This window comes from Thamnophis sirtalis, unplaced genomic scaffold (assembly GCF_051295495.1).
Source record: "Thamnophis sirtalis isolate CommonGarterSnake01/CBP01778 unplaced genomic scaffold, rThaSir2_p1.2 scaffold_2, whole genome shotgun sequence".
NCBI classification, from domain to species: Eukaryota; Metazoa; Chordata; class Lepidosauria; order Squamata; family Natricidae; genus Thamnophis; species Thamnophis sirtalis.
The window spans coordinates 140,601,944-140,674,032 of record NW_028261382.1 but is presented as its reverse complement, the minus strand read 5'-3'; the positions used below and the strand labels follow the sequence as shown (position 1 = coordinate 140,674,032).

The 72,089-nt window shown below is 39.5% G+C and overlaps 1 protein-coding gene across 1 annotated transcript; it reads right to left on the bottom strand.

The window, feature by feature from the left end:
• Nucleotides 1–23,237: 23,237 nt before the first annotated feature.
• On the bottom strand, nucleotides 23,238–52,881 carry OPRK1 (opioid receptor kappa 1). The gene is given in 4 exon segments (XM_014054089.2): nucleotides 23,238–25,830; nucleotides 40,180–40,532; nucleotides 51,842–52,125; nucleotides 52,613–52,881. Coding segments are annotated over 3 exon segments (1,236 nt in total). The 5' UTR covers nucleotides 52,105–52,125; nucleotides 52,613–52,881; the 3' UTR covers nucleotides 23,238–25,210.
• Nucleotides 52,882–72,089: the final 19,208 nt, after the last annotated feature.

Genomic DNA, 72,089 nt, shown 5'->3' with positions numbered 1-72,089 from the left:
TTTTTAAGCCTTGTTTAAATTGGTAACTTATCTGTTTTCACTTTTTATATTTCCTTTTATTGTTTTCCAAATTTTACCAAGCACTTGATGTAAACCTAGGCTTCTCCTGGTTATTTTTCACCAATCAGCTATGCTTTTATTACTTTCATTTTTAGGAACTCCACACACTTTGAATTCCTTGTCCCAATAGTTTTTTTCTGTCATGAAATCTTAACTTCCTATTGCCCCAATTTTCTTTAAAATCCCTTTTGAAAACTAAAATGCAAACTTAGCTATACTTATTAGCTTTAGTTTCCCTTAAAATGAGTAACTACATAGGGTCACTTCCCCCCAGTATTTCTATTACAATTTCCTTATGGAATAGAATAGACTAGAGCTGGAAGGGACCTTGGAGATCTTCTAGACTAACCCCCTGCCTAAGCAGGAGAACCTATATCATTTCAGTTAAGTGTCCTCAGCTGACTTGTATCAAGTCAAGGATAGCTGATCTTTTGCTTTTTTCCCAACCTTTGAAATAAAGAGTTGTCAGCAAGGCAAAACAGACATTTCCCGATATGACCTTGCTTGATAAAATTTGTACACCTACAGTTTTCAGGAGAATTGATTCCCCCACCCCCTCACCACAGCTTTGTGACTCTTCAAAAGATGCAGTCTGAATTTTGGAAGACATTTTTCCTTAAGTAGGCAGGTAATAGTAGCCTCTCAACATTAATATTATTTTTATTCATGACTTCAATTGTTTTAGTCCATATGCTCTCTATACTACTGCCAAATCCATTCAGGTAGATATCTGAGTACGTTTGGAAACTTGTACAAAATAGTACATTTGATTGTCTTTTTCTATTGCTTCTACAATTGTTTAATAAAAGAGCAGGTTATAATTGGTAGAACTCCCCGATACAGAGCTTTCACACCAGCTGAGGTAATCCTACTGGAATATATGTACTTTCACAATTATAGACTTATATTCTTACTCTTAATTTATCTAATCAATTTAGCAGTTGATTTTGTTTCAAAAAACATCCCGTTAATAAAAGATACATTGGTAACTTAAAATATTTTAAAGATTTTTTTCCAACTTCAAATGATACAGAAAATATTAGTTATAACCTGCCATGCTTGTAGATAACTCCTGCAGTTATATTTTCTTGCCAAATTGTGTATAATTAAAGTAGCATTGTTTATGAGACACTATCAATCTGCTCTTTAATTTTGTGAACAGAAGAAAAAGACTGTTGGAACAGATAACATCCAACATCCTGTTTCCTACCAGCTGTCCCTTGGAAGCTTAAATAGAAGCAAACAGCGTTTTCCCTAAGGCTCAATGGATGTCTCATTAAAGTCAGGCATATTCTAAGCAACTCTTAATATTAGCTTCCATCAGTTGACCCATATGGGCTATTATCTAGCATGCTATTAAGGTTAGCAGAATTACTGCACAAAAAATATCTCCTTTCAAAACCAAAGAAATTGTTATCACCTTCAGTAATAGAGGTTTTTTTCTTTTAGTTTAAAATTTTGATTGTCATTGGATTCAGAGAGGCTGGGTTAATCCTGCAGCTTTTCAGAGAATATAACTTAAAGAAAAAGCAAAAAGAAGCCTTAAAGGTATATAGTTATTACAAAATAGCTGCTTACAGAAAGGTCATTCAATTTAGAAATCTTAACTGCTTAAGCAAAATGCTGAGAAATATTAAATGTGCACTTTGATAAAGAACTGCTTTGCATGAATAACAATGCATGGTCTCAGAGTTCTAGCTCCAGTGCAACTTAATAATACTTGGAATTTGGAGAATCATTTTTATTACTTTGCAAACTACAACAGTGATACAACAGATGATATAGTTATACCTTTTTGACTGTTGTAGCTTGAAAAGAATTAGACTGTTCTTCCAGCCATTTAAAATAAGTGTAACTCCACACCAACCAGAAATGATCTAGACATTTTAACCAGGGTGGAATTTACATACCTTCCCTACCAATTCGCAAATGTGAGCGCACACAATAAGCTTTGCGCGCATGCACTTTTCGCTAAAAAGGAGACTAAATGGGATGCCATAGAGCTTGTGTGGATGGGCGGGGCCACCCGCGATTTCTGCTACCGGTTCAGGAGAACCAATCTGAACCGGTAGACTACCAACTTCTGGTTTTAAGTGTAATTGGCAACATTCAGAAATGTTTTCAATCCTCTTTGGAAATCTGAACCAAACTGACCCTATTCAAAAAATATACTTCAAATTGAATGTGCATGGTTTAAATTAATTAACCTCAACACATTGCTTTTCTAAATGAAGTAAAACCCATTATCAGCCTTTAAAAGCTTTGATCTAATTTCTTCCATCTCCCCCCCTCCCTTTTTTTCTTTACTCAAACCTGCATGCCCAGAGTCACCTTCTACATCATTTTTTTTCTCCTTCTCTTTCTCCCTATTTGTGCCCAGAAGCTGAAGTTGCTTTAAAGGGCTATATGTCACTGACTATTTGTGGGTAGAATAAATGACCAGTTTTTAAATTCTAACTCAGCTGAAGGTTTTATTTATGGGGAGGATAGCTGGTTAATTTAGAATTTGATGAATGGTTTAGTTTCCAGAAGAACTTTGCAGATAGAATATAAATAATACAGATTCAGAATAAAAGCAGCTCCTTTTATCTTCTATGTTCATCAATGTCACAATGGAAAATTGCCTAGCAACATGTCCAACAGTTCATGTTAAGCACTTTTTATTTTACTTTGAGGAAAATATGGTTGATGATCATCTATCTATCTATCTATCTATCTATCTATCTATCTATCTATCTATCTATCTATCTATCTATCATCTATCTATCTATCAACTGTCATCTATCATCTTATCTTCTATCTGCTATCTATCTGCTATCTATCATATATCTTTTACTCATTGATCTAAGCTCTGAGTTAGACTTTTTTAAAAACATAGTTGAAACACTTCTACATTCAGCCGGACCATCTTTATGTGATTCTGCTACAATATTCACAAATTCAACAGAATATATACAAACAACTTACATGTGAACAGATCATAAAAATCTTAATTTTCCCAGATTCTTTAACCACATGGGAAATAAGTTGTACACTGAGACACATACAGACATATCAATAGAAAGAGGATGAGACCTTCTCTCTCTCTCTCTTGTTTTAATGTATATTCTAGTAGAATTTTTCAATGTAATATATGCAACAAACAGAAATATAAAGAGAAGACATTTTTAAAAGAAACCAAACATACAATTATGCCTTCTGCCCATCTTTCTATCAAGTAATTTTCAGTTTAATTTTTTCCCCATTTTCTTCATCCAAAAGAGAAACCTTATTGCAAAAAATCCCAAGGTGTTTCGATAAGCAATAAAAACTCAAATAGAAAAGAACAAAAAGTGCAGAGAAGAGCAACAAAGATGATTAGGGGACTGGAGACTAAAATATATGAAGAACAGTTGCAGGAACTGGGTATGTCTAGTTTAATGAAAAGAAGGACTAGGGGAGACATGATAGCAGTGTTCCAATATCTCAGGGGTTGCCACAAAGAAGAGGGAGTCAAACTATTCTCCAAGGCACCTGAGGGTAGAACAAGAAGCAATGGGTGGAAACTAATCAAGGAGAGAAGCAACTTAGAACTGAGGAGAAATTTCCTGACAGTTAGAACAATTAATCAGTGAAACACTTGCCTCCAGAAGTTGTGAATGCCCCAACACTGGAAGTCTTTAAGAAGATGTTGGATAGCCATCTGTCTGAAACGGTATAGGGTTTCCTGCCTAGGCAGGGGGTTGGACTAGAAGACCTCTAAGGTCACTTCCAACTCTGCTATTGTATTATTGTATTAATATTGGGTCTTGATCTGTATTTATCCATATATATGAGATTCAGAATATTGGAGCTTAGGAATAATAGACAGCAAGTGTGATTCTTTTCTTCCTAGATATGACTTCAGCTGAATGTATGAAAAGGGCTTAACAATCCAATGTTATACATCTATTAAGAAATATATTTAACTGACTTAATTCTACTTATTCCTGAATTAGTAGATAAAAGTCTGGCTGATTTTAAAATGGCAATTTAAATGTAATTTATTCAGAAGTATTTATTTTTGAATAGAAGTATTTCTTGATAGTAAGTATGTTGTCTTCGGGAATTAGGTCACTTAAATCTGGAAAGGTTTAGAGCTAAATGATAACGCCTACCTGAAATATTATTATAATGTATGAATGCTTACATTTTGATCTCCTGGCATAGAATTTAATCTTCAGTCACGTGTGTGTGTGTGTGTGTGTGTGTGTGTGTATGATTATTAAGAGAAAAGTAATTATAAAATAAGCAGGGATGTAAGTAGAGTAGGATTGGCTTTGACAAAGGAGTTCTGTGTTCTACTTTTGTTAAGCCTATTTTAGGAAAGAGACTATAATACCCACATAGTATTGGCTTCAAAAAGTCAATTTTCTTTCATTTTCAATAACGAATTAATTTATACACTCATGCCAACAGACTTGAAAAACTTTCCCCAAAGTGAAATCTAGCAGGGTCGCCATAACATGGAACTAAATGAATGAAGAATATCTGGCTTTAGCTGCCCTGGATTGATGTATCTGTTCCAAGGATATACACTTCTGTCCAGTTCATCGCCCCTTCTAAATATCTTCCTTTATTAATAATAATTTCTCTTTTGACCTGTTGTCCATGAATTTGGTATTAAAATATGCACATGTATTTGTCTATATTTTTGTATCTTTTTTTCTACAGTTCACACATTTCCTGCTTGATTTTCTCTAATGAAAACATTCTGTGCACAGTTTCTGTGATGCAAACTGTAAGGTTCCAGCAGTTTTCCCCGAGCCACTGAGATGCCAAAGAGAGTGAGACTCGAGACGAGGCTTGCAAAATTATCAGCTTTTATTTATGGCCATAGCAAAAGCTGGGTGACAAAACTATATCCAAAGCATACAAACAAATGCATGTAAGAAATAGCCACAGCCTGCCAGAGTGGCTCAGAGTATTATATGCATTTTAGGCAGATAGAAACAAAGTTTATCCTATCAGAGGCAAAGATTCATTACTAAGTGTGATCTTTAAAGCGTTCTTTTGTTCAAGTTCCTGTCTCTGTCTACCTTATCTGTGGAGCCTTGTGTAGGGAGTGGCAGTTCTCCTTTGCCAAGTTGTTTTTCGGCAGAATGCTTTAAGGATTTATGAGCCAGGAAAACTGCCTAGTTTGGTTCCTTTATCTATGCAGCCTTGTAACAGTTTCTTCTATGTTTTCAAGAATGTCCCTAGCTTTGAAGCCAAGAATAGAAGCTAGACACAGTGGTGAGATAACGTTTGCAATCCAGTATTAAGGTTACCATTTGCTAGGCTAGAAAACAACTAATTTCTGAAAGTATACAATATACTCTTTCAAAACTATATTAATATTCTGAGAAGTGCAGATTTTGATCTGCATATGAGTTCCAGGTTTTTTTTATATAATCAGTAGCTCAGGCTCAGCAAAATTGCATCCTGACTTCTAATAGATTTCTTTCACAATCATTCTTCATCTAGATCAGAAATGAGGAATGATGGCCCCTCTTTATGAATTGTGGACTTTAACTCCCAGAATTCCTGAGCTTGGAATTGAAGTCCACAGGTCATAAAAGGGCCATCATTCCCCACCCGTGGAAGTAGATAAATCTCTGCCTAAATGGAGTGTTTCTGAGAGATGTATCTCTCCAGCCTCAACTGTCAATTGATGAAGAATTCACCAAAATAAAATTATGGACATAAAGTTTTATCTTGTGAAATTTACTTCTTCCACTGATAAATATTACATTGACTGATAACTGGTATCTAATAACATATGAAAATCATATGATATATTTTATATCAATTGTTGACCTATGGTAGGGGTGTCAAACTCGAGGCCAGCGGGCCAGATTTGGCCCACAGGGTGCTTAGACCTGGCCCATGGGGCTACCCTAGAAAAAGCAAAGGACCAGCCTGCAATGTCTCTGCCAGCAGAAAAGGAACTCGGGAAGGCCACACTGCTCCCCCAAACTCTGTTTTTGCTGGCAGAGGGCTACCAAAATGAACTAAAAACAAAACAAAAGAAATGTTTCCCTTTTGCATTTGAGCATGCAAGAAGAGACAGGAAAGGACAAAGGGAAGATGGAAAGAGAGCAAGGAAGGAAAAAGAAAGGAGAATGAAGGGGAAAGGAAAAAGAAGGGAGGGAGGGAGGGAGGGAGGGAGATTTTAATGAGAGTGAGTGAGGGTCTGAAGGAAGTCTTCAGCACTTGGCAACCACAGGTGCCCCCTGACACGAGTGACATCGAACTGGCCATGCCCCTCTCACCACGCCCCCCTCACCGCACCCCAGCCTCCCCCCCAAGATCAAACACAATTCTGATATGGCCCTCAATTAAATCAAGTTTGATACCCCTGACATATGGTTTCTGGATGGAGAGAATTTGTTTTTTATATTAATATGTTGCCAAGATCAAACTCCATCTTGGGAGTTTGGAACCAACTAGTTTAGAAACTAAAAGACATTCATAGATGGAAAACTTCCCATCTCACTATTTAAATTAAGTTAAAGCATCTATAATAGATTGCAACATGTAAAATGCCATTTTAGATTGAAACATATGAAAATATCAGACTATAAACACAGCTATAGGTTAACATATAACAAATTCACCTAAAGCAAGCAAGAGAAAGTCAAAGGCCAGGTAAGATTTCATTCCAAGACAAGAATATCCCTAACCAGTGGTGGGATTCAATTTTTTTTACTACCAGTTCTGTGGGCGTGGCTTGGTGGGCATGGCATGGCATGGCTTGGTGGGCATGGCAGGGGAAGGATACTGTAAAATCTCCAATTCCTCCCCCATTCCAGGGGAAGATTACTGCAAAATCCCCATTTCCTCCCGATCAGCTGGGACTTGGGAAACATAGATCGGGGCAGTGCCAGTCAGAGGTGATATTTACCGGTTTTCCTAACTATTCAAAATTTCCACTACTGATTCTCCAGAACTGGTCAGAACCTGCTGAATACCACCTCTGTGCCTAACCCATATCCCTAACCTTACAAGACTTGTAACTTGACTTATAAGAACCTATATGCAAAAATATAAACATGTATCCAATGGCCAGAGGACACAAACACAAAGATTCTTTCATTGTTGCAGTAGTAGTAATGCAAGGACATACTGGAAACCAAATGTGAAAGAACGTGGGGGGGGGTGTTTAAAAAAATCTTTTTTAGCCATTTGAGCTAGAAGGAAAATGAGAGAGAATAAGAGGATGGAGGTTGGGCTGAAATGTAATGTCTTTAAAAAGCAATCTCATCTACAGCTGGGTTTATAGTCTTGTACAAGTGTATAAAATATTAATACTAATGTGGTTACACTCCTTTTACAGAGAGAGAAAATGTAAAGAACAGTATATTGCAACACTTTACCTGTGACAAAAAGGGAATCAGAAAAGCCAGAGTCTATTGTAGTTAGGACTGGTAATTGCATAGTTTATTATTCTCTCTCTTTTTCTTTAATCAAGTAAATGGATTACAGCAGTATACCTCAGCTTTGACCACCTGAAGATTTGTGGACTTCAGCTCTCTGAATTTTCCAGCCAGCTTGAAACTCACACATCTTCAAGTTGCCAAGTTTGAGAGCTTTATGTTACCGAGTAATGAGTACATCTATAAATAGGATATAGTTTTTTTTTTTACTTTTTCTTTACTGCTGTTATGAATTGACATTAACTTATTTTAAAACATCTTACTTTAGAGCAAACAAGTTTTAATATACTGCTACTTTACTTTAAATTTTTATTGAAATTAATCTAAAAGTTTAAATTTTGGTGTATTGGTTGTTTTGTGCCAAGAAAGAAAATACAGTGCAGATACATTCCTGGTAAGATTAATTGCTGTGAGAATGCAGAATTCAGTGTTTGGCATGGTTTCTGAATGCCATTAATGTCACCTAAGTTTTATACATATAAAATATTTACAAATACCCAGCAAAATTCTAATGATAAATTAAATGTTTCAAAAAATGATTCATATATACATATAACAGAATGATTTTTTTTCTTCAGAGATTCGACAAATAATATATGTTTGAATCCTTGATATATATCATCGGACAGAAGAAAGGTAAGGATTTGTCCACTTGGACTCTATAATTCTTCTCATAGTTACTACTATTGATCCAGGTGCTACCTATTCTATAACTGTGTAATTAGGTTTTTTTTGCTAAGTTTAGAACCTTACTTTTCTCACAACTGATTTTTATTTTGTTAGCTATGGCCCAGTGTTCAAGTCTGTCAAGATCCTTCTGTATTGTGAGCCTATCTTCTGGAGGGGTTTTTAAAAAACATATTTTGTATATTTTACATGCAATGTTTTAACTGAGATCCTCAGAGTGTCGTAAAAGAACAAGATGAAGGTTATGGGTAAGTCTGCACTGAAGCCATCAGTAAGAATATCAAAATTTCAATAAAAGTCTTAATCAGTTTTGGGGAAGCTATATTTTTATAATTAATATTGAATAGATGAGTCATAGATTTATTCATTGGATATTTTCCCATCTTGTGAAAATCCAGCTGGGTCTTAGTATGCTGTCTGAATCAGGCCACCACATATGATTTATATTAAGCATATTAAGCATAGACATTATATTTTTAAACTAGATTTAGAATTTAGCATTTCATCAAAGTCATTGCATAGCCTTACATAGCATAAAGAAATAAAGAAATAAAAAAGATTATAAAGTATAAAACAAGATAAATAAAACAACTAAAATAAATAAATAAACTAACTTTCTTTTTTCAGAATAATGCAATGAAGCTATTAGCACTGTAAATAGGAATAATAATTATTGTTATTACCAAATTTGGAATGTTTAATATAGTCAATTTATCTAAGTAAGATCATATCCAATCTTGCTAGCCATGAACGAAAAGTGCATTGTTCTGCTTGGAGGAAACATAATTGAGATTAAAAGAATCAGTTATAATGTGGACATTGATTAAATTCAGGTGTGATAAATTTGTGCCGATGTCAGCCTCTGCTTTGCTGCTGCTTTGGCTGCCATTGAAACGGGGAGGGAGGGCATGGTATTTGGGAGGGGACTGATTGTTGTGCTGGAGGAAGATTCTGGAGTTTCTACTGCCCGTCTTACTGCGCATGCGGAGGAGGTTTCCCGCCAAGGCCAACGGCACCGGCATTCCATCTTGGTGATGCCTTTCAAAGTTATCTCGCACCTGACATTTGGGAGAATTATGATTGGACTGTGCATGGGATGCCAAGGGGTGGGGAATAGGTTATACAATATATCATTTGCTTTCGCGCCTAAATAATCAGACTTCGCTTTGCTACGCTTCTGTTCATTTATAATTAGTAAAAGTACACTAGATTTCTATCAATGGAGTCTTGTGGTTTTCTTTCCTGATTATCCAATGAAGAGGTGCTGACAATTAAGCGAAGTCTCACACACCCCACCAGGAGTTTCAACCTACTGTGGGGGGTGTACTCACAAGAAGGAACAAAGAAAAATGTCATTGCATGTGAGCGATGAAGAGGAGACTGAAGGGGCAACTGCAGACCCATATTTACCTGAAAGGCTGGCTGGCTTAAGAGTAGAAAAGCCTGCGGTTCGCCCCCGATGGACTTTGGGAGTTGGGCAAAAAGAGGATTCTGAAGAATTGGATGCAGGAGTCACCAGAAGGAGACTGGAAAAAAAAACAGCTGAATGGGAGGAAGCTATGACTGAGCGGAAGACCTGAGGGAGAGCGATGGAAAGGGAGCAAATGGAAGAATTTGAACAAAGGTTCTCATGCATAAATTTAGGGAGGGTGAAGAGGCTGAGGGAGGTTGGGAGCAAGGAAACCCAGAACCAGCCTCCCCCCGCCAGCCAGGGCTGCTGCCAGAGTAGGGGGGGGCAGAAGACGCCAAATGACAAAAGTCCCTCCCTTTACAGTAAAATATAATGGTGATCCCAAGAGGTTGGGCCTTTTCGTCATTCAAATTTGGAATTATATGGAAATATATGGTCCGGATTTAGAAACCAATGAGATGAAAGTGAGGATGGTTTTGCTTTCTTTGGAAGAAAAGGCGGCCGATTGGATGGTGAGCTTACACCAATGCAATTCCCCTCTCCTGAGGAATTTTAATGACTTTATGGCTGCACTGAAAAGGAGGTTTGATGACCCGCTGATTGAGAAACGCGGGAAGGTGAATTTTATGGCCCTAAAGCAGGGAAATAGACCAGTGGCTGAATATGTTCAGGAGTTTCAACAGCTTTCAGCATATATGAGGAGGTGGTCAGAAGAGGCCCTCCTGGATCAGTTTGCCTTGGGATTGAATGAGGACATTTACCAGCAATGCGTTAACAGACACCTTCCCAGACGAGTTGTTGCTTGGTATGAAAATACAGCAGACGTTGACTTAGATTTGGTTAGACTTCAACGTGCAAAAGAAGAAAAAGCACAGAGGTCGCCCCCCCCAGCCCCAAAAGCCCCGTTTCGCATCAGGAGTGAAGGGAGGGGAAGCTCCGCCAGCAAGGCCAAGTCTTTCACGTGCTTCCGTTGTGGAAAGGGAGGACATCGCGCCATGGATTGCCGCGTTAAACTAGCCCAGACCACTCCACACCCTACCAAAAGGGAGGGAAAGGCAGGCAAAGCCCCGGGGAAGAAGAAAGAGGCTGCGTACGCTGCTGAGAATGTTCCCCAGCATTTCTAGCCAGGGGTGGAGGAGGAAGCGGACGTGACCACCAGCTCCTCTGATGAATCCGATGACGACACCTCGCATCGTTGGCTGAGTTCAAATAAAGGCCCCATGTTAATCCCAATTGAGCTAAGGGTGCCACCTGCTGGTGAGACGGAGCAGCTTTCAGCTCTCCTAGATTCCGGCTGCTCCAGATGTATGATTAGTCCAGCAATGGTTGAGAAATTGGGCTTGAAGTTGAGGATTTTGAAAAGCCCTATTGTTTTTTGCCAGATCGATGGGTCCATTGCAGGTGGGGGCCCAGCCCATTTTTACACTGAACCTCTAGAAATGAAGATGGGAACCCATTTAGAGTTAATCTCTTTTATTGTGGCTGGGACCTGGGATGGACAGACCCCTTATTTTGGGACTCCCCTGGCTTCGTAAATGGAACCCTCACATTAACTGGAGGGAGGGGTGGCTGCACATTCAAACCAGCACAGCCCCAGATGAGGAGGTCAAAGCCTCAGAGCCTGCTGGCTCCAACCCCACCTTGGCCGCCAGGGTCCAGGAGAGAATTGAATATATCATTGTATTATTATTATTGTACAATTGTATCACAGCGGCCAGTTGTTTCGCCGGATTTGGCATTGGTTACTAGTCGGGCCCCACCCAGGGGCCTAGGACGTCGTAACGTATTTTCGTAATATGCGTGAAGATCCAAGCAGTGCGGCTTTTTGCATTTGACTGATGGTGATTTTGTCAATTTTTAACTGTTTTAAATGTAATTCCAGTGCTTTTGGAATAGCACCCAGTGTGCCAATTACCACTGGAATTACCACTGCTGGTTTGTGCCATAGTCGTTGAATTTCGATTTTTAAGTCCTGGTATCTTGCGATTTTTTCATGTTCCTTCTCGGCGACCCTGCTATCACCTGGTATTGCGATGTCTATGATTGTGACCTTATTTTTCTCAACCAGTGTGATGTCTGGTGTATTATGCGCCAGTATTTTGTCGGTTTGTATACGGAAATCCCACAAGATCTTGACCATCTGATTTTCTGTGACTTTTTCAGGCTGATGTTCCCACCAGTTTGTTGCTGTTTTAATATTATAATTTTTGCACAAATTCCAATGGATCATTTGTGCTACTGAATTGTGCCGCAATTTATAATCAGTCTGCGCGATTTTTTTACAGCAGCTGAGTATGTGATCAACAGTTTCGTCAGCTTCTTTGCAAAGTCTGCATTTGGCATCATCAGAGGATTTTTCGATTTTGGCCTTAATGGCATTTGTGCGGATAGCTTGTTCTTGCGCAGCCAGGATTAGTGACTCTGTTTCTTTCTTTAATGTACCTGTTTTTAACCATAACCAAGTTTGTTCCCTGTCCACTTTATCTTTTATTTTTTCCAGAAATTGACCATGCAGTGCTTTGTTCTGCCAACTCTCCATTCTTGATTTTATCACATCTTTTCTGTATTCTTGTTTTGTCTGTTGGGCCTTCAGTAGATTTTTGTTCTTTACTTCGATTAATAGATGTTCTTGACTTTCTTTTAAATAATCAGCCAGTGCATGTTTTTCTTCTTCAACTGTTTGCTTCACTTGTAATAATCCTCTGCCACCTGATTTTCGGGGCAGATATAGTCTATCAGTATCACCACGTGGATGTAGACTGTAGTGCATTGTCATTAGTTTCCTGGTTTTTCGGTCCAAAAGGTCCAAATCAGTTTGTGTCCAGTTAACTATGCCAGCTGTGTATCTTATAACTGGTATTGCCCAGGTATTTATGGCCTTGATTGTATTTCCACCATTCAATTTAGATTTCAAAATTTTCCTAACTCTGTTGGTGTACTCTCGTCTGACAATAGTTTTTACTTCTCCATGCTTGATGTTATCCAACTGCAGAATGCCTAAGTATTTGTAGGCTTCATTTTCTTTGCATTTAATTAGTTGGCCATTGGGCATTTCAATTCCCTCAGATGCAGTGATTTTGCCCCTTTTTATGGATACAGTGGCGCATTTTTCCATGCCAAACTGCATTGAAATATCGGTGGTGGTATTATTATTATTATTATTATTATTATTATTATTATTATTATTATTATTATTATTATTATTATACAATTGTATCACAGCGGCCAGTTGTTTCGCCGGATTTGGCATTGGTTACTAGTCGGGCCCCACCCAGGGGCCTAGGACGTCGTAACGTATTTTCGTAATATGCGTGCAGATCCAAGCAGTGCGGCTTTTTGCATTTGACTGATGGTGATTTTGTCAATATTTAACTGTTTTAAATGTAATTCCAGTGCTTTTGGAATAGCACCCAGTGTGCCAATTACCACTGGAATTACCACTGCTGGTTTGTGCCATAGTCGTTGAATTTCGATTTTTAAGTCCTGGTATCTTGCGATTTTTTCATGTTCCTTCTCGGCGACCCTGCTATCACCTGGTATTGCGATGTCTATGATTGTGACCTTATTTTTCTCAACCAGTGTGATGTCTGGTGTATTATGCGCCAGTATTTTGTCGGTTTGTATACGGAAATCCCACAAGATCTTGACCATCTGATTTTCTGTGACTTTTTCAGGCTGATGTTCCCACCAGTTTGTTGCTGTTTTAATATTATAATTTTTGCACAAATTCCAATGGATCATTTGTGCTACTGAATTGTGCCGCAATTTATAATCAGTCTGCGCGATTTTTTTACAGCAGCTGAGTATGTGATCAACAGTTTCGTCAGCTTCTTTGCAAAGTCTGCATTTGGCATCATCAGAGGATTTTTCGATTTTGGCCTTAATGGCATTTGTCCGGATAGCTTGTTCTTGCGCAGCCAGGATTAGTGACTCTGTTTCTTTCTTTAATGTACCTGTTTTTAACCATAACCAAGTTTTTTCCCTGTCCACTTTATCTTTTATTTTTTTCAGAAATTGACCATGCAGTGCTTTGTTCTGCCAACTCTCCATTCTTGATTTTATCACATCTTTTCTGTATTCTTGTTTTGTCTGTTGGGCCTTCAGTAGATTTTTGTTCTTTACTTCGATTAATAGATGTTCTTGACTTTCTTTTAAATAATCAGCCAGTGCATGTTTTTCTTCTTCAACTGTTTGCTTCACTTGTAATAATCCTCTGCCACCTGATTTTCGGGGCAGATATAGTCTATCAGTATCACCACGTGGATGTAAACTGTAGTGCATTGTCATTAGTTTTCTGGTTTTTCGGTCCAAAAGGTCTAATAATAATAATAATAATAATAATAATAATAATAATAATAATAATAATAATAATAATAATAATTATTATTATTATTATTATTATTATTATTATTATTATTATTATTCATTTGCTCTTTATTTGTATTCTTATTTATAAAGTGTCCAGATAGAGGAAATCACCAGTTTCCTAATCTAACACCTGCTTAAGGGTAGAATAATAATATCTCTTTAGCTAAGAACAAATTTTGCTCATAATTGGCAGATGGTAACTTATCCATGTTCTCAAGGTATGTCAGAAGAACATCCAGATAGCTTATTTTTTCTGAATAGTCTTGGCAGAAGTTCCACTGCGTAAAGTTATGATCTGCTGCATATAAGACTGAAGAGAAAGGAAAGAAGGAAGGAAGGAAGGAAGGAAGGAAGGAAGGAAGGAAGGAAGGAAGGAAGGAAGGAAGGAAGGAAGGAAGGTCTAATAGACAATAACTGAAAAATCTCAGGCAATGACAACTTAATGCAAATAACTTCTGAATAAGCTGAAGTAATAAACTTTTTTCCTGATCTTTAAACTTCATAAGTATGGCAACTATAGTCATTAAATAAAGAAATGTTCTTTTGAAGAAGGATTGTAACACATTTGAAAAAATAATAAATACAGAAGCAGCAGGCTATGAGCAAAGAAAAATATTGTCAAGATCATGCTTTTCCAGTTATAATATAGGTCTGTGAGAGAGAATAGAATAGAATACAATAGAATAGAATAACAAGGTTGGAAGGGACCTTGGAGGTCTTCTAGACCAACCCCTTGCCTAGGCAGGAAACCCTACACCACTTCAGACAAAAGGTTATCTAACATCTTCTTAAAAACTTCCAGTGTGGGAGCATTCAGAACTTCTGGAGGCAAGTTGTTCCACTTATTAATTGTTCTAGATCTAGATCAACAGGAAGACTAAAGAAAAAAATATTTCTTTGAATTATGCTGCTAGAACTTTTTGAGAATTATTTGAACAATCATTATTCAGTTAAAGTACAAACCAGACTGTTCACTGGAAGCATTATAACAAATGCTATTATTTATTTCTTTATTTAACATTCAAATTTATATAGCTGTCTGTCTCGTATATATGACTTTGGGTGGTTTACTAATTAAAACAAATATTAAAAACAAAACAACCTAAACATTAAAAAATAAAAATAAATAAATAAATTTAAAAACAAGAAATTAACAATATAAAAGTATATTTTAAAAACCCTCATGAAATGCAAAAAACTCACGGCAGAGGTAATCCCATTAATCAAAGTAACTGGTAGAGCCACTGCACCGGCTCCTAATTCCCATACCCACTGGCAAAATCAGTCTGATCTCTGGGGGATGATGTTGTACAGGGTGTGTACTATATAGCAGAATAGGGTCTCTTCCTGGGTCATTGATGTCCTAGTAATCCTGTGGGTCATCTTCTGCAATATGTTAGCAATATGTGGCCATGCAGTAGCATGGCCATTCAAGATGCTGCTCATCACCTGTATCTGTACATGGCATAAGGCCAGTTTATTTCAGGGACTGCCTGTCTCATGTCCCATGTTTTTTGTCCAGGTTGGCAGAATTGGCCCACTCTTGAATTCTTTCAAATAAATTGTGCCATCTTGTTGCATCACCTTCCCTCTGGAGTGAGATTCTCCCTCCCAAATTTGTTTGGTTCCCACCCAGCTTGTATTTCAATAAATCCTTTAATATCTGTTTATTTTCCCAAAGCTTAAGTTAAAATGGATGGATCCCTTTGATGGATGTGTATTCTCTGGATTGTGGATGAAATGACAGCATCAAATCTTGATTTGTTTTGGTTGCACTTTTATTGTTTATTCTGTTGTGAGTTGCCAAGAGTTAGTTTGGAGTCACATCTAAAGCAGTAAATAAATTTTAAACTCAGGAACACTGCAGATCACCTTTTGAGGACTTCTGACAAGCAAAGTCAGTGGGGAAGTCAGATTCACTTAACAACCATGTTACTAATTCAACAACTGCAGTGATTCACTTAACAACTGTGGCAAAAAGCTCATAAAATGAGGCAAAATTCATTTAACACATGTCTCCCTTAACAACAGAAATTTTGGATTCACTTGTGGCCATACATTGAGGACTACCTGTACTTGGTGTTCTCAAGGACATTGAGGGCAATGAGAATCTCAGTATTTGAGTTTTAAGAACTTTTTTTGCCTTGTTATAGGATACACATAGATTCCCCACCACATTTTCTGTTCACCACTTCAGATAAATGAAAAATCGAAAGGATAAAGAAAGCTGGTACAGCAATAATTTTCCCATACATGGTTTTCATTGTTTATTTATTTATTTATTTATATGATGCATAAATTGGTTCGAAACAGAGTGCCAAGTCAAAACACACTACAAGGAACAATACAATAAACAACCAAAAAGTGGGCACAAACAATACCAATCTAGGAAGAGGAGGATCAGGTTTCTTCACATCTTCCAATCTTGTAATACTTCTTTGAGTTGTTCTATGATGTCAGCTGTGAGGGTGCATAGCAATCATAGTGTGCAATTTCTGTTACTACTTAATCACTAAAGGCCTTCTGGCAATTAAAACCAAATTTTAATTGTTCTTTGGAATTTTACTGGAATTTCACATAAGGGAAAGTTCAGCATGTACTGAATCTACTTAGCATAGCCACTCTCTTAAGATATCCAGAGTCTGAGCCAGTACCTTGAATTGTACTCAGATTAAGGACTGATGCTGCTCTCATAACAACTTTAGCAGTTTTGCAGTTTTATATCATCATTCCAATATTGTCTTTTAAGCTCTCGGGCAGCACATTTTCTATAAGCTGAAGTGTCTGGGCAATCTTCAAAAGCCACTCCATGTAGAGTGAATTGTAGCAATCAAATGACAAATGCATCACTAACCAACTTCCGAACATCTTTTCTAGCTAAAAGAATTGGGCAAGGGCCTTCCTCCCCACTATTTCCACCTGCAGTCTTGTGAAGAAAGCCATTACACCCCCATTTCACATATTAATACCCTAATACAATCCAGGAAAAAAAGTTGATTACTATGCTTCTTTCAAGACCAATAATATCTCCATTTTCTTCTAAATTAATAATGAAATTGGCAAGTCTAGACATTCCATAACAATAGCTAAAAAATTTAACTTTCTAAATAGTTCCATTACTGAAATATCCCATTCATTTGAATTTTTATACTTCATACAGCCAAAGCCTACTTATTTTAGAGTTAACAGTACATTTTGAATCACACAAGCTGCTTGCTGTTCTATGATTCCCTGTGAACCCTAGAAATCTGAAGTCTGGAAACCATAATATTATAAAATATTTTCCCACTTGATATTCTCATGAGTCAAGTTACAAGAAAACAGTCAACAGATTTTAGATACTATTAAAACATATACTTTTAAATGTTAGTGAAACAATCTAACACAAATACAATATATAATATTATTCAAGTGGAAAGGGAATTAAGAGACTAAGGCAGTGTTTCTCACCCTTGGCAATTTTAAAATGTAACACCCAGCATGCTAGCTGGGGAATTCTGGGAGTTGAAATACACATAACTTAAAGTTACCAAGGTTGGGGAAACCTGGGTTAAAGCTTATCTAAGGTCATCAGCCAACTTATTTGGGTATACAAATTGACAAGCTTATGCTGAAAAAAAATAAGATCATATTTTTAAAAATGTTAGATAAAGGAAGCTGAATATAGACAGTTGGTTTATTACATTGAAATACAAAATAATTTTCTGGATAGGGTGGGCTGTCATCTGCACTGAAGTTCAGTGAATTAAGTCGATTCCTTAATATGAAGAGATGCAAGCAAAACAATTCCAAGTGCTTGCTTCCTATTTCATTCATTACAAAATATGTAGAGTATCTTTCATATTTATTTCCAAGCCAATGTACTGCTTAACATAATCACAATTACCCTCTGCATTATGTAGTGTGTGTGAGCATGTGTATTTAAGCTATAAACAATAACAAAAAAATAAAGGGACATGTCATTATATTTCAAGATTACCTGTGATTTTTATTCACAGTATTTCTAAGCATAGTCATTAATTATCAGTTGTGTCTAGCAATAAAATACATATGTTGTTTCCTGCTGTGAATTAATACATACTGCCCTTCTGCTAGTATGAATAACAGATGCAGAATGGACTTTTTTGTAAAGTCTATGCTGATCTAATCTTTCCAAGCAACTGATGCTATCAAAACAAACTTTGGAAATGTCTCTCTTTCAGACTCTTTATGTTAATAAACTTGTTTTCTATGCCTTTCCTCTATATCACAAACTGACATATTTAGTAAATTTTGCAGCACCCATGACAAAGGTTAAATAGCACTGAAGGGAGCTTTAATTTCCAGCCAATATCACTTGCCATTATTCCCTGCTAACCTTTTACTCCATAGATACAGAATATATAGTATGAGAATATATGAGTGGTGTGGTGGCCTAGTGATAAAGAACTTGCCTTCCACTTGGAAGGTTGAGAGTTTAATCCTAAATAGCAGCAGATGTTTCTCTCCTAGGTGCGAAGAAAACATATCTGCTGTGAACTCTCCATGGTGTCAGGAAGGGCATCCAGCCAGTAAACGCTAAATTCCATCCAGTTGTCCCAACTCTATCCCTGACTAAAATATTGCAGAGTTGTAATCAGGAGTTTTATATAGAATATATGATCTTCCAATTTTATTATCCTGGTGAGCACAAAAGAGAAGAATAAAAACAATAAAAATATGAAATGTGTAGCCAGCAGCAGCCAGACCTTCTGGAAAAAAGACAAGAGTAAAGAATGAGCAAGGTCAGGAGTGAAAGCTATAGCAAAATACTAAGGCTCAGTTACAGCAGAAAACTTTTGTAGATGTATGCCTTCCAAGAAAACTCAATAAATGCTAGGATTATTAGAGTTAATCCTGAGCCTTAAACTTTTTTGGTACTTCATTAAGCATTTGACATCTATATTGAATACTTCAGTACATAAAAACATTTGTTGTTTGCAGTTGTCTGCAGTTGTAGTGCAGAGAGAGAGAGAGAGCTTAAACAAGCCATCCCTTCTTGAGTTGATGTTTCCCACAGCACAGCACATCCTTAAAAAGTGCTAACAGCAAGTTAACAAGTTCAACTCTGTAATCTTAATTAGTTGATTAGAATCCTCTGGATGGCAATTGCTGCTTTCTGAAACTGACCAGACTTTCAATTGCACATGACAATAACTGCTTACTAAGAGCAATTTCCTTATATTTTTGGCAGATGGTATCCATGTTATCAAAGTATTGATCAGACATGTCATGGACTATCCCCAGGTGCTGATTACAATATACTTTCTCTTCTCTAAATAGTCTTGACAGATGTTCCACTCTCTAAAGCAGGGATACTCAACCTTTTTATACCTACCGCCCACTTTTGTATCTCTGTTAGTAGTAAAATTTTCTAACCACCCACCAGTTCCATAGTAATGGTGATTTATAAAGTAGGGAAGTAACTTTACTTTATAAAATTTATAAAGCAGAGTTATAACAAACCCCTACCGCCCACCATGAAAGCTGGAACGCCCACTAGTAGGCAGTAGGGACCAGGTTAACTACCACTGATCTAAAGTTATGATCTGATGCAAAAAAGACTGAAGAAGGGAGGGAGGGACGGAGGGACGGAGGGAATATATCAATTATAACTTTTAGAAGGATCAATTTAAGAAACATCCTGGTGCTTGGACAATACTATCTCATAAATGTTTGTGAAGAATCTTATTTTAAATATTCTTTGTTTTAACAATATTGGATTAATTATATTTCCTGTATAAAGCGGAATCCATAATAAGTGCCACCACAATAAAACCCTTATGATTCACAACACTCTGGGCCCTTACTTTCAGATGGCAGAACACTTGGGCTTTTGCTGTCGCAGATGTGCTACTCGGTTGATTATATGCCATTAAATCATTACTGACTTTTACTAACCACATGGATAAAATTGTCGTTAGTAATTTTATATTTTCTATCCATGTGTTTTTCTAGTTAAAAGAAAAGTGCTTTATTATTGCCTTCTATATGCCTGTTTATTTTAGCTTGATAAACTCATCCTTCTCAGGAATATCCCCACTACAATGAGGCAGTGTAGTAGGATGTGGGGGAGGGGGGAGGAAACTGAAAGAGAGTTCTGTTAACAATATAAGACATGTAGTGAACCTTAGTATGAATACAGAGGTGTTACAAGAAACCAATGTATCCTATCCTACATTACATTGGAGGATGTGAGGTAGTTTGCCATTGAGTTTCTACTACATTCCCCACATCTGGGGTCAGGTAGAAGAAAACAAACTTAGGTTTAGGTTCTTTTCAACAGAAGATGATATCAGGGAAAAGTAATCAGGATTAAGATGAAGGACTACCATTACATTAACAATCAAGAGCAATGATATTAGTTAGCTTCAAACAGAGAAAGAGGAGGGAAAGACAGATAGCAGCCATCATTCCAGTTCTTAGATCACTGGAAGTGGGCTGCAATAAAATTCTGCTTCATGGTGTTTAATATCTCCATGTTTATCAATAGGAAAATAATGGTTCTCCCATCATCACCATTGTTACCTGTAAATTACTGGAAAGAATATCTTCTACTTTCTAATAAAAAGAGAAGTGGGAGAAGAAAGAATGCAACTGAGTGCAAACTTCAATATTGTAAATCCTGAATACTTCCCTGCTTGGAAGGAAAATTCTGTCTGCCTGGTGCATTTACTTCTCCTAACTCCTGAAGGGGTCCTCTCTCTTTTATTTATTTCTCTGTCTAGATGTCTCTTTTCTTAGCCTCATCTTTTTCCAGTTTTGTTCTCTTCCACTTGTTTCTCTCACTTTCTTCTCGAAGCAACTATGTTTTATTTAATATCCATCCATCCTTTTCTTCTTCTTCTATTTCTTTTCTATTTCCCATTAACCCTTAGTCTTCTTCTTTCTCCAAAATACATCCCGCAATGTGGCCTGATGCAATAGTTAATCCTAATAGTTGGCTCAAACCAGAAATTATCCTTGTAGCAAACAGCTCACTTCTCTGGTGAAGCTGGGATCCTTGTGGTATAGAAGGAAGCTGTCTAATTAATTGCTAATGAATTGTCAAAAGACCCCAGTCTGACAAAGAAGCAGGGTATCCTTAGACATCTTCCCTGATCCCCTGGTTCACGAAATGTATGTAATATTAAGGAATAGCATGACCCAATGACTCAGATTGACTTTCCCAAGTCACAAGGTTACCCAAAGATTTCTGGATGTATATTAATCTCTGGTTTTTTTAATTTTTCTGCTTTCTCTGTTTCTAGCTGAATTCTATTATATATATATATATATATATATATATATATATATATATATATATATATATATATATATATATATATATATATATATATATATATATATATATATATATATATATATATATATATATATATATATATATATATATATATAGTAAATCAGTTCTTGAAATCTCCTATTTCTCCACTCTTCTTTTGAACTTGCTTTCTCCTTTTGATATTGAATGTACTGAATTCAACTGTCTTTGATGGGCAGGATTGCGACAGTCAAGACATATGTATTACCAAAATTTTTGTTTCTGTTTCAAACGGCACCAACTACATTGGACAATTTTTTTAAAAAATCTTTGGAGACAATAGTGGCTCGATTCATATGGCAAGGCAAGAAAGCATGAATTAAAGTCCAAATATTGCAAAAACGTAGAGAACTGGGAGGCTTCGGAGTACCCAACTGGGAAGCATATTATAATGCAGCAATTATGACATGGGTGAAGGATTGGGTGATGTTGAGTAGAAGGCGCCTATTGGCTATAGAGGGACATGACCTCCCTCAGGGATGGCATGCCTCCCTCTTGCAAGAAAGAGACACCCCCCCATAGGTACTTCATGGGACATTATATTCGGAAGATTTTGATGGGGGTCTGGGAAAAGATGAGGAAAAAATACTATCAAAAATACCACCATTAGAGGCCTTAACGCATCCCAGTGTATTTAATTGGACAAGAAACATAACATATAAAGACATCATGACAGAAGATGGCAACATGAAAACAAAGATGGAATTAGAGCAGCAGGGCAGGAATCTGGAATGGTGGGAATATTTACAGGTTAGAAACAGGTTTAAAAGCGATAAGGTACGGTTTGGGATCTACCCAAACCCTCAGGGGCTAGATAAGATTTTGTTTGGTGGAGACAAGAAAATGTTATCGAAGATTTATCAATTTTTGACCTGCCAAGATGCTAATGAAGAGATGGATAAAAGCCTTCTATAATTGCATGGGAGAGAAACTTTGGCTATGAGATTGAAATGGGCAAATGGTGGGATCTATGGAGTAAGACCATTAAACTTACAATATCTACAGCATTCAAAGAAAACATATACAAGATGGTTTATAGGTGGCACTTCCCCCCAATGAGGTTAGCCAAGATGTTCCCTGGGTTATCTCCATTGTGTTGGAAATGTGGAAGAAAGGATGGCACATTCTACCATATTTGGTGGTCCTGTACTGAGGCCACGAAATACTGGAAAAAGATTAAAAAATGGCTAAAAGAGGTTACCGGGGCAAACATGGAATGGAGACCCGAGAACCTTCTACTAAGCATTAAACCAGAAAACATGAGCAGTTCAATATGGCATTTGAGCCTACATATAATTGTGGCCGCAAGAATAACTTATGCACAATTTTGGAAATCCACTACCATACCATCGGAAGAGGCTATAATTAAAAAGATCTATGAATGTGCAGAAATGGACAGAATGACGGGTTGGCTGAGGGACAAAGGAGAAATGGAACATTACCTTAGCTGGAACTTATGGTATATGTGGGCGACAAGGAGAACAGCAGGGACTTAAAATGGGGAAAGTTAAAAGTGAACATGGGTATTGTAATAGATCCCTAAATTTTGTAATGAGAAGATGTGGCTTAGAGACCTAACAATGAGGAAGAAAAGAAAAAAGTTGGGCTGTGAATGACTGTCACCGCGGGGGGGAGGGGAGGGGGGTTGTATGTTTAAAATTGTATTTGTATTTGTATGTTTTACTCTTTAAAAAATGTATAACTAATAAAGATTACTTTAAAAAAAAATTCCACAGTGGAATTGAAACATGACTTTAAAACAGGGGTGGGATTCAGCCAGTTCACACCTATTCGGGAGAACCGGTTGGTAACTTTCTAAGTAGTTCAGAGAACCGATTGTTGGAAGAAATCTCTTTTTGTTTTTTTCCACTTTACAAGGCTAATCCTGTAAGGAAGGTAGTGTTGTTTCTAATCTAATCTTTATTGACCTGCTTACAGAAACTGCCTCTCCGATTAACCCTTATTACATTGTAACAGCTAAGGTGAAGCACCCATCGACCTGAGTGACCTTGATTTGGCCACGCCTACCCAGTCACATGACCACTGAGCCCCACCTACCCAGATGGTCATTAGGGCAGAGAACCGGTTGTTAAATTATTTGAATCCCACTACTGCTTTAAAAGCCTCTTAATTCCCCCACTAGGACCCTCCTTTTTTGAAACTAACTCTCCACTTGTCAATCCCCATTGCATTATGTCTAACATATTGGCTGCTGTGTTGGGCTATAAGCTCATTATTATTCATTATTATTAAGTTGGGTTAATATAAGTTCTCATCTTTATATGTTTGCTTGTTAGAAACCGCTACATGCAAAATAATGACTCAAGTGATCTACAAGTTCCTTCTGTAACTATTTTTTTAAAAAATAATGTGAAATTAATTATGTTAATACAATGATGAGTCACAGTTTAAACATTGAAATAATATTTTCAAGGTGAAAAGTCATTTTCAAGAGGATCATAATAGTTAGAGAAAGAGTAAATTATCTGTCCATATCCTCTAAAGTTGACCTATATAGTAAAGATCATATTGAACAGTTTAAAAATATAGCACATGCTTTTATTGTTTAATATTTAACAAGTATTTCTAGTTGCGGCTTCTAGGCAGAATTGGGATCTCAATTCATTACAGGTTGGTAAGCAAATTTTGAAAGGACATGATCAGCATTGTTATAAAAGGGCTACTATGCAAAACATTAGAACTATGTGATAGGGCAATGAATACATTTTCCTGGAGCCAAATATTGCCAAGTTCCAATCTGAGAAACTCCTTTGGCTTATATCTAATTGTTCCACCATGACACCTCAAGATCACCCTATCCTGATTTGATTGATTGATAGATTGATTGACATACTGGTATATTTAATGAATGCTCACATCCAAACAACTCTCAGCAATTCACATTATACAAATAGTTTTTTTTTTAAAATAAAAGTATTTCCATTAGGGATCATCTTAACAAAATTGCACTCAGTTATAAACTTTGTTAGTGAATGAGATGAATTAATTTGATAGAGGCTAATGAAAACATTGAGCTTCTAATTCTATGATTGGACTGCATATCATAATTGAATTAGATATGTTTACTAATATATGATCCCTAATTTTTGTATATGTTAACAGCTATAGTTTTTGGTCAATATAGTTACTTTGGATTGTACCATTCATAATTTTGTTTGGGACAGCCTGGTTGTCCATCAGGTTTAATGAAGTCTTTAATTACTTGACACTTGATTATTTCACCTGGAGAATGGACACAGAATTTTCACACTAAGCTCTAGCCCATGAATATTAGGGCACCCCAATAGTACAATACAAATTGCTTAAGTAAATAAAATTCACATAGCCTTATTCATCATATATAGTGTTCTCTCCAATTAAAAGCTATTAATTGAAAATAGAAAATCCACAATTAAAATGCTTCCGTAGATCACATGACACATTATCATCATATCAATCATTACAGTACTGTGTGAAACCATTCAGAAGAAATTTCCAAACCATTGCAATAGAAGGCTTCACGTCACATTTTTGCATTATTCATGGCCATATAAATAGCTGAAAAAGTACTGCATACTCAATCAATATAATCAATAAAAGGAAATGCTGATTTGCTGTTCTGACAAGTACAATAAAACTAGTGATATGCTGAAATCACATTACTCCTTAATAAAAAAAATGTCAGCAATCACTAAAACATCCACATAAAACATACATAAAGGTGTCTGGGGGAGGGGCAACTAGTTCTCTTCTTCTGCTCCAGATGATTACTTTGTGATATACAAAGTTCTGTTGAAACAGAATTTATCATCAGTGAACATAGATGAAGGACATCTTGGTGGCTATATTTCAGTTGAAACTGTGGGGCTTTGTAAATAATATCAAATGGTCCTTTTACTGTCCGTTTCACACTGCTGTAGTTATTTGCGTTAATCCAAGATCATTGGATTCTTCTCTTCCAGGAGGACTATATGATGACATTTCCACAACTAGTCATGCTGGCTTGTTTGCACCATCAACGTTCCCAGCATGAGCAGGATTATGACTTGTGTTTCTAACTCTGCTGGTGTTTTGCCTGTCTGCTTTCATCTTAAAAGGAAAGCAGAAATCCTTGAAACAACGCTTGAAGTTTTCATCCAAAAAAGCATACAAAATGGGATTTAGACTGCTGTTGGTGTAGCCCAATGCAATGCAGAAATAGTAGCTAGAAATGGCCGCAGTGCTGTGTGAGACATCTCCAAGAGCCTCAACTAACACAAAAATGTGGATGGGAGTCCAACAGATAATGAAAACTGCAACGACAACAAGAACTAATCTAGTGATACGGCGGAGGTTTCGATCTTTTTCTCGTGATCCAGACAGGAGCCGCACACTTTTCAAGCGGAGGATCATCAGAGTGTAACAAACAATAATAATTAGGACTGGGATAATAAAGGCAAAGACAAAGACACAGATTTTCATAAAGATGTCCCACCAGACATAATCGTCATCTGGAAACTGAAGAGAACACTCTGTGCTGCCGGTATCTGTACATAAAAGGACCCATAAGAAGAAAACAAATGAATATGTTAAATTAACCATTTCAGAGAAAGCAAATAGCACAGAATAGCATAGAATGATTCAAACTCATATCACTTTCGAAGGCTGAAATCAAGCTCTGTAGGCAAGATTCATAAAGTTTGTTTTTCTCTTTTTATTGCATTTGTATTGACAGTCATTCTTACAAATCAGAGATGAAATATTAACAGGCATATTTTAATATACCCTGGATAAGGGTTCCACTGATTAAACTGACGTTTACATGGAAACTCTCTTCCATTATGGCCTACAAATGCAAATTAATTCTAATAAAATCTGCAAGATGTTTACTGAGTTTCTTACAGTAAAATGCAAACGATATACAGTAATTACAGATAGTCTTGGACCTTCAACCACAACAGGCCCCAGAATTTCCATTGCCAGGAAAGGCAGCTGTTAAGAGACTTGTGTCCAATGTTATGAACTTTTTTGTCATGATTGTTAAGCAAATCACTGTAATTGCTAAATGAATGGCATGGTCGTTAAGTGAATCTGGCTTACCCTATTGACTTTACTTGTCAGAGGTATTTTGCTGGCTGCCAAGAATCCAAATTTTGATCACATGACGATGGGGGTGTTGTGACAGTTGTAAATGCAAAGAATAGTCACAAGTCACTTTTTTCAGTGTTGTTGTAACTTCAAATAGTTGCTAAGCAAATGTCTCTAAGTCAACAACTAGTTGTATGCCCAGCGGTTCTTTCACTCAAGCAAAAGACTTAAGGAACCAGGGTAAATATAAGTTAGGGTATTGTATGTTTTACTGCATTACTGAAACAAAGTTTAGAAATACGTTAATATGTTCTTTCTAATTACAAACCTACAATTTCCATAATAGATTTGCTACTTACTAAAACACTCACTAGAGTCTTGATATTTCTGGATGAACTTTGCAAATGTATTTCAAAAAATGTATTAATTTCAGGCAACCCTACTGCCAATAAAGAACTTAAGTGGTTAGAAGGGTAAGCCATAGCTTTTAAAGAGTTATGTAAGTGACAAGTGCAGCTGAGAAATTGAGAAATGTCTGCAGAACAAAATATTCTATTTGCTATTATAATGCAGCTCTCTAAATTGAAAAGAAAAATGGGTTTTACTCATTTGTTTTTTAAGAAGTGTTTTTTACCCAGAAAATTACAAGGTTGGTGCACAGAAACTAGTAACTGGGTCCAACTAGACAGTTGCGTAACTTGAAGCTTGTTGGTCTCAAAATCATTGGTATGATTATAATATTTAGGAAAACATCACAGAAAATAAAATAAAATGGACACCTAGGACATCAGCACATCGACTATGGTTTGTTTTGTTTCAGTTTAGTTTAGTTTAATTCTATTTTAGTTTAATTTAGGTTTTCAATTGGTGTCAGGTTCAATGAACCAGAACAACTCCATGAAAAAGTCAAAGCAGTTTCTTTATTTTGGATCATCTGTTTTACAAGAATCTTGCCAGACTGAAGGTATTGGGAGCGGGGGGACGAAACTAGTAGAGAACAGCTTCACTAGCCTGGCATATGTTATTTGCTCCCATGGAGCAACTGTGCTGAAATGCTTCTTTACTCTCCTCTACCCTTTAGCCTGGTAGCACTGGCATATTAAATTAATATGCCAGTGCTTAGAATGCAGTTTTTAAAATAATATACTTCTTTGATCCAGTGTATATAAACTGCATACTGTACATAATTTCTCCACTGTATGTATATTTCCTCACCTTGCGCTTGAGGTGAGATTTGAACTGCCAAATAGCAGTCAGTCGGCAGTCAGCAGAAGTAGCTTGCAGTACTACACTCTAACCACTGCATCACCATGGTTCATCCTTGGTGTATGCTATAAATCACATGTTCTTCATTTAAGGACTATGGAAAATGTAGTTACAGATATTGTTGCTTGGAATGGGTTATAGGAGTGTGAAAAATAATCTGAAATTCAAAGTATTTTGAATTAGCCCTGTTTATTTGAGAAGTCCCATTTTGAACTCAAAACCAACTCGTTTCAAATATGATACATCTTCCCCCCAAAAAACCCCTCAGAATAGCTTTGAAACAATTAGTTTTGTTGGAGCACTGTGAATTCAAAATATTTTGCTTCCTTAATTAACTGTCATATCACACACTAGTTTTGAGAAAAGTAAATGCTAACTATAACTGCTAGATAAATAGTTTTTATTTAGTCATAGTGGTGCAGTGTAGTGGTGGGTTTCTATTTTTTTTACTACTGGTTCGCCCATGCAGGTGTGCACGCATACCTGCGTGCCACATTTCTGTGCATGCACAGATGCATCTAGGCTGGTGGGTGGAGCCTCCCACCACCGCCACTACCAGTTTGCCTAATCTGGGCCAAACCAGGAGAAACTGGTGCAGTGGTTAGAATGCAGTATTGCAGGCTAACTCTGCCAACTGCCTGCAGTTTGATTTTGACTGGCTCAGGGTTGACTCAGCCTTCCATCCTTCTGAGGTGGGAAAAATGAGGTTCCAGATTGTTGAGGGCAATATGCTGACTCTGTAAACCACTTGGGGAGGGCTGTAAAGCACTATGAACAGTGACGTGCGGTGAGGTTTATGGCCAGTGAGGCAAGTGGGCAAAAGCCGCCCTATGTCTGCCACCCTAGGTCTGCCAACAGCGGGGCTTCGGCGGGGCTTTCGGAAAGCCGTGCCAAAGCCCTGGTGCGGCTTTCCGAAAGCCCTGCCGAAGCCATGCTGCTGCACCCGCCATACAATGAATTTCCTAGGTGGCAGGGCTTTAAAAAATATAAAAATAAAGTGCCAGCCCGCGTGCCAGCAGAGGCAGGTAAAACACACACACACACACACACACACACACACAAACACACACAAATTACTTATAATAATACAAATTACAATTACTTACAAATGATAATAATTTTGAATTCCTCCCCCTCCCTCTGACCCACATACCTTTTCCAGCTGTTTCACAGAGGATTTCAACTCTCCTCTTGTCTGCCATGAGGAAAATGTAAAAAATGTAAAAGGAAAAAGGCAAGAGCTGCTGAGGTCAGGCTGGGTTAGCTGCTGCCAGAGTCCCCAATGGATGACTCTGCTTAACTGTTTAAAAAAGCCTCTTAAAAAATTGCTCTCTACAATTTTAACCCTTGCTTAACTCTTCTCGAGTGATCATAAAGTCAGACTAAATGAGGCACGTGGTTCTCTCGCCTCCTCCTGCAGAGGGCACTTTTTTAGAGGCTTTTTTAAACAGTTAAGCACTAAGCAGTCATCCACTGTGACTCTGGCAGCAACTAGCTCAGCCTTTTTCCTTTTAATTTTTTTTCTTTTCATGATGACAGTGGTGAGGCTCTGCCTCCCCTGCCTCCCCTGACTGCACGTCACTGACTATGAAGTGGTATATAAGTCTAAGTGTCAGGCCTGCAGTGGTTCCTTTAAGAATCTTTGGCCTGCCACACTCTTTACACCTGACCAGAAGCAGTTAGGTGTAGACGCCAGCGTGGAAGAAGAAGATTGGACCATGTGATGGACTGTGGGTGTGGGGGCAAGATCATGAACTTTTAACTGGGTGGGATTCTGATGTAACTTCCAGAGTTGGAATCCCCACAGCTATATGCCAACATGCCTGTTTTATTAAATTGGAACTTTAAGCTTAGTTTTGCCTTTGACTTTGATTTGATTCTACATGGTTTTTGGAACGCTAACATCATTCCAACTCTCCACTAAGATAAGTTATCAGCATCCCAAGCTGGGAAGCTGTCAGGGGGTACTGAATCCCAACCCTGGGCAGTACGAACATTCAGTGAAGATGGAAGAAGAAAAACATGCTGCGGAGAAAGATAATTTTGACAGCTCAATTAATTTGGCCGAGGCTCAAGAGGTGCCTCTTAAGGAATTAATAGAAGCTGCAGAGATGTTTGAATGTTTGAATGTTTATTTAATTTGTATGCCGCCCCACTCCCGAGGGACTCGGGGCGGCTAACAACCAAAAAGGGGGGGGGATACAAATAAGACAAAAGACAAACAAAGTAAAAACAACAACAGTCACAAGTGGGGCTGGAAATTCTTCAGCCCCAGGCCTGCCGAAACAACCAGGTCTTTGTGGCTTTGCGGAAAGCCTGGAGGGTGGTGAGGGTCCGGATCTCCACGGGGAGATTGTTCCAGAGGGCCGGAGCAGCCACAGAGAAGGCCCTCCCCCGGGGATTTGCCAGTTGGCACTGGCTGGAGGATGGAATTCGGAGGAGGCCTAATCTGTGGGATCTGATCGGTCATAGGGAGGTAATTGGCAGGAGGCGGTCTCTCAAGTACCCAGGTCCGATACCATGTAGGGCTTTAAAAGTAACAACTAGCACCTTGAAGCGAGTCCGGAGTCCAATAGGCAGCCAGTGCAGCTCGCGGAGGATAGGTGTAATGTGGGTGTACCGAGGTGCACCCACTATCACTCGCGCGGCTGCATTCTGGACAAGCTGAAGTCTCCGAATACTCTTCAAGGGCAGCCCCATGTAGAGCGTGTTACAGTAGTCCAGTCTTGAGGTCACAAGAGTGTGAGAGACTATTCGAAGGGCCTCCCTGTCCAGGTAGGGTCGCAATTGGTGCACCAGGTGAACCTGGGCAAATGCCCCCCTGGTCACAGCCGACAGATGATGTTCTAAAGTCAGCTGTGGGTCCAGGAGGACTCCCAAATTGCAAACCCTGTCTGAGGGGTGTATAATTTCACACCCCAGCCTGAGAGATGGAATACATAGCCAATCTTTGGGAGGGAGCATCAATAGCCACTCAGTCTTGTCGGGATGGAGTGCAAGCTTGTTCATTCCCATCCAGACCCTGACAGCCTCCAGACACTGACATATCACTTCCACTGCTTCGCTGAGTTGGCACGGGGCGGACAGATACAGCTGAGTATCATCCGCATATTGATGGTATTTTATCCCGTGCCGACATATGATCTCACCCAGTGGCTTCATGTAGATATTAAATAGGAGGGGGGACAGGACCGAACCCTGCGGCACCCCATAGTTGAGGGGCCTGGGGGTCAATCTCTGCCCTCCGACCAACACCGACTGCGACCTATCCAAGAGGTGGGAGGAGAACCACCGAAGAACGGTGCCTCCCACTCCCACCTCCCGCAACCGCCGCAGAAGGATACCATGGTCGATGGCATCGAAGGCCGCTGAGAGGTCAAGGAGAACCAGGATAGAGGCATGGCCCCTATCCCTGGCTCTCCAGAGATCATCGATCAGCGCGACCAAAGCAGTTTCTGCACTGTAGCCAGGCCTGAATCCAGACTGAAAGGAATCCAGATAATCGGTTTCATCCAAGGACCGCCGGAGTTGAAAGGCCACCACTTTCTCAACAACCTTCCCAACAAAGGGGAGGTTGGAAACTGGATGGTAGTTGCTCAAAATGGCTGGATCCAAAGACGGCTTCTTCAGGAGGGGTCTCACCACCGCAGCCTTTAAAAGGAGCGGGAAGGATCCCTCCCAGAGAGAGGTGTTAACTATCGTCCGGATCCAGCCACCTGTCACCTCCTTGCTGTTCGCGACCAGCCAGGAGGGGCACGGGTCCAGTATACAAGTGGAGGCACTCACCGCTCCCATGGCCTTGTCCACTTCCTTATTAGAGAATTGGGGGTCCGACGAAAGGAATTCTATGAGGAGGCATCAAGATTTATGACTTCTAAGGAATGCCTGCTAGAAGAAGAGGGGGTTGCCAGGGAAACTTCGACAGATGACTGGATGATTACCAGAAGATCTGATGAATGGAGAACTCAGCCGCCCTCATGCAGCCCTTCTCTAATGGGCCTCCCAGACCATTTCCTACGGCTAAATGTGAGTGAAATAAAAACCCTCCCCTGTTCAGAGACCCCTCAGTGGAACCTGGCAACCCCCACATTCTCCTTTCTTCGTAGGGAAAACTCTGCCAAGTGGTGTGGAGACGTGGGCTCTTTCCATACAGTAGTTAATGAATCAACCCACACCCTTGCTGCTGGATTGATGCCTAGAGCAGTCACATCAGCACCCCCACTCCTACTGGAGTGCAACCAGACCCCCCTCCAATTAGGGGAGGTCAATCCAGCTGGCAGAAAGAGGCCTGGAACACATGCACGTCCCCACAGCTGCAAAGGGGTGACTCCAAACCTATGAATCAAGCAAACCAAGGGTGGGCATTCATCCCGGGTCATGGATGGGCTCAATGTCAATGGACGCCTACCCTCTTCCAGCAGATGATGCCTTCCCAGATAACTGCTCCTGGGCAAACCCAGAGAATGGGACCACCACCAGGTCCAGCCCCCCCCCCCAATGCCTCCCTAGGCTTTTGCACAACCGATGGGTGTGGGTCAGCAGAGGGGCTTACCACCCCCAGCAACAAACCAACAAGCTGCCCCTGTTCAACCACCAGCGGCCCCTCCTCCCATACCCCCATGGTTCCGTGCAACATTTGATGGATCCCCAGATAAGCTGGCTTATTTCCTGAATTGAGTATGGGCGTATGTTGATCAAGTGGGGCCTCAATGCCCATCTGATCGAGAGTTGATCCAAGAGATAGCAGAGGGGATGAATGAAAAGGAGGCTGTACAGTGGATAGCGGAGCTCCACGAGGAAGCGGCACCTGAGCTAGATGATATAAATGGGTTCATCCAACTGATGCACGCCAGGTTTAACGATGTGACCCAAAATGTGGATGCTGAAGACCAGATCCACGAATTGCGGCAGGCTGGTCATTCTGTGAAGGAATTAGTTTGGGAGTTCCGGAGAATAGCTGGGAGACTATGCTATTGGCCAGAAAGACTCTTGGTCTACACATTCAAAAAAGCCTTAGATCCCAAACTGAAAGAAGCTTGTGCCGTAAGGGGGATCCTGGAACATCTCCAAGATTGGTATACCACTGCAATCATACTAGACCACGAGATTAACACTTATCGAAAGCCTGGTACCGGAACCCCTGCCAAAAAGCCTTTGGGCCAATGTACGCAGAAGCAGCGAGCTGAGAAGCCTCAACCAACCCCCCATGGGGCCTTCATAAAGTGCTACCGATGCAGTCAGATGGGGCACAGAGCAACAGAATGCCTAGCTCCAGCTCCCGTCCCACAACAGCGCCAACCACCTATCAGCGCAATGAAGAAAAAACCCCAAAAGCCACCCGAAAAGAGCCATTTACTACAGCAGCCAATGGAGGTGGAAAACCTGCTATTGAAGAAACCCCTGGGGCCTTGGAGGAAGAGGATGAAAATGCTGAAGACGACCCAATGGTGAGTGCACCTATTCCCTCCTTTACCATAAAATCCCAACTCCAAGTGCCCAGAACGGAGGTAGAAGGAGAAGTTGGGGCGATCATAGACACTGGCTGCACCAGATGCTTAATCAGCATGTCAATAGTGGAGCAGCTAGGTATATGCACAAGACCACTAACCCACCCTATTCGGTTCGAGCAACTAGATGGAACCCTAATTGGGGGTGCCCCGGCCACAAAGATCACTGAATTAGTAAAGTTGAAGATAGACCAACACTATGAGTTCATTGTAGCCCCCAAAATGTAGGAGTCAATTATCTTGGGACTTGCATGGTTGGACAAGTGGGCACCAATGTTCCCTCTAATTTTTTTTCAGTGTGAGCAGAAAAGTATAGTGTTTGAGCAGCATATTTTCATGCCTGAACACCTGAATTTTTTTCACAGATGTCACCTAAGACAACAACGAAATCAGTATTATTTGAAACTCAAAGTTATGTTTATTCAAGGTACCCGTTTAATTAAAAGTGTTATATAATATCAGTATCACTTAACAACGGTCCTGCTTAGCAACCAAAATGTTGGCTCAGAAACTCTGGCATTGAAGCATGCAAGTCTTAAAGCTGTCAAGTTACAAGACCCTTGCACCCCTAACCCTTTAGAAAAAAAACCAGGGGTCTTCAAACCTGACAGCTTTAAGATTTGTGGACTTCAACTCCCAGAATTCCTCCTCCAGTCATGTTGGCTCAGAAACTCTGGCATTGAAGCATGCAAGTCTTAAAGCTGTCAAGTTACAAGACCTTTGCACCCCTAACCCTTTAGGGAAAAAAACCCAGGGGTCTTCAAACCTGACAGCTTTAAGCCTTGTGGACTTCAACTCCCATAATTTCTCCTCCAGTCATGTTGCAGCAACGTCATCTGCGTGGATCTGCTCCATCTTTGGTTTTTTTCACAGGGGGCAGGGCTGCCGCTGAAGATGCCAATGAGCCCCCGCCGCCACCAGAATAACTGCTGCCACCTCCTCCTCCTCCTCCTCCAACAGCACCAACATATTTGCTGCCCAGCGCTGCAGCCGAGGTGAAGCCTCCAAAGCTCCCGCAGGCGCCCCCACCCATGGCAGCGGCGGCGGTGCCTCCCCCTCCGCTCGGAGCACCTCAGCTGGGCTCTGGGTTACCCCTGCCACCGCCTCCACCTCCGCCGTGCTTTTGAGAAGCCATGAGGCCTTTTTTCCTGCTCCAGCCCCCTCCTCCGCCTTCCTACTAGCTCCCGCAGCCAAATGGCTCCTCAAAAGCATGGCAGAGGAGGAAGGGGGAGGGATAATGCAGGGGCCAGCTCAGGTGCTCTGCGTGGAGGGAGAGGCACCACTATCACTGGCGGGGGTGCTGACGGAAGCTTTGGCGGCTTCACCTCAGCTGCAGTGTTGGCGGCAAATCCGGCAGTGCTGTTGGAGGAGGAGGAGGAGGCGGCAGCAAATATTCCCCTCAGCTTCCGGAGCCTGTGACAGAAATCACTGCGTGCAATTAGAAACGGCTACGCGGTGTTTTCTTGCCACGTACGCGGCCGCGCAGCCACGCACCTTAGAGGGAACAGTGGTGGGCACCTACTATCAAGTGGGAGGATGGTGTTAGAAAATTGATCATTGATTTTGGGCCATTACCAACCGTGGAGCTTAAAGGCCACCCAGGAACAATTAGAACCAACAGCCCAAACCATCCAGAACCTGCAGCCCCTGCAGCAGACACCAAACCTCCGGAGATCCAACGAGTGCCAAAGGTCTACTAGGAGTTGGCGGGGGTGTTCAGTGAAGAAGACAGAGACTACCTTCCACCTCACCGCCCCACAGACTGTGTGATAGACTTCAAACCATGGGTAGCCTTACCAAAACCAAAAATGTACTCTATGACTCCTAAGGAGATGACTGAATTGAGGAAGTACATCGACACCAATTTAAAAAGGGCATTTATTGAACCAGCCAAGTCGAAGGTAGCAGCCCCAGTGCTCTTCAGAGAAAAGAAAGATGGCGGAGTTTGCCTCTGTGTAGATCTGCAAGCTTTGAATGCAGTATGCGAAAAGAACACCTATCCTCTCCCCCTTATGAAGGATATGTTGAACCACTTGGCTAAAGGCAAAATCTTCACCAAGCTGGACTTGAGAGAGGCATATTACCGCATACGAATCCGAAAAGGGGATTAGTAATTAGTAATTTAATAAATTTATATGCCGCCCAATCCCGTAGGACTCCGGGCGGCTTACAGAAACAAGATAAAAGTTAAAAAGTTAAAAATAGAAAGATAAACAATTTAAAAACAACACACCATACATTCCGTCTAGGTGGGGCTGGACCTTGTTCGTGAACTCAACAGCCCCAGGCCTGCCAGAATGGCCAGGTTTTAGTGGCTTTTCGGAAGGCCGAGAGAGGGAAGGGTCCGGATCTCTACGGGTAGATCGTTCCACAGGGCCGGAGCAGCTACAGAGAAGGCCCTCCCCCGAGGGGCCGCCAGCCAGCATTGTCCGGTTGACGGCACCCGGAGAAGGCCCAACCTTTGAGATCTTATCGGCCGTTGGGAGGTATGTGGCAGGAGGCGGTCTCTCAGATATCCAGGTCCTAAGCCATGTAGGGCTTTAAAAGTAATGACTAGCACCTTGAAGTGCATTCAGAGACCAATAGGAAGCCAGTGCAGCTTGCAGAGGATGGATGTAACATGGGTGTATCTAGGTACACCCATTATTGCTCACGCAGCTGCATTCTGGACCAACTGTAGTCTCCGAACACTTTTCAGGGGCAGCCCCATGTAGAGCGCATTACAGTAATCGAGCCTTGAGGTGACGAGGGCATGAGTGACCATTCGAAGTGCCTCCCGGTCCAGGTAGGGCTGCAACTGGTGCACCAGGCAAACCTGGGCAAAAGCCCCCCTGGTCACAGCCGACAGGTGGTGTTCTAATGTCAGCTGCGAATCCAGAAGGACACCCAAGTTGCGGACCCTCTCTGAGGGGTGTAAGATTTCACCCCCCAGGCTAAGGGATGGAATGTCTGGACTACCCTTGGGAGGCAACATCAACAGCCACTCAGTCTTGTCTGGATTGAGCACAAGCTTGTTCGCTCCCATCCAGACCCTGACAGCCTCCAGGCACTGGCACATCACTTCCACTGCTTTGCTGAGTTGGCACGGGGCGGACAGATACAGTTGGGTATCGTCCGTATATTGATATTTAATCCCGTGCCGGCGTATGAGTGGAAAACTGCATTTAACACTCCCCTGGGAAGCTTCCAGTACAAAGTCATGCCTTTTGGACTACAAGGAGCACCAGCAGTCTTCATGCAGTACATAAATGAGGTGTTACATGACTACCTGTACCGCGGAGTACTCATTTATTTGGATGACATCTTGATTTTCTCTGAGACCTTAGAAGAACATGTAAAACTGGTGCGTCAAGTTCTGAAAAAACTTCTAGATGCCAAGCTATACGCCAAGTTGTCAAAGTGTGAGTTCCAGAAGACCTCACTAGATTACCTGGGATATCGTATCTCCAACGAAGGAGTAGAATGGATCCAGGAAAAGTAAAAGTGGTGTTGGATTGGAAACCTCCCAGTACTCGCAAACAACTTCAAAGCTTTCTTGGATTTGCAAATTTTTATAGGCAGTTCATCCCAACTTTCGCTGAAATTGCCCTACCATTAACTGAGCTACTAAAAACGGGTCCTTCCCCAACAAAGACAAAAGCTACCCAACCACTAAGGTGGACGATGGACTGTCAAAAAGCCTTTGAGAAATTAAAATGACTCTTTGCCCAAGAGCCCATCTTGTAGCATCCCATGACCATTTATAATCCAGATGGATGCCAGTGATGTAGCGATAGCCACAGTACTACTACAAAAAAGTAAAGAAGGCCACCTCTTGCCTTGCACGTATATCTCCAAGAAACTCACCCCTACTGAAAGAAGGTGGCCCATTTGGGAGAAAGAGGCATTCGCAATCAGGTGGAGCATGCTCACCTGGAGACATCTCCTAGAAGGGGGCGGACATACCATTCAAGGTCTGGACTGATCATAAAAACCTCGAAGCACTTTTAGCTCATCGGAGGTTATCCCCTAAGCAAGTTCACTGGGCACAATACTTCCAAAGGTTCAAATTCGAAATTAAATACATCCCAGCAGGAAAGAACTTGTTAGCAGATGCTCTGTCGAGAAAACCGCAATATGACAGTAAGAAGGAAGAAGTCGTCCACTCCATCATATCTCCCTCTCACCAAAAAGCAGCTCAAGACACCACTCGGAGCCAAGATAAGTTGACGACCGAGCTGAAGGCAGCTCTCCGGACAGACCCATGGTTCAACAACAACAAGGACATCCTAATGGTGAGCGATGGCTTAGCCTAGAAAGGGTCCAAGCTATACGTTCCAGCAGAGATGAGGCTGCAAGTGCTACAGCGGAGTCATGATGCGAAACTAGGAGGCCACTTCAGATTCCTAAAAACACTCCTAAAAACCCCTCACCAGACGTCAATTTTGGTGGCCAAGGATGAAATCAGAAGTGGAAGATTATGTCAAAAGCTGTGCTACTTGTGCCGCAATGAAAACCCAGCCGGGAAAACCCTCTGGACTACTACAACGAGTGGCCAACCCCAGCCAACCATGGGAAGAGATCACCATGGATTTCATCGTCGAGCTTCCAAACAGTGGCGGTAATAGAGTAATCTGGACAATTATTGATTTGTTTTCCAAGCAAGCACATTTCATCGCTTGCTCGCAGTTGCCATCCGCAAAGAAATTATCAAAAATGTTTGTGAAACACATTTATCGCCTGCACGGGGTGCCAAAAAGGGTCATTTCAGATCGTGGAGTTCAGTTCACCGCTAAGTTCTGGAGAGAGTTCCTCAAATCAATTGGGTCCACGCAGGGACTCAGCTCAGCATTTCATCCCAGCATCAATGGCGCAGCAGAGAGGGCCAATGTGATGGTGGAACATTATCTCCAGTGTTATGTGGACTATCAGCAAGACAACTGGTTAGACTTACTACCCTTTGCTGAAATGGCATACAACAATGCGGTCCACAGCATTAACTCCAGTTTAACTCCGTTCCAGATTATCAGTGGCATGGCGTTTGTTCCCATACCTGAGCTGCCAAAAGAACCCCCCTCCTCCAAGTCTCTGAATGGATGGACACACTGAAGAAGGGATGGGAAAATACGAAGAAGGCTCTAACCGATGCGGCAGAAGCCTACAAGAAGCAAGCTGATAAACATCGTTCCCTCCAACCCCCCTTTATGGTGGGGGACAAAGTTTTTTTTAATCTACGAAATACATAAGATTGAGGATGCCTAGCAAGAAACTGGGTCCAAAATTCCTAGGACCTTTCCCAATAGAAAAGATAATTAACCCAGTTACAGTTAGACTCAGACTACCCAGAATCCTAGGGAAAATTTACCCAGTATTCCATTGTAGCTTGGTAAAACCTGTAAGGGGATCTAGCATAAGGCCATCTACCAAAGCTCCCCCTCCCCCTGTAGTGGTAGAAGGGGAAATACATTATGAAGTGAAAAAAATCTTGGATTCCAGGATGTATAGAGATCGCTTACAATATTTGGTGCATTGGAAGGGGTACCCTTTGTCTGAAGCTACATGGGTGAAAAGTTGGGATTTAAAAGCAGATGAATTGGTGAAACAATTCCATGAGAAGTTCCCTGATAAGCCAAAGCGTCCCCCTGGGGGAGGAAGGGGTGGTGTTTTATATATATATATAAAACACCACCCCTTCCTTTCTTTAATTCTCTTTTCCAGAAAATGTTTTTATTTTGAGGAGGGGCCGCCTGTCAGGCCTGCAGCGGTTCCTTTAAGAATCTTTGGCCTGCCACACTCTTATTAAGGGGGGGATTTAGCAAAGGGTAGAATGTGTTGTTTTCAAAATAAAAAAATTCCTTCCTAGAAGCTCAAGGTCATCTTTTGTCTCCCAAACCTTTTAACTGGGTGGGATTCCAGAGTTGGAATCCCCACAGCTATGTGCCAACATGCCTGTTTTATTACATTGGAACTTTAAGCATAGTTTTGCCTTCGACTTTGATTTGATTCTACATAGTATTTGGAATGCTAACGCTAAGTGCTATAGCTATTATTGACATTATTTTACTGGTGAATGAATTACTTTATTTTTTAATTAATTTAATTCTTCTTTAAAGCTTCTTGAATCTGGATGATCACTAGACATCCAGAAATAAGGGAACAAACTCTGAAAACATGACAGGGGTTGGGAGAGATTCTGAAATTTTTTCCTTACCATCTCATATTTGTCCAGATTTTTGCAATCCAGATCTGGTAGCACTAGACTGCCATAGATTGTTTATCTATAATTCATTGAATAAATTACAGCATACTCAGTCAAAACAAGAGAAATCATATTATGACTTGCCATGATGTGCTACTCATTTATAATCCAACCTATAATTTTTAAACAGTATTATTAAGCAGAATTGTATTGAGTAGTGTGAAAATCTAAGCCCTTGTTCTTTTCATGTGTCTGTAATTAGATAGTCAAGTCATTTGGTTGGGAGATGCCCAGAGGTGGTTGAATAATGGGTGCTTCTATAAATATTTTTAAAATAAAATAAAATAATAAAAATAATAAAACATAAAATAAAAATATAATAATAAAATAAAAATAGTAAAATAAAATAAAATAAATTCTCTGAAGCTGTGACCTCCAGGGAAGCTTTCCTTTTTTTTAATATTAGAGGGAGATAGAGATAATGTTGATAAAGGAATACAAGATCTTTTAAAAGACAAAAGAGACTGTAAATGATATTTCAGCCGTGGGAAAGTAGCAAGCATAGAAAGAGACTTTAAATAATCCTGCCATGATTCTGCATTGCATAAGAGAAGATAGAAAGAAATTGTGGCAGGCTTTCAAGATTTTGTTATTATATTCTACAACAATAAAGTGTGTTCTCGTGGAATCAATTTCCTGAGTTTGAGGGGTGACCTCAAAGGAGGGATTCTCAGAAATAGAATTACTTCTGCTAATTCTGAGTAAATTAGAAAAGTACACAGAATTGGCTTAGGAATCAACAATAAAATATGCCCAAATGTTTTACAGTCTAATATAAAATCGATATTTGTACTCACCTTCCCTGACCTTGGTACCTCCAAGAACTATGGCTGAAATGCCCACAGATGAAGATAAGACCCAAATGCATATATTAATGATCTTGGCCTTCAAAGGAGTACGAAAGTCCAGAGCCTTCACTGGGTGACACACAGCAATGTAGCGATCTACGCTCATCATGGTCAGGGTGAATATGCTTGTAAACATGTTATAGTAGTCAATTGAAATGACTATTTTACAAAGCACATCCCCAAAGGGCCAAGTGTTCATTAAATACTCAGTACTTTGAAAAGGCATAGTTGTGGTGACAAGTGCATCTGCCAGAGCCAAATTAAAAATATAAATGTTTGTTGCAGTCTTCATCTTTGTGTACCTAAAACAAAAGAAGTATTTGTAAATATTTCTCCATAAATCTAATACAGAGACTATTTCAATGCATCACTATTTTGATACACACATACACTCTCCAAACTGCTTACCTCAAGGTAATACTTTTTGTCTATTACTTTGAGGTTCTGATGTGGGAATATTTTGGCAACAATAAAAATGCATGGGGATCTCTGGGAACAAAGCACATGCCTTCATTTATATATTGTTTGCTTTTCCATGTTGTGGTGCAGCTGCTTTTGCACCATGATGATGACATAGAGTCTGTGATGAACCCTAACATATAAAAGTTACCTCCAGACTTAGTCTTATTGGGGGTAGATATAAATCAACACAAATCACTGTTTTGTTGAATACTATAGGATAAGATTTTCTGCTCCATCACATGCTGCTATTACACCAATTTTTAACAAACTATTATTAAAAACATGTGTTTCAAATAAGGAAAATAATTTTTGCTTCCTTTTCTTTGAAAAAAAAAGGTAAAATATTTTTGTCCTCCAAACAAAGGATCCTGTAATTATATTATTTGAATCTATTTCCTACTTGTTTACATTCCTCTCCCACGCAAAATATCTTGACTGATGTGTGAACTCCATAAAGTTTAAAACATTTGAGAAAAGTAAATTGTAAATAAGACTTTGTACATGAATTTCTGATTTGTTGGATCATAAAGTTTGAGAGAATATTTCTAGAGGGAAAACAAGGCAACAAACCTGGTGGTTACCTAGGGTGACCAGATGACACGATTTCAGCGGGACAGTCACAATTTATAACAATTTTTCCCGTGTCCCTCCGCCTTTTAAAAATGTCCCAATTTTTTTCTGGCTTAAGAAATCCTAACCGGGGCAAGACAAAAGACACCCTGTCTAATCCCTCTCTCTCTCTGTCTCAGTACTTTCATTGAAGATATTAAAACGTTAAAGCAACAAAACGGACCTCCCCCCCCACCGCGCCGCTTTTTTACCTTATTTTATAAGAAAAAAATGAACTAGTACCATATAGCTGCAGGAAATGGCTAGAGAGGTCGCCAGTGTTACTTCCTGGATTTTCTGGAGGGGAGGGGCACGGAGGTTGGAGGACTCCAAGATGTGGGAAAGTTTCTTTGAAAAATATTGAGTTTCTGTCTGCTGGTAAGTGTGCTGGGTTTTTTTCTTTTATTTTTTAATGCATTTTAAAATAATGTAGGTTTTTAAAAATGTGCAGCTGCTGTTTTTTTATTCAAAACAATATGTGATGTGCCATGGAAAAATCATTTTAAAAAACCCTGAAAGAACAAAAGGGTTTTTTTAGGGTATTTTCCTGATCAAAACTATAATTGTTTCTGCATGACACCCTTAATCACAAATAGCCAACTACACTTCATTCTAAACAGTTTTATTTCCTTTATTGTATGTGATTACTCAAGTCCAAAATCTGAGTTAATTGGATAAACTCAGCTCCACAATTTACTAAATATAGAGTTACAGGAATTTCATGTATAGTATGCTGTCTCTTAGGGTTTATTGAACATAGGAGAATAATATGAGAGGGATCTGATGTAAAATAAGCTCTTTTAATGAATTCAAAATCAACGCAGCAGACAAGACATGGGAGTGAACATAATACACACTTTAACAATTTTTTTTTCTTTTAGCCATCAAATACTGCAGCAAATGTGTCAGTAATAATAGCAAGACAGGCATAGGATTTTCCAGCCAGGTTAATTTTACTTTTTTATGGTTTTGATGTTGTATTTAATTTTATCTGTAACTTATGAAGGCTGTGCAACATTTTGAGGTGATATAGAGTATGTAAAGGCATGAATACAGTAGAACCTCTGGTCACAACCATAATTCATTCCATAACATTGGTTGCAAACTGATTTGGTCATGAATCAAACCTAATTTTGGAAATTTGGCGCTTACAAAAAAAATGGTGCAGAAGGGGAAATCAGCAGCGGGGAGAATGTGAATATTTTGGTCAGAAGCGTTCGTGACCAGAGGTTCTACTGTATAACATCTTCACTTAAGACTTAAGATTCACTTAAGATATAACATCTTCACTTAAGATTCACTTAAGATATAACATCTTCACTTAAGATTCACTTAAGAACTGTGGCAAGAAAGGTGGTATAGTGACCAAAGTTACAATGGCATTGAAAAAAGTGACTGATGACCATTTTTCACACTTAGCTACCATTTTTCACACTTAGCGACCGTTGCAGCATTCTCATGGTCACGCGATCAAAATTTTGATGTTTGGCAACAGATTCGTATTTATGATGGTTTCAGTGTCCTGGGGTCATATAATCACCTTTTGACAAAGTCAAATGGGGAAACCAGATTCACTTATGTTACTAACTTATCAGCTGCATTTATTCACTTAAGAACTGTGGCAAGAAAGGTGATATAGTGACCAAAGTTACAATGGCATTGAAAAAAGTGACTGATGACCATTTTTTACACTTAGCGACTATTTTCACACTTAGCGACCGTTGCAGCATCCTCATGGTCACGTGATCAAAATTCAGATGTTTGGCAACAGTTACAATTTATATTTGTAAATTGTAGTTATGTTGAAATAAAAAAAAACATTACAATACTATTTTTGCGTTGTATGAAAATTTTTGTTGCTCCGTATAAAATTTTTAATCAACCCCCCCCCCCGGTCAAAGGTGTCCCTCTTTACCAATCTGAAAATGGTTAACTCAACCTTCAGTATCAGCAACTGAATATTTTACTCTATGATTTAATTGATGTAATGTTCCAATGTTGCATTAACAATTAAGTTTTACTTGCCAAAAACAGAATTGAATTAATGAGTGATTTAATTAGATTATGCAAATTAAGCTACCATAAAACAACAAAATGTATTTGTAGCTAATTAAAATATAATGTTCTTTGTTGAGAACAAGTAAAACATAGGATTTGTTTTCTTTAAAACAAAGCAAAATGCAGTTATCATTATATCAGTGGTGGGTTACGACCGTCAGGCCCTGGTATGGTATGGTGCTCCGGAGGGCCCATCCGCAGTGCTCCTTACCAATATTTGAGGGTTTTAAGGCTTCTGTACACGTGCACAGAGTGTATGGTGCCTGCGCGATGCTCCACCGAGAAGCTGGAGCATCGTGGAGGCATCATGGAGTGTCGCAGATGGTAAGTACACATGTTCAAGTGGTGGACGCCAGGCCCCAATGCACAGAACCAGTTGCAACAGGATCCGGAACTCACCACTGCATAATATAATCAATATCTAACTCCATAGGAGTAAGTAATAACAGAGTAAAGCTTCTCATATCTGATTACATTACTTCCATAACATTTAGAAATCCCAAGGCAGTAACTATCCTGGAAATGAGAGTTAGAGAAGAGATCATGGGAGAGTTTTTTCTAATATTTATAATATTCAACCAGTATCTCTTACAATAATGCCTTTGAAATATTGAATAATCCCTATGAAGCACCATGCTATTCCAATCTAATAGTTTTCTTGTTCATAGTATCTGGCTCTTCGTTTTAAAATTATATTTTCATTATATTTTCATGGCATTAGTGAAAAAGACAGAAATAACAGGGTTATATAACTGCTTCAAATGGATGGGTTGGCATACGCAATTGATAATGTATTACAAGAGGCCAAACAGAGCTGTGTGTCTTTATTAAAAAGCCTTCAGATTCTATAACTGAACACGTCCTACTTTTCATATCTACTATAGAAACTTGATTCCATTATACTAAAATTAAAATAGCAATGGATCTGAATTCTATGGTCTTTAGGAAAGATCAAAGAATCCAGGTTACCACCTAATTCTGATTTTGAAGGATTCAAGATATGTCAATATTACATAGAGAATCATGCAGGCCTTGCCACACTTTTCCTAAATCTGGGACAAAACAGATTTCAATGAAAGTTTAATTACTGGCTGACATTAGTTCCTCTGTCTAATTAAAAGTTATTGCATAATTACAGAAGAGCCCTAATTGATTTGGGCTTGTAGATTTCAGAAAAACAAATCTCAAAATTCCATATCTCATTTTCTCACTGATGTTTTAAATGTGCGCTCTCTCTCGCTTTCCAAAAAATAAATTGTTCAGTCATTTTCTATCTTAGATGAGGGGAAAAAGCACAAACATGCAACTATAAATCCAAGATCTAACTCCAAAAAGGATATCTAAATTCAAAAGGGGATTACTCATGTCCAAAGGCACAAAGAAGGCTTGTCACTCCATCACTCCAGGAGACAAATGCCAAACCAGTCTAAGTTCCAAAGGGAAGAGACTAGACACTGAAAGTTGGGGGTCATATTATAAAGAATTAGAATGCTAGGAATGACAGCCAGGGATCAAAGCACAAAAATAACTAAATATAATTAATTGCTGTAGCTTCTCAGGCAGAGTACTTTATCCTTAGCTAAAGTACTTCAGCTGATAAGGATGTATATAGTAGAATGTTATGAATTCTGTTTATGCTGACAACATTACTTAATAAACACTTATACATGCATTCAAGATATGATAAAAAAGTGCCCCTTCTACTTTTAGTGCATTGTCATTTGTATTAAGGCAGTGATAACGAATCTTTTCAGCACTGAATGTCGAAAAGGTCACGTGGAAATGTTGCATGCATGCTCTTCAGGGCCAAGCTCTGGAAAACCAAACTTCTGGGTTATAGCATATATGCATGCCCAATGATCAGCTGGCTGGCATGCATCAGTGGTGGGTTACGAGTTGTACGCCCCAGTACAGGCATACCAGTGCCTGCCAGGAGCACCAAGTACCAGGATCCAGAACCCACCATTGGCATGCATGCACCTGCCAGTTTCCGGCACTGCTGTGTGTGCAAAGGAACCGTGCTCTGGAAAAGCCAAACTTCCGGGTTCTGGCATGCATGCATACCCAACAATCAACTGGCCTGTGTACATGCACATGTGGGGTTTTGGCACTGCCGTGCATGCGAAGGACAGCTGAGCGTCGCATGCGCATGCATGCCAGAAACCAGAAGACAAACAGACAAGGCCGTGTATGCTGGATGACATAGCTTCGTGTGCCACATTGGGCACGCGTGCCATAGGTTAGCCATCATGGTATTTAGGGCAAAGTGGGGATTCTTATCTTCTGCATTTTCTAATATAGTATTGAGTTTATAACTGAATGTACAATTATGAATACAAAATCATTTCCTACCTTTCTCTAATTGCCTCAGAAATCTTACCCAGTCTTATCTTTTCACCCAGCTGGGTTTTGCCATAAAACTAAAAATTTAGAAAATTATGTACATTCCTGGAAGCATATAATATAATTCAAAGGGGAAAAATACCGAAGCCTGATGATACCCAGCTGTTCTTCCAATTTAAAAAAGCAACCTAGTTCAGCTGGGCCTGAGAAAAAATGGAAACTCAAAACCTCTGAATGAGTCACGCTGCCAATGGTAGCCATTATTAAATTGACCAAAGCATTGAGGCAGCAGATCCATAATGCTGCAGGGCTTTGTCTATTACAAATTGAGATTTGAGTCCTTTTCTTCAAATTTAAATACGCTGAAAATGCCATTTCCAATGAAGTCCCTGCTATGAGAAGAATGTTAAAATAGCAATGGCTCCCTCCCCATTACTATAATTTGCCATAATCAAAAATGCATTACAACAATGCCAGAACTATGCATCACCTATCCTCAGCTTTGCTTCCTGTATAGAAGATGGATAGGAACATTAAGATCTTCTTGAACATCAACTCCAACTAGCATAGCTAATTGTGAAAGTGTTGCAGCAGATTGAGGTTTGCAATCTACTTATGAAAGACCAGGACTCGAGTTCACGAAGGTGCGAGAGAAACAGGTTTATTGGATGCATCAAGAGTTCAGCGTGCTCACACATCAAAATCTGAACTGCCTGGGCTCTGCCCAGGATGCTACTTTTATGCCGTGTTCCACACGGTGCATTCTCAAGGTGATTCCATACACGAGACAAACATGACATTTCGAAAAGTAGAAGTTCATTTTGGAATGTTACAAACAGAGAAGTACATAGGAAAAAATACAATAGCCGTTTCACCTCTGTTCTATCTGACACCCACGCCTTGCTTCCTGTGCCCCTCCTTTACAGGGTCTTGCCACACTGTTTATCACTATTTTTAATACTTATGAGGAAGTCAGAAGTCAAAGTTGGAAGCTAAAAGTCAAAGTTGGAACTCCAGTACACTAGAGTGAAAGGTCACGCTAATATAAGTTTATAAGGTCCATTCTATTAAGACCACCTAACCTGGCCAGCCACTGGTGGGTTTACCTGTGCACCCCCTCCTGCATCAAAAGGGCTAAAAAATTGTAATTCAGCAATATGTGGGGGGACAGGACACAAATTTCCCAGCCCTGGTATAGATATTAATCCAATAGCAATCCAACTGAAAATTAATGTGAATTTTTTTTCTCTCAACATCATTACTATCTTTCTTATGTTTGTCCTACCATATTTTCTGAGAAAATTTTATTTCATTACTTCTTAACAGGTGTATAGGAATGAGCCTCACAGTTGCCAAGCATGCACATCATAGCTCATTTATTTAAATTTTATTTCAAAATTAGTCATGAAGGTTTTTCATGATCTTTTCTACAACACCAGCAACAACAAATCCCATTTTGCAATATTTCTTATTTTTAACCCTATTCCTTGGATTCCCTTGATACAATTCTAGATTCATTAAATTTTTACAAACAATTGACAGGCAAGACAGGTTCAGTCTACAGGACTAAACATGAGGATATACATATGTGATGTAATTACATTCACTTCCCAGTAGCCTATCCGCAGACTCCATGTAAAAAGATCTGGAGACTCTAGAAAGCGTGCAGAAAAGAGCAACAAAGATGATTAGGGGACTGGAGGTTAAAACATATGAAGAACAGTTTCAGGAACTGGGTATGTCTAGTTTAATAGAAAGAAGAACTAGGTGAGACATGATAACAGTGTTCCAATATCTCAGGGGTTGCCACAAAGAAGAGGGAGTCAAACTATTCTCCAAAGCACCTGAGGGCAGAACAAGAAGCAATGGGTGGAAACTAATCAAGGAGAGAAGCAACTTAGAACTAAGAAGAAATTTCCTGACAGAACAATTAAGCATTGGAGCAACTTGCCTCCAAAAGTTGTGAATGCTCCAACACTGGAAGTTTTTAAGAAGATATTAGATAACCATTTGTCTGAAATGGTGTAGGGTTTCCTGCCTATGCAGGGGGTTGGACTAGAAGACCTCCAAGGTCCCTTCCAACTCTGTTTTATTCTATCCTTGTAATTTTGAAATATTAGTTCTTTCAACAATTATTGCATCCTGTGTATCGAGTCACTCTTGGAGGAAGACTTATTGGCTTTTTTAAAAATCTCCAGGCAGTAAAATGTGATTTTTTCTTTTGAAGAATTTATCTTCCCTACGAAGAAATGTGGAAAATTTTCTTCCCAATGTTTTTGTTTACCAAATTTCAAATGTCCAACTGTATTCTGTGCCATTAACAATCATATATTTAAAGATGGAGAAGAAGGAGGGGGGAGGAAAAAGAGAGGAGGAGGAGACAGCCATATCCAAAGAAGCAGAGTTATAAACATTAAGCCATGAACCAATTTGGGGGAATGCTCTAATTACCCAGCTGTCTGAAGCACTGCGCAGACTGACTGTTGATGTGGTAGCTTGATTCTCTTCACTGCCTCCTGAACTTTTCAGTGATGAGAAGTTTTGGAGTATGGAAAGCAGTTGGCTGGATAAATAATAGCCTGGAGATAATACAAGCCCAATGCTTGGTGTGTCTCGTGATACTAGAAAGAACTCATGATGCACAGCTCTGAGCATTGTTCCCATTTCTCAAGTCTATCTGCTCTATTTCATTGCAGTTTGCATATGCCTGTTCCAATTCCACTTTTGTTTAAAAGATTAGTTACATTCATGAAGGGCATTGTCACAGCAAGAGGAAGAGAAGCCAGTAGCTACTAAATGCTGCTGCTGCCCTTTGTGAGAAAGAGAGCCAGGCACACAGCTACAGAAGCTAGGCACAACATCACTGGAAATCACAAGAAGGCTTGCTTTGACTTCTGTGAAATTTTGTTTTTTTTCTTGCTATCTGCAGATTGCAAAATGAGGGAAGGAGGGATGCCAAGCTTCACTTAATTGAACTATTTTCAACTGGAGCCAGCTCACATCCTATTGGATTGTTGCTTGTATAAGGGGGTGAGATACAGGTACCTTGGTCCATATACCAAACGAAGGACCCATTGGGATCCCCATATCAAAACAACTTACTTTATGTGTGGCCAGTACTTGAAAATAAAATTTAACACAGCACAATACTTAAACAAAATGGGTTGATTGAGATCTGTGTGGGATTGATTGGGGTAGATTGTAACGGTGACACTGAAATATAATTTTATGTTATTTTATTCTATTTTATATATTTATGCATTAAATTGTATTGTATTTTATCCTATAACTATTGTATTTTACCTTACTCTTATTTTAAATTGTTTGTATAAGATTTTATTGTCAATATGTGTTTGAATCTTGTGCTTTGATATGGCCTATAGGCTAATCAATAAAGCTATCATATCAAAGAAACTTGACCAGTTGTAAATCTCTAGACTTTATTTAAACAAAATTGCCCCTTTTCTCCATTGCAGCTATTTAATTTCTCAGAGGAGATAGCAAAAATATGTGTTAAACAATTTTATGTGTTTAACCATAAAACTCATTATCCCCATATTATAGGGGAGCAGTGTCTGGGAATTAGCTTACCTTCTCATGGCTGAGAAAACATTTGGACTAGAAAGTTCCTAAGTAATAGTACTTAGTAAATACTAGTAGTGCAGAACTATTACAGCTCAGTAGAATTCCATACACTGGATACTGTATTTGAAGGCATGTGAGTATTCCCTAGCTTGCCGGTGAAGCTAGACAGTGTTGCAGTTAATTAAAATGGAACCATGGTAACTTCTTAAAAGCATATGTAATTGATGGAAAAAAGAGAGAAGCAAATGCAGCTGCAAATGCTATTAATTTAGCATGTCTTTAGGGCCTCATGGAATCAAAAGAATTTTTTTCAGAAAGAATGAAACAGAGATTTGTAGTAGAATGTTACAATCTAATGAAATTCTAATGATAAAAGGCAAAACTCACAAATGCTGTGTTTGTTGAAAAGAGCTTGTGTCTGGGGTCCTGAAGTTCAAGTGTCATATTCCTGAGTCAATATAACCAAATGTGAGGTAAGGGATTATGGGACCTGTGGAATTTGGGAATGCTCATCTAAGATATAAAGTGATTGCAAGTCACCATAGAATGCATTTCAGGCCAACATAGATTAGATAGGTAGAGTGGTTTGTTGATTAAATTTTGTGTCTACTACACAATAGTTGTTTCAGAAAATATCTGCTAGTTTTGTGGATGATAATTCTGAGATTGAACTTGGTTTGCTAAAAGATCAAGAAGCAGAATTGAAAACAAAACCAAACCTGAAGGGAGTGAGTCACTGCTTACAGGTTAACAGTGAATGTCAGTTCAAGAAACTAAAGAATTAAGTGTTCAATCAATTGCAATTGCATCTCAGCACTTTCCTATCCCCAAATTAGGATAAATGCTTGAGTCCCATGTTTGTATCTCTTCCTTTGATTACAACTTTGTTGCATCAGAAAAGACAGGAGAAATACCCTAGATCGGACACTCCCCTGACAAATAGCAATAGGATTGTTGTGTATTGCACTTATTTATAGGCATTTCTCTAGAATGATCTCTGTTGAAAAATAAACAGTGCAAGTTCTCTGTTTAATATTATTCTGAAATATTTTTCACCATCTGCCTTATTTCTAATTTATCAACACTTTTTATTGGATTTCAAGCGGAAAATAAGCTACAGAACTTGAATACCCCATGATAGATGAGGTTTTAATCAAAATAGCAAGTACGCTGTAAATTCATCACAGGTAATAGATTGTTTGCAAATACAGGAAGAGAAAGTACTAAAGTATTAAAAAGACAAAAACAAGCTAAAACCTAAATTAGACTAGGAAACATCTCAGAAGAAAGAAATGGTTAATCTTTTTTGCCAAGAAAGCAACATCGGTGTATTGAATTAAGTACCAGAATCAACTTCAGTTTGTAGATGACTTTAAGATAGAAAATATAATTTCTTATTTATTGACAAGGTTTCTCTTGTGTTGTTCCACATAGGTGCTAGCACTTTTATAAAAATGAGTTTTTAGATTATTGTTAGATTTGGGAAATAACTTGAGCACTAATACTTAACTAAATAAAAACTGCAGAAACTGTTTTAAAGATTTGGGGGGGGGATGTCAGGTTTTGTTCAGTTTACTAGCTGCAATGTTTTGTCACCACCATTTTTCCATCTTGCACACTGTAAATAGAAGTATATCCACAATGACTCTTGTATGAAGCAAAATTACGTATATTGATTTCATTAAATCTAGAAACTGACTCAAATCTCTCTAGACTCCATGGACTAGCATAGAACAGCCAAACAACTGGATACTTACTATACTTCCCATGTTCCATTCTTGTATTTATTTTAATAATTCTAGGCCAATTTTTCTGAACCTAGGCAATTTTAAGGTGGGTGGACTTCAATTCACAGTTTCCCCAGTTCCCCAGTTTTGGGAATAAAAGTCCCCCCATCTTAAAATCACCATGGTTGAGAAACACTGTTCTAGACTATTTTTTACCCCAAAAGAGCCCCAGAACAAAACTGGCTTGCTGGTACCATTATGGAACGTCTTTCAACTTCCCAATCTCATGACAATCCTGGTATTCTGTGAAGGTGTCCTTTCCAGGTATTACTAATGGCCATTCCTACTTCACTTGGGTGTCCAGAAGAGCTATCCACTTGCTGCATCAGCTAAGCAAAACAGAAGATAACACTTCTGTGAAGAAATAATTTTCTCCCCCTTCAATCCTTACCTCAACCACCCCCATAAACCTATTTATAAATTATTCTCTAATATGCTCCACTAAGAAGCACCTGAAGAATCTTGACATTTAAATGTTAACTAAGTTAGCCACAATACTATTGTTGCTAGCAGACTCCAGGACTTAAGGCGAGACTTTTTCCATTGTTCCTCAAAATGCTAAGGATTAAAAATGCAACCTTCTGAGTCCAAAACATACACTTTACCACTACTCTACAAACTGTCCCCTTAGATGCAATAATTAATCAGGGGGCAGTTAGCTTTCTGATTTTCTTATGTTCTTTCCCTTCATTGATCTCTTCTTCTTGCAATAAGAATTTCCCCTTTTCACAGGTTAGATTTACATAATTGCCTTTCATACTACTTACCTTATGATGACAAACATAACCAGAGAGTTGCCCACCAGGCCTACCACAAAGACTAGAGAATAGACTGCTGTGATGATGATAGGAATAGCTGGGGAGATATTGGTCTGATTCTGTTGCAAGTCCTCATATCCACCTTTGCTGCTGTTGTCAGATTCTTCCCAGTCTGCAAGCCAGCGGTGGCTGGTCCTGCTTGGAAAAGGGCAAAAGCCTGGGGGGCAGGTGGGACCCAGCTCTTCACGAAATATGTACACTGGAGATTCCATGGGGGAATTCTCCTTCCAGCCCTATTGGAAAAGATATGGCAGAAAGAGAGAGAAAGGAATAGATAAATACCTGGAAAGAGACAAGAGAAGAGAAGAACCAACCCTCTCCCCCCCCCAAAAAAAAATCCCCACTAAAATTACATTCCTTCAGTCCTGACATCTTTAGTGTGGTGGGAGGCATCATCATCATCTCACGAATATCAGCATTTAATAAAAGAATTGCTCAGTGGCCAAATCAAAAGTATTTAATTTTTTAAAATCTAATCCACTGGAAATTAACGGGACAAAATAGGATTAATCCAAGCTCTGTTAGATGCTGGGTCAAGGAGCCAAACAATAACACATAAAAAGGTCTGATACTTTTAGGGACTTTTAAAATATGAGGTAGCTCCAAAAGCTTGATAAGTTCTTGAAGATGAAAAAGCTGAGTTTTCTTATCAAAGAAGAAGGGATTCTTTCCTCTTGAAAAATTAAAAAGGTAGAGAAATAAAATAAGTCATAGCATTACCTTAAGTGTAGGAAAACTAGAAGGGTCTCCCAGCAGATATTCTCATCAGTTGAAAAGCCTCCTTTCCCTATTCCTCTGTCCTCTTAGCATTGGAGTATTTTTGCACCAAGAAAGGTTTGCACTTCTGGGAATGCAGAGCAGATGGGATATCAAGCTGGATCGCAAGCTTTCACTCCAAAGCTGCAGGAGCTGTAACTGCAGCAGGCTGCACTTTCCCTTTCTACTAATGCTTCTCTAACACACTTGCCTGTCTTCCCTCGCACTCTATAAGCTCCGTATTCTAGCAGTCCTTGCACACATTCTCTTCCACGCTCACATGACTACTTCCTAAACACCAGAAGGCAGACAAAGTATTAAGTAAGGGCTGAGACAGCCAATCTTACAGCTTCTGGAAGATTATTTTCCCCCACCCTCCACGTTGCTTTCTTGCTCTATATCGTAATCATTTCCCAGTGCTGTAGATTTTCAAACAATTGAATCCTTCTCCCCTTGACAGTTAATTAGCTTAGGGTTAAGGCTATGAGCGGCAATGATAAACAGACATCTCCTATAAAGCATATCTGATTGCTCATGACACATATTTAAGCATTCAAGACTGCTCCTTAATTTGCTGGCATTTCACAACACATGCACATATGCACACACCTTTGTTCAATCTATATTAAGAAAGGAAGACAAAATTATCCTTCATCCCAAATATCTCAGAATGGATAATACAGATTAACATTCATATCTGTACATTGAACATACATTAAATAATATTTCTCACTTTCCCTTTTTGTTATAAAGTGTTGTTATATTTTTGTTATAAATTTTAGTATTATAGTGAGCATATGTCAGTAACTATTTACTTTCTAAAGAAATAACATGATGTTTAAAGACCCTATTTATAACATTTGTAATAAATTTCCAAAAATGAAAATTCTGGAGCCAGGAAAGGCTTAGTCAAGTTGATCCTGAGCCACAAAAGCCACAAAAAAGAGAAAACTCTAATTTTGGGTTCCAATTTAGCAAAATGAAATCTCATCTGAAAGTCAGTCTATACTACTGTTTTTAAACTTTGGCAATTTTAAAACGTATGGACTTCAACACCTCAAAATATTGGCTGGGGAGTTCTGGGAATTGAAATCAAGACATCTTAAAATTGAGAGATACTGGTCTAAATTGATCACAGCCAACATAATACTAGCATAGAAAATTCAGTGTCCCTTATGGATTCAACCCTGATCCCAGAACCTTTACCATCAGCCCTTCTATTTGCAGAAACAGAGATAATACTGGGTTTATATTCCAAATCTGTATCAGAAAAAAAGGTTCATTTGATATGCCAAAGATTTGTTTTTGTTCAGACCTACTGTTGAGGCGAAAATACATGAATGAGGTAGTAGGACCCTCTAAAAACTATCTCCGTATGAGTTAGCTCACTGAGGAAACTTCTCACCCAGTTTTGACACCCTAGTTCTGGACCATCTGAGTGTGTGTGTGTGTGTGTGTGTGTGTGTGTAGTATTTGTGCTGATAAATAAATAAAGGGAGACTACACAAATGTAACAAAAGGCAACAGTAAAATATTGGCCTTTCTGTCTGGATGGTCTCTTGTGAAGAGCCAATGGACAGAGAATGGAAGCAGTTAGCTTCCTCCCATAATTGGGGCATACCAGGGGTTGTGACTTTATATATATATATATATATATATATATATATATATATATATATATATATATATATATATATATATATATATATATATATATATATATATATATATATATATATATATATATATATATATATATATATATATATATTGTTGTATTTGTGCTGATAAATAAATAAAGGGAGACTAGTATAGATCTATTTCAAGCTATTTAGCTCTCATCAGCTAGCCATACTGCCATACCCTTACTGGGATTTGAACCTGGGCTATATTACATACTAGGCAGACTTCTTAGCCATTAGGCCACAGGCTCTTATCCGTTATCAGCGAAGCCAGGGTGAAAGGTATCTATTAGATTGTCTATTAGATAATCTAATAGATACCTTTCACCCTGGCTTCGCTAATAATGGATAAGAGCCTGTGGCCTAATGGCTAAGAAGTCTGCCTAGTATGTAATATAGCCCAGGTTCAAATCCCAGTAAGGGTATGGCTAGCTGATGAGAGCTAAATAGCTTGAAATAGATCTATACTAGTCTCCCTTTATTTATTTATCAGCACAAATACAACAAAATGTAACAAAAAGGCAACAGTAAAAATATTGGGTTTCTGCCTGGATGGTCTCTTGTGACGAGCCGAAGGACAGAGAATGGAAGTAGTGATCTTCCTCCCATATTTGGGCATACCGGGGGTTGTAAAAGAAATCTAATAGATAGATAGATAGATAGATAGATAGATAGATAGATAGATAGATAGATAGATAGATAGATAGATAGATAGATAGATAGATAGATAGATAGATACATACATACATACATACATACATACATACATACATACATACATACATACATATATATATAAGATTTTTACAACCCCCGGTATGCCCAAATATGGGAGGAAGATCACTACTTCCATTCTCTGTCCTTCAGCTCGTCACAAGAGACCATCCAGGCAGAAACCCAATATTTTTACTGTTGCCTTTTTGTTACATTTTGTAACAAAATACAACAATATTGTATTGTATGTAACAATATACAACAATTTGTGCAACAACAATACATTGTTGCACAAATACAACTATATATATATATATATATATATATATATATATATATATATATATATATATATATATATATATATATATATATATATATATATATATATATATATATATATATATATATATATATATATATATATATATATATATATATATATATATATATATATTCCTCATCTGTCTTTTCTTTGGCTTATATGGTATTTTCTGCCAAGATGCAATTCAAACTAATTAGTAGGTTTCAGAGATGAGAAGGCAATCTAATTACTTGTCTCCTTTACCCATTTCTGACAATATCCATGAGTGCACTTGTCTTCGTACTCCTCACCTGGTTGCCGCCACACATGCTTGACACTATCTGAACCAAATAAGTTTATCTTGGTCTCATCGGACTACATGACATTGTTCCAGAAATCCATGTCCTTAACCTGTGTGTCTGCAGCAAACCATCTGTGGGTTTTCTTGTGCATTATCTTCAGAAGAGGCTTCCTTCTACAACGACAGCCCCGCAGACCAATTTGATGCAGCTGGTGGCGTATGGTCTGAGCACTGACAAGCTGACACCCCACCCCCACTCCTTTAACCTCTGCAGAAATGCTGGCAGCACTCATACATCTGTTTCCCAAAGTCAGCCTCTGGATATGATGTTGAGCATGGACACTCAAGTTCTTTGGTTGACCATGACGAGGCCTGTCCTGGGGAACCTGTCCTGTTAAACCACTGTATGGTCTTGGCCACCATCTGCAGTTCAGTTTCAGGGTCTTGGCAATCTTCTTATAACCTAGGCCATTTTTATGTTAAGCAACAATTTATTTTTTTCAGATCCTCGGAAAGTTCATTGTCATGAGGTGCCATATTGAACTTCCAGTGACCAGAGAGAGTGAGAGCAATAACACCAAATTTATCATACCTGCTTCCCCCTTCACACCTGAGACCGTGTAACACTAATGAGTCACATGACACCAGGAAATGAAAACGGCTACTTGGGTCCCATTTGGACATTATCACTTAGGGATGTACTCACTTTTGTTGCCAGCAGCTTAGACATTAATGGCTGTGTGTTGCATTATTTTGAGGGGACAGCAGATTTACACAATTATACAATATTCACTAGTTTACATTGTAGCCAAGTGTCATTTCTTCAGTGTTGTCACATGAAAAGATATACTTAAATATTTACAAAATGTGAGGGGGGGTACTCACTTTTGTGATATACTGTATTCTCCCCTTCTGGAAATGAATTATGTGTTTTTCCTTTTTGTTTGATGGGATTCAAAGTAACTCATAAATCTGCAGTTAAAGGATATCCAGTGTTTGTTAAAAGGTGCTTTACAATATTGAGTGCTACAGAACAGGAGGATTATGAGGATGGAAAAAAAATCAAAATTACATTCAGAAGAAGAATTTCAGGTGCCATAATATTATGGTGACATATTCTACCTAACCGTCCCAAATTGGTTCAATTTTCATAGTGTAGTCTGTATTTTTAAATCTGCATTTTTTTTCATATTTTCATTTACCCTACAAAAGGATAAATTTGTAGGATAATGTTGGTTTATAGTTTTAATAGGATATGACATGTAAGATATGTATTACATTGTTTGATTATTGATAATAATATGCTTTAATTGATTTGGAGCCATCTAGAGATTGATATACTGCAAGCTGGGTAGATATATAAATTTTTAAAGTGAATAGATAGGGCGTCCCATACTTTCCTAAGACAACCTGGTTAAACTGTTTGTCTAAACCTTCACCGTTCCCCCACTATGTTGTACAATCCAAATGATCAGTGTGTGGATGTCTGCAGTGATAAAGCCTTAAACACACAGTTCTGCAAATGTGAGCTGGAACTCTGAATCACATAAGATTATTATTTATTTTATATTTTATTTATTTAGGTTTATATACAAAGACATTCCCTATGATGATTCCCTGCCATGGGCAATTTGTAGATATTAAGATCCGAAATGAAAAAGCTGTCAAATGTCATGAATTCTTGAAAGGAAAGCATGACTTCCTAAGATGCTAAAGGCTCCAACAGAAAAACAGGAAGTGTTACTGAATAAACACGTGAATGAAATAGTAATACAGATAGCTCTCGACTTACAATAGTTCATTTAGTGACCATTCCAAGTCACAATGGCACTGAAAAAAGTGACTTATGACTGTTTTTCACAGTTACGATCTTTGCAGCATCCCCATGATCATTTGATCAAAATTCAGATGCTTGGCAATTGGTTCATATTGGTGATCATTGTTGTGATCACCTTTGTGATCTTCTGACAATCAAAGTCAATGGGGAAGTCAGGTTAGTAACAACCAGGTTACTAACATATCAACTGCAATGATTCACTTAACAACTGAGGCAAGAAAGGTCATAAACCATGGCAAAACTCACGTAACAAATGTCTCAGTTAACAACAGAAAACTTAGGCTCAATTGTGGTCATAAGTCGAGGACTACCTGTATATAAAGCTAAAGCCCATGAAAATAATGAAGTATATATGACAGGGGAAAGTTAAACGTAGTGGAACCAAAATATTTGTATTTATATTTTAGTATATATGTTTATTAAAAAATTTAAACAAGAAGAAAAAAACTGACACAATGAAGTACAGAGAAAAGGAATCAAAGAAAAAACAAAAGTGAAAGAAAAGAAGAAAAGTTGAAGAAAAATAGAAAAGGAAGATGTAAAGAAATCAAAAAAATTTAGAATAAAAATAGTATCAACTTTTAAATTAGGTAGTTTGGGAACTTAATTCCCACAGAATACAGTCATATATTATGGGGAAAAATTATCTCCATTTCTGGATAACAGAAGCTAATATAGATGCTAATGAATTTTTCTACAGCTCAGCTAAAAGTATTTCTCCGTTATCATTCCAAAATTATGCCACTCTATTCAGAAATTATGGCAGTAAGAAAGCTTAGATTTCAAGGACTGAAATACAACTGAAAAACAAAATTGTCCTATATTTGAAGAAACACTTGATGAAAAGGTAGATCTGCTGATTCTTAACTCACATTCATGTCATATAGAATAGAATAGAATAGAATAGAATAGAATAGAATAGAATAGAATAGAATAGAATAGAATAGAATAGAATAGAATAGAATAGAATTCTTTATTGGCCAAGTGTGATTGGACATACAAGGAATTTGTCTTTGATCCATATGCTCTCAGTGTACAGGGAAAAAAAAGAGACATTCGTCAAGAATCAAAAAGTACAACACTTAATGATAGTCATAGGATACAAATAAGCAATCAGGAAACAATCAATATCAATATAAATCGTAAGGATATAAGCAACCGTTACAGTCCTGCAGTCATGAGTGGGAGGAGATGGGTGATAGGAATGATGAGAAGACTAATAGTAATGGTAATGCAGCCTTAGTGAATAGTTTGACAGTGGTGAGGGAATTATTTGTTTAGCAGAGTGATGGTGTTCGGGAAGAAACTGTTCTTGTGTCTAGTTGTCTTGGTGTGCAGTGCTCTATATCGTTGTTTTGAAGGTAGCAGATGAAACAATTTATGTCCAGGATGCGAGGGGTCTGTAAATATTTTCACGGCTCTCTTTTTGACTCATGCAGTGTACAGGTTCTCAATGGAAGGCAGGTTGGTAGTAACTGTTTTTTCTGCAGTTGCATATTTGACATAAATATATGCTAGAGTCATATACTAAAAGAGAAATAAAGGGTGCACTAGGTGTATAAAGTGTGATCATGCAAATATTATCCGAGCACTTAAATGTAATGATGGTATAACACATACAAGCATACACAAACATATATCAATACTGACATATAATCCATAGTTTAACTTAATTATACTTTTAAGATTGTGCACTGCTATAACCATAAAGTTAGCTGTTAAATTACCATTTTAGGCTGTCAGTCTTATACTATAGAAAAATGTCTCATCTTTAAGAGGTACTACTTGCCACATATTATTATAACAGAATCAAGAGGCTTTATTAGCCCATAGTAAAATTAATGAATTTGTAATCATATCTTCTCTTAAAGTGTTATGTTTTACAGATACAAAATATGGTGAAGAAAATGATAAATGTATTCCTTCATCCTTGAAGATAACCTTTATTATATTTTTTTAAAATGTATGCACCAGCTTTCTTCAGTAAAAGCCAAAAACAACCAAATGTTAGCTTAATTTAAAAAATAAACATGTAAAATTAGCCTGATGAAAGAAATTTGTATTCCAAATATAGCCGAAATTATGGCATTAAAGTACATCATGGCCTTGATTGGGCATTCATACCATTTATACGGTGATGTTCCTGTGCTAATTAACTTGTAATAATTTCCTAAGAAAGTGAGAACATCTGAATTACATTAAAAGCAAAGCTGAAAGTAGGAAGTATTTTTCTGAAGAAATTAAATCCACAAAATCTGCACAAACATCATAATTCTGAGATTTCTTTTTTCTTTAAACACATCAAAACTGAGCTTTGTTTTTATTGCACAAAGTATTACAGTATTTCCACAAAAATAAAACAGGGTCTTATTTTATCCCCCTCCCTCCAAAATAAGCACTTGATCTTATTTTCAGAGAGGTCTTATTATTTTTGAGGTGCAGAAGGCAGTGAGCGCGGTCAACTCATGGCTGCTGCTGTGTTGCAATATTTTCGGGGAGGGCTTATTTTCAGGGGAGGGCTTACTTTAGCGCATGCGCTCAAAAGCCCGATTGGGCTTATTATTCGGGAAGGGCTTATTTTTGGGAAAACAGGGTATTTCACACAAGGTTCTTATTTAACTAAGAACATCTTCATGTCCAGCTGAGCATGTTTTCTGCAGATTGATTCTTTAATATCTCCCTTTTCCAAAAACCTTAATGTGTAGTATGTTCAAGAGAAATATATATGCCCAATAAAATAAGATGTTTATATCTTGATGGAACTGAATAAAACATTCTTTTTCTGAAAATAATATCACAGTGAGCATATTCAAGTTGTTATAATCGCTAGACTTAACATTATGCTCTATGATTCTTAGCAAGTAAATGACTTTGTAGATTGTTTGTTCAGATTTGATTAAATCCAATCATTTATTTGAGAATTTCTTTATTGTGAGCAATAAAATTTAAGATGAATCCATTTTAATTTTTGTATTCTCATACTGGGGTTTTACAGAATGGGATGCTTAGAACTATGTTCAACAGTTTAATTATTTAATTATCCCTGGTTTCATCTTAGTTAATTTCATGTTGGATGAAACTTACATGGCGGCATATATCCTCTGCATATATCCTAGTTACAGAAAGCCAATTACAGAGCATTTTTGGTGTAGTGGTTAAGACATCAAGATAGAAAGTAGAAGACTGTTCTTCTTGTCCTACCATAGGCACAAAGCAAGCTGGGTGATTTGGGGCTGGTCACTTTCTCTCAACCCTAGGAAGTAGGCAAGGGCGTACCACTTCCAAAATCTTGCCAAGAAAACTGCAGAGATTGGTCCATGCAGTTACCAGGAATCAAAGCTGACTCAAAGGCACAGGCACACACACAAACACACACACAATGTACATAGAGACTGGGACTTTTAGACAGATAATGAAAATTAAGATAGCATAAATAGAATAAAGGCCGATGGAAGGCTGTAATTTGCAAAGATAAAAATGTTCAACAATAGCAAAGAAAAGAAGATGTAAAATGTCAATAGCCATGTATAGCCTATTGAGGCAGTTACTAGATTCATGAAATAAATGCTGACGGCTAATGGAGAAGCCAAAATATGCAATCATAGTCCCAAAAGATTGTCCCATAAGACAACCATTTACAAAATGGTCATCTTATGGCAGAATGTACTCTAAGGAATGGGTACGTTGTAACCCCTGGATGAGAAAATGGACCCAAACAATTGTGAACATGCAGCAGTAAAGCACACAAATGGTGGCAAAATAATTGGAACAATAACAGACTTGTCTTCAAACTATCCAGACAACCAGGATGGAGCATGGAATCATCTGATGCACAGAACCAATTAAAACATTCAATTAATCTTTGTCTGACAAATGAAGATGACCAAACTTGACATAGAAATTGGCTTTGTGCCTATGATGTCACTGTATATCATAACTTTATTAAAAATATAAATGGAAGATTATTGTGCTATAATGGTAAATGTTTCTCTAGTCACACTGAACTCCTGATGGATTTGGAATACAAATTCTACAGTAATTCAGGGATGTATTAATAAATGTTTGCTTCTGATTCAGAAATCAATGATTTTGATAAAAATGCTATATTAAATATTGTACAAAACATAATCTGTTCATCAAGGAACAAAGAAGATAATCCAAATTCAGATTTATTTGTATCCAGTCTAATTATGCTTTTTGTGGTTTTACAAAGGTGGCTGAGTTAGAACTGCCATTAGTCATATTAATTCAGCAATATTTGATGACCTCATTCTTTCATACTTAAACTTGCTAGTTGTTTATTTAATCTAATTATTACATTAAAATAATTATTAGTAATATTAGTTATACTTTTAATATATCTGTAGGCAACTGCATATGCATATTTTATTATATTATTATATTGTATTATAATATATGTTATGTTATGTTGTGTTGTGTTGTGTTGTGTTGTGTAGTGTTGTGTTGTGCTGTGTTAGGTTAGGTTGTGCTGGGAAATGGAATGTGTGTGTGTGTGTGTGTGTGAATATATGTGTAAACACATATACACATTTGTGTCTGTGAATATATGGCGGGTGCGCACACACACACGCACGCACACACACACACACACACACACACACACACACACACACACATATATATATATATATATATATATATATATATATATATATATACCGCCCTTTTCCCCGAGGGGGACTCAGGGCGGCTCACAACTCAAACCAGGGAAGGGGGGGGATACCAAACAAAAATTAAAAATGACACAAAACAATACATAATTTAAAACACACAACAGTCATACCATTCGAGACGGGGGGAACAGTTCTTTAGCCCCAGGCCTGTCGGAACAGCCAGGTTTTGACGGCTTTGCGGAAGGCCTGGAGGGTGGTGAGGGTTCGAATCTCCACGGGGAGTTCGTTCCAGAGGGTCGGAGCAGCCACAGAGAAGGCTCTCCTCCGGGTAGTTGCCAGTCGACACTGGCCGGCGGATGGAATTCGGAGGAGGCCTAATCTGTGGGATCTAATCGGTCTAGTGGAGGTAATTGGCAGCAGGCGGTCTCTCAAGTACCCAGGTCCAATACCATGAAGGGCTTTATAAGTGACGACTAGCGCCTTGAAGCGTATCCGGAGACCAATAGGCAGCCAGTGCAGCTTGCGGAGGATAGGTGTTACGTGGGTGAACAGAGGTACACCCACCATCGCTCGCGCGGCTGCATTCTGGACAAGCTGGAGTCGCTGAATGCTCTTCAAGGGCTGCCCCATGTAGAGCACGTTGCAGTAGTCCAGTCTAGAGGTCACAAGGGCGCGAGTGACTGTTGTGAGGGCCTCCCGGTTCAGGTAGGGACGCAACTGGTGCACCAGGCGAACCTGGGCAAATGCCCCCCTGGTCACAGCCGACAAGTGGTGTTCAAAAGTCAGCTGTGGGTCCAGGAGGACTCCCAAATTGGGGCATACTTTTTGACCCCCCAGCCTGAGAGATGGAACACTTGGCCAATTAGTAGGAGGGAAACACACCAGCCACTCGGTCTTATCTGGATTGAGAACAAGCTTGTTAACCCCCATCCAGTCCCTAACAGCCTCGAGGCCCTGGCACATCACGTCAACCGCTTCACTGAGTTGGCACGGGGCGGACAGATACAGCTGCGTATCGTCCACATACTGATGGTATTTTATCCCGTGCTGTCGAATGATCTCACCCAGCGGCTTCATGTAGATTAAACAGGAGGGGGGACAGGACTGAACCCTGCGGCACCCCATAATTCAGGGGCCTAGGGGTCGATCTCTGCCCTCCGACCAACACCCACTGCGACCTGTCCGAGAGGTAAGAGGAAAACCACCGCAGGACAGTGCCTCCCACCCCCACCTTCCGCAGTCGTCGCAGAAGGATACCATGGTCGATGGTATCGAAAGCCGCTGAGAGTTCAAGGAGCACTAGGACGGAGACATAACCTCCATTCCTGGCTCTCCAGAGATCATCGATCAATGCGACCAAAGCAGTTTCCATGCTGTAGCCCGGCCTAAATCCTGACTGGAAGGGATCTAGATAATCGGTTTCCTCCAAGGACCACCGGAGCTGAAAGGCTACCACCTTCTCAACAACCTTCCCCACAAAGGGGAGGTTGGAGACTGGACGATAGTTGTTTAAGATGGCTGGATCCAGAGATGGCTTCTTCAGAAGGGGTCTCGCCACCGCCGCCTTTAGAGCGGGGGGAAAGAACCCCTCCCGAAGGGAGGCGGTAACAACTGCCTGGATCCAGCCCCGTGTCACCTCCCTGCTGTTAGCGACCAGTCAGGAGGGGCATGGGTCCAGTACACATGTGGAGGCACTTACAGCTCCCATGGCCTTGTCCACGTCCTCAGGGGTAACAGCTTGGAAATCAATCCAGTGATGTCCTGCCAGATTCTCCCCTGGTGCCTCAGCTGGCTCTGCACAATTGGAGTCCAGGTCCGTCCGAAGCCGAGCAACTTTATCCGCAAGGAATTGGACGTAATCCTCAGCTCTGCCTTGCAAAGGATCGCTCGTATCCCTCCTATTTAGGAGGGAACGGGTTATCCTGAACAAGGCGGCTGGGCGCGACTCAGCGGAAGCAATCAGAGAGGCAATGTGTGTTCTTTTAGTCGTCCTAATTGCCCAGAGGTAGGCTCTGATGCTGGATGTTAAAAGTGCTCGGTCTGACTCAGACTTACTGGATCTCCAGCGTTGCTCTAGGCGTCTCTTTCGGCGCTTCATCTCCCGGAGTTCCTCAGTAAACCAAGGAGCCCTCCTGGATTCACTGCCTTGGATCGGCCGTAAAGGCGCAATCCGGTTAAGAGCCTCTGTCGCTGCTGAATTCCAGGCAGCAACCAGAGTCTCCGCCGGACTGCGGACGAGGGTATTAAGAATAACTCCAAGCTCCGTCTGAAAGCCCAAAGAGTCCATAAGTCGCCTGGGGTGGAACCACCTAATCGGTTCCTCCTCCCTACAGTGGGGGTTTGGTCTCCGAAAGTCAAGCCTCAGAAGGTAGTGGTCCGACCATGACAGGGGTAAGATCTCGCTACCCCTCAAACCAAGATTACAACTCCACTGCTCCGAGAGGAATACGAGGTCGAGCATATGACCCGCCGAGTGAGTCGGGCCCCGAATTACTTGGGTCAAGCCCATGTCTGTCATGGAAGCCATGAACTCCTGCGCTCCATCAGAGTGTTCACCGAGCGAAGGCAAATTGAAATCCCCCAGAACCATAAGCCTGGGAAACTCAATTGCCAGCTCAGCTACTGACTCGAGGAGCGAGGGGAGGGCTGCTGCAACGCTGTTGGGAGGCAGGTACGTTAACAGCAAGCCCACTTGACCCTTGAGGTCCAACTTCACCAGCAGGGACTCACACCCGACAAGTTCCGGAGCAGGGATCCTACGAGGTACTAGAGACTCTCGGATAACAATAGCCACACCCCCACCCCTTTTCTGTGATCGCGGCTGATGAAGCACCTGAAAACCCTTTGGGCACATCTCTACGAGGGGGACTCCTCCCTCCGGGCCCAGCCAGGTTTCAGTAATACATGCCAGGTCTGCCCTCTCGTCTAAAATTAGGTCCCAGACGAGGGGAGCCTTGTGAACTACAGACCTGGCATTTAGCGACAGCAGCCTGAGACCAGGGTCCTGATTACTCGCGCCATCTGGCCTTGGAGTGGGACTCATAGGGCCGGAAGGAGGGATCTCTGTAACGTAGCGAGCCCTCCTTCCCCAGTAATGGCCAGCCCTAAAGTCCCCGCCATATCTGCCCCTCCCTGTTAAGACCGTAATGCTCCGGCCCACTCCCGTGTCCGTAGTCCCTCCACCCACCCCTATAGCCCCTGTGTTTCCCGACAGGCCCTTCGAATCAGTCATCCTCTCACACAAACACAGCCACTCATCCATGCATTCCCCACATAGGTCAATTAAAACAGAAAAAGTACAACAATAATGAAGTTTAAAAAGTGGGTACAGTCATCAATCAGACATACCATTCACACCGCATTCCTAAAAAAATTTGCGCACTGCGCAAGTGAAGCTTAATAACTGCGCAAATAGTTCTTAAAAAGTTTGAGGTAGCTGAGCACCAACAGTGGTATGCAGGTGGTATATAGATGGTAAGCAGATGGTATACCTCGTTCTTGGAAGGTATAATAATAAAGGGTCCAGAGTCTAAAGTCCGGGGTGGCCGAGGTGGATCGTGAAGAAGGGGGGGGGTACATTAGAAACATTAAGTCCTCTCTTATAGTGATGGTAGTCCAGAAAGGTCCCCAAGAGTTCAGCAAGCCAGACAAGCCGGGTGGGCACAGTCAGAAGATGTTGCAAATACCAAAAGATCATAAAAAATGCCGCCATCATCCATATGCCGCCCGCAGCGGCGAGCAGAGAGTAGGCTGTGCCAGAGAGAAGGGGGGGCTAGAGGGCTGAGGTGGCCAGAAACCAGCCACCCAGTCTCAGCAACCTAGATGGAAAACTCAGCCACTCCTTCTTCAGGGTGAGGTGCAGGTCTAACACAAGCCCAGATCTTAGTCTCTCACAATTCGGAAAGAAACGCTCGGTCTTGTCGTCTTAGCGCCGTCCCTGCCACCACCATTGCATTGAAAACGCCGGACTGAAGGGAGTTCAAAGTGCCGCCTCCATTTTCTGCACCCAGCGTGGGGGGGGAACTTTCCGGAGCATGCAAGGTGTCCAAGGGGCACGTGGGTGACCCCCTTTCAGCGCTCCTCACTCCTCACTCCACACTCCAAAAACCGGCAGCCAGGAGGTTTAGGCTTGCTGTAGCCGGCATAGAGTAAAAGCCCTCGTGCCACCCCCGTTCGTCTGGGGGGGGGAGGGGAGGCCATTCATATGTAGCTATGGTCGCCGTTCGCCGTTCGCACCCCCGGCTGTCTGGAGGAGGAGGGGAGCCGTTCGTGTACTTCTTCCCCACCACCTCACAGGGCTCAAAACAGGGCTCAAAACAAAATGCAGCAGTTCTTTCGGCTGCAAGCTGCCCGTATTGTCTCCGTGGGGGGGGGGGAAGGCCGCTCGCAGTCTCTGTGGGGGGGAGGAGGGAGGGGAGCCATTCGTATGCTTCTTCCCCACCACCTCCCAGGGCTTAAAAACAAAGCACAGCAGTTCTCAAAACAGGGCTCAAAACAAAACACAGCAGTTCTTTCGGCTGCAAGCTGCCCGTATCGTCTCTGTGGGGGAGGAAAGCCGTTCACAGTCTCTCACTACCACTCGCTGCCACTCCAAACAGTTGCTCTGTCTGGGGCTGTCTGGGGCTGTCCGGGAAGGCTTCTCGTTAATAATCGCCGTTCCCTGCTCCTCTCAAGTTCTTCTTACCAGGCTTAGCTCCTCCGGCATCAAATTGCAACAAACTCGAATTATCAGCCAAGTTGTTTGTTCTTCTTCACGCCCGAGCGAAGAGCTCAAGCAGCCATCTTCCTCGCACATGCGCAATATATATATACTCTTTTGTGCATTCTGAAACATCCTTTCTGAATTATTTTTGAAATACTGCACTGTCATAATATTTAAATTCTAATGCCCATATTTAAGTTATGTGGTAAATGCAAAGTTGTGTTTGTCCATAACTTTTCTCTGAGGTGAATATAATGTTCACTGAGAAGTTATAGTATTTATATTTAATTCAGAAGTAATAGCTATTTATTAATTCTTTTGCAACATCCATTAAAATTATGATCCATTAAACAAATCCATTTCAAATTATGAAATGATATATCCCTGCTTCTTGGGCATTGCAACCTAGAAATTGACAGAAGAGAGAAAATCCATTATCCAGTATTTAGTATCTATGAATGTATTCATGTCTAGCCTGGTTGTTTGATATATTTGACTTCTCTATACTATTATTCTTTAAGTATCTCTGGGCCAACAAAGCAAAAATACTGGAAGGTGTTTTAATAGTTTTCATGAAATTCTTTCTTGTTGCTAAGGGAACCCAGTTTTCCTGCTTATGAATATTCCAAAAAGAAAAAAAAATCCCTGGGACACATTTCAATGTCATGCAACTCATATGGAAAAAGACTGAAACTGGAGAAGGGATGAACGGCATTAAATGTTTATTGACATCAGGGTCATGCAGTCAGAGGAGATAGGATAGGCAGGACCTCACCACTGTCATCATGAAAAGAAAAAAAATGTAAAAGGAAAAAGGTTGAGGTAGTTGCTGCCAGAGTCACAGTGGATGACTCTGCTTAGTGCTTAACTGTTTAAAAAAGCCTCTTTAAAAAGTGCCCTCTACAGGAGGAGGCGGGAGAACCACGTGCCTCATTTAGTCTATCTTTATGATCACTTGAGCAGAGTTAAGCAAGGGTTAAAAGCCGAAAAATTCCTTATGTAGATGAGGCACGTGGTTCTCTCGCCTCCTCCTGTAGAGGGCACTTTTTTAGAGGCTTTTTTAAACAGTTAAGCAGAGTCATCCATTGGAGACTCTGGCAGCAGCTAGCACAGCCTGACCACAGCAGCTCTTGCCTTTTTCCTTTTACATTTTTACATTTTCATCATGGCAGACAAGAGCAGAGTTGAAATCTTCTGTGAAACAGCTGGAAAAGGTATGTGGGTCAGAGGGAGGGGGAGGAATTCAAAATTAATGTAATTTGTAAGTAATTGTATTATTGTAAGTAATGTGTGTGTGTGTGTGTGTGTGTGTGTTTTACCCGCCTCTGCTGGCGTGCGGGCTGGCACTTTTTTTTAATGTTTCGGCAACCCAAAACTGTTAAAGCAAGGAGGCTGACCATTCAGCAGGCATGTTTATAATCATTTTCCATTTCCTGCCTAAGGGGAACCACTTTAAGTGTGGGATGTCTTCATTAATATAATCTGCCCCTTTCTGCTTCTGATGCTGTTTTGTAGGAGAGGGGAGAAAGATGGATTCTCCCTTGGTCTGGTAGAGCCCTTCCGAAAGCCCTGCCGCTATGTCCGACATAGAGACGTCCCGCGGGATGCCTCTACGTCAGACACAGCATGGGGCTTCGGTGGGGCTTTCAGAAAGCTGCACCGGGGCTTTGGCGAGGCTTTCTGAAAGCCCTGGCAAAGCCCCGGCACTGTGTCTGACAAAGCGGCGGGGCTTTGGTGGGGCTTTGGCAGGGCTTTTGGAAAGCCGCGCCGGGGCCTTGGTGGGGCTTTCCAAAAGCCCTGCCAAAGCCCCGGCGCTGTGCCTGCCATTGAGACGTCCCACGGGACGCTTCTATGTCGGACACAGTGGCGGGGCTTCGGTGGGGCTTTCGGAAAGCCCCACCAGGGCTTTGATGGGACTTTCCCAAAGCCCCGCCAAAGCCCCGCCACTGTGTCCAACATAGAGGCATCCTGCAGGACGCCTCTATGTCAGACACAGCCACGGGGCTTTCTGAAAGCCCTACCAAAGCCCTGCCGCTGTGTCCGACATAGGGTGGCTTTCGCCCACTTGCCTCACCAGCCATAAACCTCACCGCATGTCAGACAACTTTAAGATGTATGAACAATGCTAGCTGGGGAATTTTGGGAGTTGAAGTTTACATATCCTAAGGTTGCCAAGTTTGAAAAATACTTGTCTAACATAAAAGGTAGTGCCAAAGCAAATATATCCATATGCCTTCACATTTATTGCATATTGAATATAGAATGTATTACAATTAACCTTTTTTGAACAGCCACTGGGGAATCTAATCAACTGGAAAAAGACATTTTTATATTTGATTTTGTTTTCAAACCATAAGAAATATATTTAATGGTTGTTAAAAACTTGCAGCCACCAATATGCGATATTCTAATTTTCTATTCTAAACTTCTTGTAAATTGTTAATTAATTATTAATCCTTTCTCTAATTTTGTAAACTTTTAAAATTGTTGTTATAATTGGATTGTTGGTTGAGCTTCTAACTTTCTCATTTAAGGTTACCAAAATGTCAGAGACAGTTAAAAGATCCAAACAAAGACACAAAGGCTTTAACTATACATGCCTCCATTGAATAGTTTTTGGTAAATTGTATTACTTTTCAATATTTCAAAACTTTTGAAAATATTATTAATAATGTCCACCCATGGTAGTAGTTGCTATTGTTTCTTTTTCTGACATTTTAAAATAAGGATTGTGCCAAAGCATCTCCTACACAAGAGATCTAAGTCAAATTTTGATTTGTTATCCAATAACACCAAAATAGGTATAACTACTTTAAAATTTTGAAAATACCACAAAAATCTTAATTTACCTAGAACCCAATAGTTTAAACTGTTCAAAGTTATGATGAAGTTGAAAAAGTAGATTTATAGCTGGTCTTTGAAGTTGCAGCTGTCACAGAATCCTACAATGACATGTGATCGTGATTCAGGCACTTGACAACCAGTGCACATTCACAATGCTTGAAGCAACCCACAGTCACATGATCATCATTGGCAACCTTCATAGTCAGCTTACCACAGCAGAGTCAATGGGGAATCCAGCAGCAAGTTGCCAGTTATGGACATGTGATGTCACATTTTATGCATAGTAATTTGCTGAATGACAACAGTTGGATCTGACATCATAACTAAGTATGGTGATGTGACATTTCACTTTACCGCTGCATCACTTTGAGTGGCTACTTTCAGTCATGGTTTCGTAATGAGGATTATCTGTGCTTGCCAGAAATTCCACATAGTAACTGTCCACTGGTTCCATAGTAGTACAATTACTACTAACACTGAAGTTAATGGCATAATTGAATCAGGGAAATTAAAGCCTCTGTTATCTTATGAAAGACAAAGTTTTTTTTAAAAAAAGACTTCCATAGGATCTTACAACATTACAAATTAAAGAGTAACTTACATAATTGTTTAACATATCTGAGTGCAATCAACATGGCTATTATTCTCTACATATATATCAAACTTAAATCCATTTTCATGTTCACTATATTTACCCTTCCTTGGGGACTCATAGGAAATTTTATCTACTTCTTAATGTCCCTATTTATTTTTCTAGGGAGAATTATCCCAAGTATGTAATAGAATCTATATGGAAAACAAAAGTCATTTGTATGTACTTCTAGGCATACCTTATTATCAATTGAAAAAATATTTAATTCCTGTTACCCAAGAACCCTAAATATCATCAAAGTATCTTATTAATCATGCCAGAGGTTAATTTGCTAATGCCAACTTAAATATTAAAGTAGATAAGGAGTACTTTTGATGCATTTTATATAGCATCTTAATTGCAGAAGAGATCCTTTTGGTAATTACCACCAAAAAACTTTAGAATAATGTTTTAATCCAAGAAATACATTTTCTAAAAATCCATTTTTTCAAAATTTGTGCCCAACCTTAAGGTTTTCTTTGCATCTTGCAAAGCTATTGCGAATCTTTGATTATTATCCAAATACAATGCTAAAATATCTCCAATCTTCTAATATTGTCAGAGGGTTGACATTTTATTTATTTATTTATTAGACACATTTATATGCCGCCCAATCCCGAAGGACATCTTTTTATGAAGACACAATGTGCTGAGTGAATTATTGAAAGCAATATCTTCTATAATAGTTGTTACAAGATAACTGTCAGAACTTTGACATCTACATTTAACAAGAATATCAGAATATAATTTGCTCAGTTTCTGGCATCCTCTCCTATTCTCAAAATGATCAAAATATAAACCTCAGAATGTGATGAGGGTAGGAACCTTTTTTCAAATATCTTATTACATTCTATCACTACATAGTTTATCATTTAGGTGCCAAATTTTCCTTATATTTTTTATACTGCTCGTTAGGGACCCCATTTAGCATAGGAACTTCTGCAGATTCTATTGCTTCACTACTTTCAAATATCTGCTCACAATTTTTAAAAAACACCATAAATGCATACAACATTTTTGGAAGACTGTTTTAAAGAGTCACCCTTCTTTTCAGCTGATATTTCCTCTTGTGGGACATAAATACAATAAAACTATAAGAACTCGGAATCTATCACATTGTACTCCCTATCAACCGTCCTTGTAATATCTCTGATTATAGGCATATTGCTTTGTTAAATTATTTCAACCAAGAAGCCAAGACTCTCCTCTGTCCCTACGTAATTGCTTAATGCACTTTAATTAATATTCTACATTCAGAACTTATAAGATCAAGCTCCAGTTTAACAGCTCTAAAGTCAGAATGCATGATGCAATTCCAAAACATAATTTTCAGCATGAAAATTTAGACTTCAATTGATGAAAGCTGATTGAATAATCTCCTGGTTGCAAAAACAGAGAATTTGAACTGCATTAAAAACAAACAAACACCTGCAGCATGTAATGCTTTAGTGCAGTCCTCTCTTTTCCCTATGTTGGGAAATTCTGCTCTGCTCTGCCAGTCAAAAAAGTCTGTCATGTTTAGTTTAATTTGAGCTGTTTTCAAATGTTATATATTTCCTGACCTTCTATCTTGTATTCTGATACAACTGGTTTTGCTGCATAAAGATCCACATTACACTGAGTTTACAGGCTGACTTTAAAGAAAGAACTAAAGCAGCAGTTTTGTTGTTTTTCTGCTGAAAGGATATTAGATATAGACTTAAGTGGCATATTAATCATTCCTTCTTTTTCATTTTACAGGTTTTTGTAAAGTAATTACCATCCTCTGTTAGGGAACTCAAAATTCTCCATA